The 72089-nt window shown below is 36.6% G+C and overlaps 3 long non-coding RNA genes across 3 annotated transcripts; 1 reads left to right on the forward strand and 2 right to left on the reverse strand.

Annotated features, from left to right (window-relative positions):
• The first annotated feature begins 7379 nt into the window (after positions 1-7379).
• On the forward strand, positions 7380-21237 carry LOC137852144 (uncharacterized). The gene is made up of 5 exons (XR_011093670.1): positions 7380-7817; positions 8186-8254; positions 9137-9290; positions 11487-11735; positions 12545-21237. It is a non-coding gene; the product is annotated as an uncharacterized lncRNA (long non-coding RNA).
• A 12834-nt stretch (positions 21238-34071) lies between these two features.
• Positions 34072-44334, reverse strand: LOC137852145 (uncharacterized). Its single transcript, XR_011093671.1, has 3 exons — positions 38617-44334; positions 35748-35910; positions 34072-34919 (listed from the first exon to the last, which is right to left on the reverse strand). It is a non-coding gene; the product is annotated as an uncharacterized lncRNA (long non-coding RNA).
• Positions 44335-45591: 1257 nt separating this feature from the next.
• LOC137851655 (uncharacterized) lies at positions 45592-48762 on the reverse strand. Its single transcript, XR_011093327.1, has 2 exons — positions 48273-48762; positions 45592-45876 (listed from the first exon to the last, which is right to left on the reverse strand). It is a non-coding gene; the product is annotated as an uncharacterized lncRNA (long non-coding RNA).
• Between the last annotated feature and the right edge of the window lie 23327 nt (positions 48763-72089).

Consider the following 72089-nt stretch of genomic DNA (forward strand, 5'->3'; position numbering starts at 1 on the left):
GTTAAGAGCTGTGTATGATGATTGCTGACTATTTTATGACTAACAGGAAATATGTTTAAAGTGCAGAACAAGAAATAGACAACTCAGAAGGGGAATGGGAGCAGGAAAGCCTGTTCCATAAGTGATATGATTTTATAGCCATAAGTAAACAATAACATGTAGTTTAGAACTCATGAAAAACTGCTGGTGTGTATATATATATATGTATAAATGCGTATATATATATTATTTTTTTCTCCCGTGAAAGACATGAATTAATAGTTGAAATCCTATTTATACTAGCAAAGTATCCATGTATGTAATTGAGATCCAGAGTTTCTGGTAGGTGGTGGACCTGTGGCTCATGGATCTGTGGCTGTGACAGTATGGGTGAGTTTCAAAGAACACTGCTCTTATGTAAAAAACTTCAAATCAAACAAGTGTGCCTCTTTCCTTATGAACAAAACAAAAAACAAGACATAGTAAATGAAGATGTTTGTGCAAGAATAATGCACTATATTAAAAAGGCTTTTTAGTAACATTTCTATAGAAGGTTTTCTGAATTGCGTAAGAAAAAAGCAAAAATAAGATTGCACTCTCTTATTGACTACAAAGGTGTCCACAGTGCTTAAATCAAGAGGATAGTCTCAGGGCAATATTACATCCATGTGTCACTCAATCTGTAGAACTCAGAAATTCCTGAATTCTTTCATCCTTCAGTAATTTCTATTTATTCCAAGCACAGTCCAAATTAAGGATATTGGAGATTTTACAGAGCCCAAAAAGGACACTGGACTAACACAAAATTTTGGATTTATCCATAAACAAGGGCTGGATTTGGAGGAAATTATGACCTTTTACAGACATGCACAACCTCAGATCATGGTCAAATCAGGAACTGAGACAAGGGAAGATTTGTCTTTAAAATCAGCTGAACGTAACAGGCTTTAGTCAGTGAGTCTTGTAAATTCTGCATGTAAGCTGTGAGGGCCCAAGAACATTTCTGAGCTTTCAAGATTGAACAGTGCAATTTAGCTTTTTCCTGAGTTCGTATTAGTACCAATGTGCCCTATCTTGGATTTGTTTTACTATGAAGAAAACCTTGGCAAATGAAATAAAGCAAGAAGACCCATGCTACAATAAGTTCTCGTCAGAATGATGCAGAATTGGGAAACACAGTGGAGTAGAGAGGAAGGTGAGCTCCTATCTAGCCCGCAGGAAGCAGACTACTTGCTTACAGAGCTTGGCTCTTAACCTTCTTGGCTGTGGAAGTCATTAGGGAAGGCAAACCTAGACTGGTACATCTAGGAAAATAGTCATGTATTGTAAATATCCTGAAACAAATACAAAAAGATTCACAGAATTACAGAATTGTTTACATTGGCAAGGAGCTCTTGAGATCACCTTGTCCAGTTCTCGTGCTCAAGCAGTCACCTGGAGCAGGTTGCACAGGACCGTGTTTTGCCACATCTGAATATCTCTGCAGGTGAAGAATCCACAAACTCCCTGAGCAATCTATGCCAGTCTTTGACTACCCTTAGAGTAAAAAAAGTGCTTTGTTGTATTCAGATTTAATTTATTGGGGTTTTGTTTGTTTGTTTGTTTTACTTCATGCCTATTACCTTTTCTCCTAACAGTGGGCACTACCAAAAAGAGCTTAGCTCCTTCTTCTTTGTTGCCTCCCATCAGGTATGTACACACATGATGGTGTGTGATTGACATCTGAGCCTTCTGTTCTCCATGCAGAACTGTGCCAGCTCTCTCAGCATCTCATATAAAAGATTTTCCAGTCCCTCAGTCATGGGCCTGAAACCTAAATACAAAAAGTCTGCGAGTCTTGGAAAAAATAATGTTAAGGCCTCTTAGAGGGCATGTGTTCCATACAAATTCACTATAAAATACATACATATATTAATAATAATGATTAAAAAACACCACCAATCAAAACTGTGAGGATAATTACAGAGGAAATGCACAGCCTTGGTAAGATATCTGAGAATTGCATCTTCATTGGATCCATATGCTTGAAATTCCTTGAAGACATTACAGTCTACGTTATTATACTGTGAAATCCTCGGGCAAATGAAGAATATTAGGACAAACATAATTTTTCTACAGTTAGATTAGGATATAATCTCAATATGGTTCATTTTCTCTATTCATTCTCATGATTTATGAGAGTTCATTTTTCTCCCCTCCTGGCTACTACTTCCATGACCCTGTTAGATCACTTTTAGAGTGCATTAGGCAAATTAAAGCAACTTTCTGAAATACTTTTTTCTAATCACAGTTTCTGCATCTTATTTAATTCCTGTAAGAGCTTTTCTCCTATCCAATGTTTTCTTTTTCTGTTGTTCTACAGAGTTTCTACACAATTTCTATATTTTTCCTTATTTTATATGCTCACATAGTGAAAAGAAAAAATGATCAGAAAATGATTTAACAGGTCTCTCCATGTATCTTTGATATTCATATTCCACCAAAAGCCTGTGCATTTTATAGGGAATTCATTTTGCATGCCTAAAATGAGTTTTCAGAATTTTTAATTTTAGAGCTCGAGTCCATTAAAATGCATTACAGTAGCATCACAAATGTACCCAACTGGAAAAATATTTTGTCCTTATGAAAATGTAACTTGTATTATCTTCTCAGCTTACAAATCATGAATATTGTTCATTGCTACTGTGCTTCATAATAAATTAAAATAATATCCTGTTCCACAAAGAATGAAAAAATTTAAGCCATTTATCTGAAAAACTCAAAATTCCTTCTACATCCCCAGGTCCTTGGGTCAGCCTGGCCAGAGATAAAGCTGGGAGTTGCATACAGCAATAAGCAGGGAATGGTTTATCTGCTCCTGTCATTTGCTGTTCCAGACTGAGCGTGCTAAATCAGAGCTCTGGAGTCTCTACTTCTGCAAGAAATATAACATCAGGTTTGAAACTTGTCAGTTCCTAGATGAAGGCTTCATGTATGATGGAGGCCCATTAAAACATGAGTACTTTTGAGCAGAACACATGCGAATGGAGGATTTGTAATCATAAAACTGACATGGTGTCAATGAAAGATAGCAATATATTTGTGCATGTTGACTATAACGCAGAGAAAGCTGGCTCCAAGCATTCATATATTAAATGCTAGGTCCCAGAAAAGCACAACATCAGTTTTGAAGTAGTGAAATGTGGGTAATAAGATATATAAGTTCCTTTAATTATTCTTCAAGTGTTAAAACACTGGAGACTTCTGTTTTCAAGTCTATCTGAACAAATACAAGATATATAAAAAAATGACATATATATGTGTATGCCTGAGTGTTCATGTATAAAATTGCAGTTCTCAGGCAGTAAGTTTTGTCAGACAATTGCAGCGGGGTGCTGTACCATGAGACTAGATACAGAATAGGAAGTTTTGCAGGAAAGCTGAAATTGTGCTCTTATTGTATTCAATGGCCATATAGTTGGACAAAGAAACCTGTTTTCTCAAATTTAGTGTATGGATAGTGAACCTTTGTCCAGCACTTCAAGACTACTATCTAGTTAAAATCATCTAATATACGATGGTGTTCAGCAAGGACAGCTAACTGAAATGTAGATTGTGTTAGCAGTTAAACCCTGGAACAGTATGGTAGAAATACCTTTTTTAAATAGCATGCCGCACTACTTTGAAAATGTTAGGGTCTGATTGTCAGTATATTTAATGGGTATAATATTGGAGTTACTTAAGCTGCTGCAATTTGAAATCACAGGAGCACTACCCTGCGTTAAGTAGTTTTTGGCAGATGGTGGAACAAGATAGCTATATTTTCCTGCTAGAAGATAAAAATGCTATTTGACAGAGCACAGAAAACCATGTTGCTTTAGCAGCAAAATTATGAAATCTGCTGTTTTAGTGGGCTGGAATTATAAAATACTGCTTGTGTCACAAGGAAGATAACAGCAAAATAATGTAAGGTGCTGAGGTTTCTCAGGATATATTTCATTTAACACTGAATTGTAAATTTGTATTCATTGTAGTGGCCTTTCAAAGAAGTTTTATTTTTCACATATTTACAAAAATAATGTGTTTTGAATTCAAAGAAAAATGCTTGAGGCCTTATTGTGTTCTTGCAGTGCCTGATGTGGGGAAATTGTCTGGAATTTTATTTTTAATACCTAAAATTAGGCTCCGGGCACAGTGTGGAGGCAACAGATAAACACACTTGCTATAGAGGTTTTAAGATACCCCCATGAACTTATTTTTGCTTGCTCCATGCCCAAGATAAAATGCTGGCTTTGTTATTTATATGTTATTTATGTGTTTTTATGGGACATTTGAGTCATTGTGCTGTGGAGTATTATGCTTCCTTGGTATTTTAAAAATACAAAACTGAAGCGAATCAGGAAAATATTAGGAAGATGACAAAATCCTGTTCTAGGAGCACTGCAGCTGCTGGCGTGTTTACTCCTTATTATTACAGGGATAATTTTCAATTGGTTTGAACAATTAGTTTCTTCTACGCAGTTGGGAACTAAGATAAAAGCTACTTGAAGCAAAAATGAATAATACCAGTGCAACATTGAAAGGAAAACTATTTATTTTGTCTCCACACAGTCACGTGAACTTATATGTAGTGCAAAAGATAACACACAGTACATAACAGTGCAGGAACTGGGAAGGAAAGAAACTGTCCTAGGCAAGACTAAATGCCAAATATTAAGAGAGGCTTTGTTTTATACTGATTTTCGGAGAAGCAACATAACATCATGAGCCATTTATAAATAACTGATGCAAGATCATGTAATATGCTGCTATAACAAGGCATGCATTTGCTTCAGCTGTAATGCCTGTGTGAAGTAGTTTTACTTTAGTTGTAATGATGACATCAGTCATGAATAATTGTCATGGAAAGTTACTGGTCCGGGCACAAATCTCCTCACTCATCCTCACTCTCATGAAAATAATGTAGCTGGTGATACTTTACTCAACCATGTGGGAGAATTCCTGCCTGAGGGGGTGGAATTTTGTGCAGGCAGCACATTGAAGAGAGTTAAAAGGACAAGAGGTTTCCAGATGCCTTGAATTAAACCGAGTGATTATTCCTGACCATAAATGTTTAACTTCTCTCCCTCAGCAAATCACTTTCAAGATAGATATTTATTTTCAAACAAAACCAGTTGCCTTGTGAAACTGTTGGTTGGTTAGGGGAAAAAAAATGACCTAATGCTTCTGAATAAAATATCTGATCTCTTGTTGCCAAGGCTGAGTCACTTCCTGTTACAATAACAAGACTGTCATCAGCAAACTTCTCTTGCCACAGACTAGTTTGCCAGTGTATGCATGGCTTTATTTGTCCATGTTGTTAGAAAGTTAGCATTGAAAAAACACACTGTACTAAATTTGGAGATGCCAGCATTGAGTTAAAGTGCGTTAGTGCTGGATCTCGGCTTCATTTATTCCTGATAGTACAATCTCTGAATTTTATTTATTTATTTTTTTTTGGTGCAACATGATAACATCCACCCAGCTGCGTACAGTAATGCTGTAATTCTATCAAGGGATTCTGGACACAGCACAATACATTAATATCATCAGGGCTTTCTCAACTGGAATTTGCAGGATCATAGTCAGCTGTTTCTTATTTACAGGAATAAGATTTGAAAAATATCTGGAAGCTCATTCTTTTTGTCACCTCACAGATATCCGCTGGTGTTTTCTTGACTGTGGTGTCTTTTAAAGATGCGTTTCAGTGGTCTTCCAAAATATTAGACCTGCAGTGGTTTTGGTCGTCCTATGGCCATGCTTAACAGGGCTGGTGCGGGATGAGCCGGTGGGCAGAGGTGATCTGCTCATGCCTCGGGTTCAGCAGAGCAGGAATTCGTCTGGGCTTTTACATAACAGACCAGAATTCAATCATTCAATCCCTGGGCAAAGTAAGTTGGCAAAAGCCCTTTCTGCAGTTATAGTGGCTAGAAAAAAAGACCCAATCCAGTGTTCAGTTTCAGTACTATTATAGTACTATTATTACACTTTTCCCCCCCCACTGAGTTGGAAATGTTAGTATCTGGGAGCGGTGTCTGGCAGGCGGGGGCTCTGGATAGATGACCAGTCAGATCTGTATGTGAATCCCAGTCCCTGACTCACCCTGTGTGGCTAAGTGCTGAGCCCATGAATAAGAAACAGAGGAGGGCATAAACTTCCTTTAGGGTTTTCTTCCCTATCTTTTGCACTAAAAATCAAGTGTCATATATCAGGTCCTCAAAATTACGGGCCAAGTGAAAAATTAAGCTGTACTTTTTTGTGCCTCAGTTTCCCCCATGGGAAAGAGAAATGGTGAAACTTGTGAATTAATTTGTTATGTGCAGATGAGCAGCACAGCACTATGCAACAGAGATCTCTAGTTTTTTCGAGTAAACAAAAGCCTAGTCTCCCTGGGTTCTGGTTTTGTTTAACTCTGTTTACTATGATTAATATCCTTCCTGCAGGATCATTTATGCTAGTTCTTCCTGAGAGCAGTGTGATGGATAGTGGTAGACACCCTACATCTCTTATGCTTCTGTTCTTCAACCAAATCCAGCGGAGTCAAAATGAATGAGAGTACCTGTGAAGAAAAACTACTCAGAAAAGGAAAGGCATTATGCTGATCTGAAGTGTGTCAATTTGGACATAATTTTCATCCTCCCACTTTCAAAATCAAATTGTTATAGTCATGGTGCAGAACAAGGACATTACCAGGGGCTAGCCAGGTTTAATCTGCAGTTTTCTTCCTTTTGCATTCTTACAAATGCAAAATACCTTTTGTTGTTGTTGTTGTTTCTTTTTTAGTTCAAAACAAAACAAAACAGAAAATGCAAGTTGATATGTTTAAGTTGATCACAATGAATCTGAGGATAAGCTGCTATGCTCTGTTCTCTGATAAACAGAGACATTATTGTGCAGTCCTGGATATAGTCACTGATTATACTGTTTGGGCCATGAAAGCAAAATGTGTTGCAAGGGTTTGGGTGTCTGTAATGAACCAGTTGTAAATGCTGTGGTTGGTGTCTAAGCAGCTGTTGAGATCACTGTCAGAATTTCACCACTGCAAAGGAGCTCTCATGAGTTATTCCATTGTTTTAGGATGAAAAAGAACAGTTGTTTGTATACGTTTCTTTTTTTTTTTTTTTTTTTTTCTCCTAAAACAGAACAAATGTTGGCTGTAAACTGCATTTACAGTGTTCCAGGCTATATCAGTGGAAAGGATTTGTATTTGCCTGAGATTGCCTTTGTCTTCAGTGTAACGCATCAGACTCTGAGAGTATCAGTGCAGCCTAAAGGTTCATTTTTCAGGAGGTTTTGCTGCTGCATACCCTGAACATTCATTCCGCTGTGGGCAACTTTCCCTGTACATGCACTGATTCACTCCCAGAATACATCTGTGAATATAATTGAGCCCTAAGTTTGGATATTAAGAATCTCATGCATTTTTTAGGAACACATATAATTTTAATACTGGATTCAAGCCTCTTAGGGCTGTCTTAAAATAAACCTTACAGCCTGACATGGGTAACTCTTGATTATTGATGTGTAGACAGCAAAAAGCCCTTTGCCACTAGCAAATTATATCACATGCAGCATGTTAGCTACTGATTGCCAGAAAATCCTAATTCTTGTAGGTGAAACTATGGTGTAAGACCTTTGGCACTCAAACCTCCTCCTTTCCTCTAGTTTAGGGAACGGTGAGTTCTCAGTTACAGGGAGTGGGAAGGTGATGTCATTGAAAAACTATTGCCCTGCTTTGATACTAGTAAACGTGCTCAAAGTTCTCTGGGGACCTCTAAGGGCTGAAAAATTCTCCCTACCACAGTTGCTGTGGGATAGAGGTAGTTTTTCTCTCATTTTCTCAAACTTTCTTTGCTGGTGTTTTTAGCTAGGATGCAAGTGAAGGGTGTTTTGGAAAGTAAGTCTGTATCTGCGCCGTTTTAAGAAAATGTGTTGAAACTGAAGCTGGATGCATTCTTAGATCATGTATGGAAAAAGACAGGAACAAAAAATGCCAGAATTGTGTGCGCATGTGTGTGTGTACGGATAGATAGATTGGAGGCTGAGGGGGACGACAGACGAAGCCCTTTGCAAAACAAAGTAGTGGGTGCCAATGTTGATGTTTTTAGGCATGCCTTTCACTAGTGACTCTGTGATAACTTATTAACAATCGAAACTTGGGGGCTGGATTTCTCCTTTTTCTTTTCAGCACATACAATGTGAAAGAAATAGAGTGAAAGGTCCTGGCAAGGCGCCCATCCTACTTCTCGGATAAAGGGTGAGTGATGCAACACCATGACTCTTTTTCCCTCTCACATCTTGCCCATCACATGGGGAAGTGAGCAATTACTTAGCTTTTTCATGCCTGCCAGCTCTTCTGGGCTTTGTCTTGCTTGTTCTGGTGACAGGCAACCTCACACTACTTCTGGCCACCTGCTGTCCTCACAGGGCCTAACCCAGCCTTGGAGGCATTTGAAGTTAGAGATTGGTTTGGATCTGAGTTTTGATGCTGACCGGTGTCTTTGTAATGGGGCCATCATGTGTACGAGATCCAGAGACTCAGGCTGTGTGCCAGTATTACCAATGATATATATACGTCACTAAGATGCCTCCTCCTTCTCCCTCCCACAGTTATGAATACAGCTTTTTGAGCTCTAGGACCTACGTGTAATGAGTTTTCTTCCCAACCCTGAAGCCTGAGTTTGGTTTGTTTAATGTGAGAATAGGACGTTCTCTGCAATTTTCCATGCCGTAATGAGGCTTTGAGCAGGACTGCGAGTGTCACAAGACTCCTGATAACATCATGGGAGCTAACAACACTAGCACTTGAGTTAGCTTTGCAGATTCAGCCTTTTTCTGAAAATAACATTCCAACAATGCAGAGATAAACTGAATTGTTTCAGAACAAAACAATCTTGCAGAATATTTTACTTTGATTTTTTTTTTTTTTTTTCCTTTACATAAAGACCCTCTTCAGATCATCTGAATGGGATTTAAATAGGCATAGGATCATTCCCATGTCACTTGATTCATGACATAACTCAGCTTGGGGAAAGAGACGGAAGTGAAGTTTTAGCTCCATTTGCAAAAGTTGAAAAAAAGTGATGAGGATGTCTGAAACATATTTTTAAACTCTCGGTGACACTCAATATCATCTTAGTCTAATCTGTAGCACCACTGAAACAAGTAATGTTCAGCAGAGGCCACCAGCAAGCATAGTCCCTGGCGATGTCACCAGTGACATGTTGCTTGCCTGCAGCCCTGAGTGCAGCCTGGGATCGCTGGAGTACTTCATCCGGCAGGATTGCAAGGTGGTGAGTCAAAGGTGAAATGCCAGCAAGCGAGAATGATTGCTGGTTTCGCTGGCTGAAATACCAGTCGTATTATGCATTTATTATACTTACACAGCAAGACAACAAAGATAGAGCAAGGGAATAAACTGCAGGAGAACTACATTGTCGGGAAGAGATGGTATGCAAACATGATAAAGAGTAAAACTGTGATAAAAAAGCAGTAAAATGTTGCCTGATATATATAGTGGCTGATATGATATTGGACATTCAGACAGGCATATTATTTCCTTAAATGAGGAGATTTCTCTCTCTCTCTCCTTTTTTTTTTTTTTTTTTTTTACACTACTTCCTGCACATGCTTCTAGAAACTTGGAAGGTTGCAGCTGCTCCAATTCACAGTAGTATCAGGACTAAAGCATTGCTTATATGTCGTATGGGCAATACTTACCAAAACTTAGGTCCCAGGCATGAAGCTAAGCCCACAGACATGAAGCACATGCTTGAGCACAGTTCTTGTACTTAAAGTCAGGGATATGCTTCAGTGCCTTCAACAGCAGCATTTTGTTTTGAATGACTCCAACATTTGCCAGTAATTAAGCATATTATTAATATTGGCTTAATACAGAGATAAATATCACTCATTGCTCTAGGAAGTTGGGGAGACTGTCATTTTGTGACTTTCCTTTTTTTAAACAAGGAAACTAGTTCTGGAAATAGAAAAATACAATATATTGCCTGTTTTACATTTTTAATTCTGCTTCTTTTACTTTCGTGTTTTAGAACAAACACTGACTGGGTAACCTTCACTGTTACAGTTTAGTGATTAAAAAAATAGAGTTGTTGGTTTTTTGTTTTTTGTTTTTTTTTTATTTTTTCCTAAATGTGATCTGTGATCTGTCTTGGAAAGACCCTACAGAATGATTAAATTTTGTTGAAGTCTAGGAATATTAGTTTTGAAACTTATTAATTTTGAGGGAAGAAAGGTTCAATTGGTTTAAAAGTAAACCCAAGTACTGTACAATATAATGATATCAGAAAACCAAAAAAGTTAAGTTGTATTTCTGATAGATAAATTTTACAATTTTTGGCCACCAACCATGATATAAGATGACTTTGTGAGCATAACATAAAGGTTACGTAAGCCTCTCTCTCTCATTGTTTAGAGTCTCATTTCCAAAAGGAAAAACTTAATCAAGAGAAAGTCTTTCAAGATTTTAGGAAGCTGGGAGGAAAAAAAAAAAATCAGTTATGGTGCATTATTCTTACCAAGATTAATGTAATAGCTGTCTCTGAATGAAATCTAGAAATGACAGACATGGTGATAGGGGTGTGCTACAAGCAAACATAGGCATATGACCTCATAGAGAACATTCAAGACCCTAATTCTATGACAACTTGTTAATGTGCTTAGCTTTATGCATGTCAGGAGTCTCTTTGCTTCAGATTACACATATGCTTCATGTTTGCAACCTTACCCTTCCAGGACATCTTCCAGCAAATTCAACACTCCTTTATTTTCCTCCAAATGCTAACTCCATTACACACTTTCCTCCCTTTCAGTCACTTTAAAAAAACACATGATCCATTAAGTCAATGGCAAAATTCTCAATTACTTCTGTAATGCTGGAAGTTAAGCTCTCTGCTTATGAAACTTAAACCTTTATTTTGAGAAAACTGTCCAACATTATAAAAAAGTCATTTTAGTCCTGCAGCTCTCCAAAATGGTCAGTGTTTTATACTTTTCCCTTATACTAATAGCATTTGCTTTCAGCATTTATTATCAGTATTTTTTGTGCTATTTGGAACATATGCTAATGATGGAGGTCAAGTCTAGTTCATCTGGACATTTAAAGATCCTGTGATAATATTTATAAGAATTTTCAGCCTTTCTTCCTCAACCTTTCCTGTGTAAGATGCTGTCTTTCAGATTTTACCTACTATGTACATAAGAATTGGTTGCCATCCTATGATATATTTATGATATAAAGATGATATAATTATTGCAGAAGATGTTAGTAGGAACTCTTTATTAAGAGACAGTAGCCAGGAGACACAAGATGCTGAAGATTTCTAATGAGGTTAATTTATGGAGAAATATGGAATGAGTTTATACATGTATCACCTCAATCATGCCAACACTGTTAATGTCTTTCTTCTCACTTCTGAAGCAAAGCCATGATAGAAAGATTTCTCTGTGCTTCATGTCTCCTCTTCTAGCCTTGGCTCTACAAAGAAGAAGAGCAGGTTTCAGAAGATATGAAAGGAAGCTGCAAAGAATTGTGGACTTACTGATAATGGATTTCCTACATTCAGTAGTGTCAACATCTTTGTTCAGAATGTACTATGAAATATAGGACAGAATAAGACCTTCACAGAGGCAGACCTGACATATTGTCTGCAAGTTGAGAGTCAGAGGTTGATGACTGCTGGAATCAAGCACTGATTCGACAGATCACAGATCAATAGGTAGGATGGAACCTTTTAGTTCAGATGTGGATTCATTGCTATTTTCAATTTCTATTAAGCTAATATAAGTTGAAATTTCTCTGAAGTACAATGCATTGTGCAGAATTAAACTTCAAACCCTTCCTGAGGACATTGAAGTAACCTGCTACCATAACTATGCATTATTCACCATGATATTCTCTTTGAAACAAAAATTTTCCCACTTTTAATGTTGGTCTTTATAGAGCTTTTCTGAAAGTGGAGATCAGATAATGAGACGGTTTAGCTAGCCAGTGCCTTGACATGTTTCATTTATGGCTTGATTAGACCATGATTTAATGAGATACTGTACTACATGTAAGCACATCATCTTCTGTCATTTAACACTGACTGCAGTCTGAATGTTTAATTTTGGCAGCGTCTCTGCACTTTTGAAATAATAATAAATAAATAAATAAATAAAAACAACAACCAAACAGCAGTAAAGCATAATTTAAGTAGAAAGTTTCATTCCAACTGCAGTAGGCAATTACAAAGAAAACCATTCTGAGACTGCCCACTTCTTTGCTTCTCTTTTCAGTCCTATAGACTATGCTTTAGTGCATCTGAGGTTTTATTATACTGTATAGTGTAATGTGTTTAGAATTTAAGATATGTAAGGGAAAAGCAGACAAAAGGACAATCTCATGTTTCCATTCAATTTCCCTGTGTGTGTTATTCCAGAGACTCAAAAAGGTGATCCATTGTCTAGATTTTGTGACTGCTGAATCTCTTTGTTACAGTGTGTCTTAGGATAACATTGAATTTTTTTGATATTCTTATTTGCACAGCTTCCAGCAGAGGAGCAGCTCTTGAGCACTGATATGTGCCAGTGGATTTTCTCTGATGAATGGCTTCTAAGCATCCAAAGCTTCACTAAATGGTACTGTAGACTGAATAACTCCAGAGTTGTAAACGATCTGAGGTGCTGCTGCAGTGTTTCAGGTTCATCTCCATTTGCAGTCTTTTTGCACTGAACGGATTTCAGTTGATACTAGTGGTCCAAAGAACCAAGGGAATCTTACCAGTGGGTTTTCTAATATGCAGTTCTCATATACATTCTCACTTGGGAACAAAGTGTGATGACATCCATTTCTTGGCTTTTGGTTAATTGTTTAAACTGAAACAAGAGTCTGAAGAAAAAAAAAAAAAAGACATTAAGAATAAATTATGTCATGCTGAGATGAGGTTAATTATTTAACATCTGGCAAAAGCAGATAGATTCTCAGTTAACACAGTAGAATCCATTCAGTCAGCACCTTGATAAGCACCATGTCTCTGTCACTGGCTTGGATTCCTTCCTGGAGTTCCTGTGTATGTGCTTTCCAGTTCCTCTGAAGACTGGCTAGGCTGCCCATCGAGTCTGTTTAAAATGACTGTCTTCCATTGCCTGCAAGGTTTTGGTAATTTACAAGTGTGAGTGATGTACATGTGCAGACAGTTTCTTACTGTGTGGTCCACTTGTCCTGAAATTTAACTTCTTACTGAGTAGCTTGAGTAGGTTCAGTGTTGCATGTCTACATCCTGGGATGGCAGTTCTCAAAGGTATTTTTGCTGAGAAGAGGCCACTGCACATGAACACAGAATCACAGAATTGTCTAGGTTGGAAGAGACCTCCAAGATCACCTAGTCCAACCTCTGACCTAACACTAACCAGTCCTCCACAAAACCATATCACGAAGATCTACATCTAAACGTATTTGAAAGGCCTCCAGGGATGGTGACTCAACCACTTCCCTAGGGAGCCCATTCCAATGCCTAACAACCCTTTTCAGTAAAGAAGTTTTTCCTAATATCAAACCTAAACCTTCCCTGGCGCAACTTTAGCCTGTTCCCCCTCATCCTGTCACCAGGCACGTGGGAGAATAGACCAATCCCCACCTCGCTACGACCTTCTTTAATATACCTGTAGAGTGTGATAAAGGTCACCCCTGAGCCTCCTCTTCTCAGGCTGAACAAACCCAGCTCCCTCAGCTGCTCTTTGTAAGACTTGTTCTCCAGACCCTTCACTAGCTTCGTTGCCCTTCTCTGGACTCTCTCGAGCACCTTGGTGTCCTTCTTGTAGTGAGCGGCCGGCCCAAAACTGAACACAGTACTCAAGGTGCAGCCTCACCAGAGCTGAGTATAGGTGAACAAATCCTGGGTGCTGGAGTTTGGGAGAACATGATTTTCCATCGTGGCCATACATGGTGTTCTTGGTGTCCACACACATGCTTTCAATTTGCTGGCATGTGATGTAGTCTTCCTAGGAGGAATCCACAGTTAGTTCTCCGTATGTTACCACAGGGTTCAAATATATTTAATGCTGAAGGAGACATTTTTGGCTTAATGTTAGGGAAACATGGCCATCTTGAACCTCTTTCAAGAGGAAATCCCTAGGATCATGTTTGAAGCTCTTAAAGGTTATTCCCAAAGAAGCACTTTCAAATTATAATAACTAATTATTCATATTTGTATGGTCCCCCTGGGTCCCAGTATATCTGTACAGGTCTTTCCATGGCCTTCATCTTTTCAGTGGCCTTTTTTAACTTGTCATTTGAGTTAGCAGGAACATTATAAGATTATTCTGTATTAGCAGAAAAAGCCCCAGTCCTGTTTTATTTCACATTCATAAAGGAGAAAAACACAGAAATGAAAATTTCATATATACTAAAAGTCTCAATGAGCAAAGAACAAGTATGAAATATTCTTGAAGAAGAAATAATTCATTTATTTTTACACCTCTCTCTTCAGAGCCTGAGCATCCCCGCCCATGATTGAAGGGAAAAGCAGTACCAGCACTGCTGTCATGCCCAATACTTAGAGCCAAATGTAGGAGAAACACCTTTACTAATCTATCATATTTGTTGTCCACTGGATTAAAATTCTCCAGTATTGCTGTTTTGAAGTGTTGACATTTCACAGCACCTGCAGGTCAGTGCCACAGGGCTGCGGAGTTTCAGGGAAGTGTGAGTGTTAGGTGTTACGCTCAGAAAATGCCACTCTGCTCTCATTTTAAAAGGGTATAAATCAGAGGTCATTGCACTGTAACCAGCAGATTTTCTGGAGTCAGTGTGAAATCATCAACCGATTCAACAACTTCATGTCTCAGAGTCTGGAGATACTCAGGTTTGATGCTTCAGATCCTAGCCAAGGCACGTCCTGTGTGTTTCCTACTTAACTAACACTTGCACAATTGATGGCTAAACATTCTTTCTGGAGCATTTACCATTTCCAAATATATTTATCTTTCAAGTAAATAAATTTTGTGTTAATTAGTGACAGCTCACTGCTAAAATATTCACTTCATTCTTTTATCACCCTGTGGCAGAGTTTTGTGTGCCCTGCCAGCTGTCCTTCACAGCAGGTCTTAAAAGTCTGAAGCCTTATTTGGTGTCTGCAGTGACCTTTTAAATTCCAGAGTGTAGTTGGGGCTACACAACTCACAAATATAACACTTGTTAATAAAATGTCAGTGTTGTTGCAGTCAGGCTTGCGTCGATCTTTCAAACTGCATTTTCAGTCATCCTAATGGCTCAGAATTGTGTACGTCTGGTGGCACAGTTGCAAGAGGGGCAAAACATTAAAAAAAGCACCCTTCTGTTCCATCCATATAACCAGTTCACAACTCTACCCCCTGGGGAAAAATCATTTCCCCTGCTTACATTCCAACAAACAGTTGGTTTCTTCATTGCTTAGGTGACCTCAAGTAAACCTAGAAATGCCAGTTTTTAAAGACTAAAAGATTGCCTAAACCTTCACTCCCATAACTAATAGCAATAGGAAAAGGAACAAAAAAAAAAAAAAAAAAAAAAAAAAAAAAGCAGAATGGCTAGCAGATGTTTCCTAAAGAATATATAAACAAGGAAAACGAGCAAACGAGCAGTCAGATTTTCCTTTAACTTTACAGTGCAGTTTACAAGTTCATTAAACAGGACTTCTGCGCAGGTCAACCCTTGCTGAGGGATTGTTTAAGTTGAAGAATTCTTGATTTCCTGCTCAACTGACTCACTTGATAAGATGCTTCATAATGACATCAGCAGCAGTTGAATAGTTAAAACGTTTGAATTGTATGAACCCCTGTAGTTTAGATGGTTCTTGACCTTCTCTGTGTAAGTAATGATTACTTACATACCTGCAGGCATGCTGAAAGCTCTCTGTAATGTATTGGAGAAAAATAACACAGATATCATTCAAAACTATTGCATTTGTAGTCTTTGAATACAAAAATTATAGCTGTTTAGATTTTAATGATCTGTCTTGTATAGGTGCTTGAAGCCATTTTTTTTCCATCTATTTAGTGAAACTACATAAGCAATTCAAGGGGTGTTTTTAATGTTTATCCAAGTGTAGATATTGCCTGTGTTCCTTCTCAAAATTGGCATTGCTGTGATGTTTAGCTCTTGTCATAGTCTTAAAAAAATGTTTTTAATATTAAAAATATTATTAGTTAATATTTATATTAATATTCTATGTTGGCACTGATTTTCCTCTTGTTCTGTAAAAGATTTTTATTTGCAGAAAACCAGTTGTTATCAATGCAAACTTTACAACAGACCTCAATAGTTTTTTAATTGACTCAGTAATGCACGTTCATTACTGGACTAATACCAGGCAGCTGGAGGTTGAGGACAACTCTCATATGATCTATAATAATGAAAAATCAGAATACTCCAGAATAATTGCAAACAATATGTAGTCTTTATTTTTCCATCATGCATGGAAAAATAAAAATAAAATATTTGAAAATATATGTCATTGCAGGAAATGATACAGGCCATTTCTAAAGCATCTCATCAGCTTATTTGAGGATGACTGGACATAGATACAGGAATCTGAAATCACTGATAGAGCTGTATTTTCATTACAAAATAAGAATGTTGGCTCCACTATCTTAGTTAACAAAACAGATACTCCCAGCTTTTTCCCAAGCACAATAGATGAACACTCAAAATCAGCTCAAAATACTATCAACTCATATTAAATAAGAGATTATTGTTAAATGGTGCATGCAAACAGTATCTATATCACAATATAGTCATAACTGTTTGGGATTAAATGTTCCAAAAAACTTTAAATTACTATTGCATAGCTAATTAGAGATTAGGAGATATTTGAAGAAATTCTTGAGAACTGCTTTAATAAATATTAAACAAGATAAGACATATATTTATATATTTGTATTCATTGTGGAGTTGCTGCACTCACTTAATGGAAATTGGCCTGGAATTGCTACAGGTCCAACAGCAACATTTGGTGAATAGTTTGTAAACTCATTTGTTATGTTTGCAAATCTTTTTTAATGCTCCTGATGTTCTTAGAAGACGTCATCTCTCCCTTTCCATATAAATACTTTTGTGGTGTTGGCAATCCCAACTTAAAAAAAATAAATAAATAAAATAAAAAATCCAGCTTCATTAAGTTAAAAAAAGTAGACAGCATTACAAACTATTTGAAATTTGCACAAAACAACTCTCATTTGATATAATTTAGATTTTGTGAGTTTAGTTACAAATTACAACAAGGATATTTTCTTAGCTCTTATCAAAAAAAGCATCTTCTTTCCCAAAGCAAGATTGGTCTGGTTCAGCTAAGGCCAGCTCCTTTGGTTCCTTCCCTCTTTTTCCCATTGAGATAGTAGCTTCTGGGTAGCTTTAAAACATTTATTTATTTATTTATTTATTTATTTATTTAGTAAGGTATTTATTTACTTACTTTTTTTTTTTTTTTTTTCATGAATTGTCCGGTCCAAACAGAAATCTGTCATAGCCAGCATCCTTTGAATAACTGTATGTAAAATAATTTCTAGTGCCATCAGCATGGTATAGTCTGCAGACCTAAATATAGTGAGATATCGCTGATCAGCATACACTCATCATTTAGACAAATGCACATGATGTATCCACGTTAAATGACATCTTCCATAGGATTAAGTGTTGTGGCATGTCAATTGTGAATACAACTAAGAATAAGATTATGTAATGTGGACTAAGAGAGACATTTCTTAGCAATTCATAGCTCTCTGCAGATCTCCTCGTAACTGTATGGTAAATTAATGCATGCTGTCACTTCCTTCAATCATCAGAAGCTGTGTAAATAAAATAAGCTGTCACATTTTTGGTCCTTTTCTGTGTGAAATTTAAAACATTTCTCGAGCTAATAAACTCAAGTCTAGGACTGCTGGTATGTGCTTGACTTTTTCAAGCTGTATACTTCAAAGCGTAAAAGCTAGATAAGCTAACAGCTCATTCAGTGAAGTTATTGTGTTGGAGGAAGCATGTCTATCAAATACTTGCTTTACAAATTTGAATAGATGTCATTGTTCTCAGCAATGTCACCCACTCTGCGGCTGCAGGCAGTATTTGAACAGAGGGAATGTGAAGCATTTTTATTTTATTTTATTCAGGGGTGCTTCTTGGCAGGGAAGTCAGCCACTCTTTTTCTGGATCTTTATCAAAATGATGATTCAAGCAGTACTGGGGAGGCTGAGTAAACAGCTGGCCAAAGTGCTGAAGATCAAGGAAATGGTATAGCTGCACGGCCTTCAGAGTAGATGAAACTCAATGTAAGAAAAGAAAGAAACCATGACAATAAAATGTTGATTGTGGTTTTCTCAGAAAGTGGGTGCTAAGGAATTAACTTTGTTGGGTGCTAAGGAACACATGGTTTGTTTTGTCATTTATCAATTGTAAGCGCAGATCACACAGTGGCTGACTTCTGTTTCTCCTTGGTATTCTAGGTCAGTGTGTTACAGACATCTGCCCATTGCTGCAATCCGATTGTAAGACAAACACCATCAGCACAAATACATTCCTTGTCCTAGTTACACCAATACAATCTGGCCCCTGGTGTTTATTTCAGTGCTGAGTGATTCTTTTGGTTATTAATAGATTGGTCTGAGATTGTGTCAGTGGGGCAAGAGGGAAGCTGCGTTAGCAGCCAGAGTACTCCGGAGAGGTCTGTTGGCTGGAACTTGTCCACTGCCTGTGTAAAAGTCACGGTGAAGAAGTGGCCATGCAGCAAATGCTCTATGGACTTTGCCTTGGACCAGCAGCAAAAGACCTCAGACACAGACTGGAAGAAAAGCTGTGACTCACGGTTCTGTTTTTTTTCTTCCCTGGTTATCTGTGAGGGAAGTAATCTCTCTCTCTGATATATATGATTCAGAGGTAGCATTGTTTGCATGGTGTTCTTGAGAAAAGGGGTTGGGAGGGACACAGCAAATTATATGTGATGGGCAGACTTTGCTTTATCCAAAGTACGTCAAAGTACAAGAGTACTTACACAGCTGCAGTCTGTTCTTGCTCCCTTATCTTACTTGCCTAAAAAAGCCTTATAGCTCTGTGCATCTTTATGTATCTGCATGACAAATGCTTTTGCCAGGCTGAATTGGGTTTCTGTCAATGCTGTCAATCCTCCATGGCTCCATTACAGTTGCTCAGGGACTCTCAAAGAAGGCTAAGCAAATTAGATGGACAAGAACTGAGTTGAAGCTTTCTAGGGAATGAAAGGATAGAAAAGTAATTTTGTAGGTTGGCTGAGCTCTTGATGAGATGTTTAACGCTGCTGTGATTTAATTGTATTCCTAATGGTGCATTAGGGTGTTTGAGCATTTTGCTAGGAGTCTCCTGGTTATTATTTAAATCAAAGGGAATGAAACACAATAGGTGTCATTAAAAATCCCTCTCTTTGTATTGGAGAAGATTAGTAGCATTGTTCATGTATCTAGTAAGATACATTGGTCCTGATCCTTATTTTCATGAATGCTCTTTTACACATTTTGTACTGCTAAAATGCTCCTGACATTGTTATAAATTATTTATACTCTGTCTTTCTGCTCTTGAGGGCTCCACTTAGGCATGGTGCCATACTATACTGCTTTTGAGCATGCCACAGTTGTGCTCTGAGTTCAGGAACTAGCTTAAGAGATATGAGTTTCTGTGCCTTGGCCCACAGAACAAATGAAAACAGACCCATCTTCTCTACAATGTGAGTACTTCAGTCTGTACTTTGGACCATCTTGCCTTTGTCAGAGACACCACTGTGCTTTTTTAGCCCATCCACTATTAATTAACGAAAGGCTACGTAGCATAGATGAGCTCTCAGAAAGGGGGAGCAGATAGCAACAATACTGTTTCCTAAGGATGTGCCATGAGCACACAGTCATTGAGCGAATGTGATTAATCCTGTAATTTCTGTAACATAAAATTAGCAACTAGGGTTTTCTTCTTCTATTTCTTCTTCTATGCTGTGATCTCCATGAATCTATGTAAGGAAAGATTCTTACATACACAGAGGAAACCTAATGTGAGGTCAAAAACTTACTGAGAATAACTTCTTTTGAGTGAGCATTGAGCTTTATATCATGTTTTTTCACAGTAGTTTCAGTAATTGTTTCTCCTCTCTTAACTTTGTTTTGTATTTCACCTTGTCTCTGCAACAGTTTCTTGTGTTTCTGAGACATCTCAAGCTCCTACAAACATTTCAAAGAAGACTGTAGTAATGTCTAAAAGGTGTTCTACTGATCTCTTTCATTCCCTAGAAAGCTTCAACTCAGTTCCTGTCCATCTAATTTGCTTCTTAATGTCCATCTGATTTGCTTAGCCTTCTTTGAGAGTCCCTGAGCAACTGTAATGGAGCCATGGAGGTGTTCTGCTGATCTCTTAACCTACACATTTTTTTCTTCTCTGAGGAGGATCATTTTTAGATGACAGCTCACTACTTGTTTATTTTGTCTGCACATAAATGTCCTTTACCTCCATTGTAATTTGACTGTTAAATTTCAAGCTAACATACTATGGTTTCATTGCCACAAAACCGGACAATATTGTTAGTTGATTTTTGTTTGTTTATTTGCCTGGGTGCTAGAATAGTGTATCAAATCCATTGCTGAAATAATGTTGCATGATTTTGAGCCCCAAAGCAAAAAACTCCAATCACAATTTGTTAATCTCCGGTAGCAGGGTACTGTTTAATTACACAAATGAAAATATAGTGCACCAACTTCCTCTAACTCAAGCTTGAACTAAAACTTGACTTTTGTGAATAAGTACTGCTGGGACATTACTGGACTACTGTTTCATGTTGGAAGTTAGGAGAAATTTCTTCCCAGAAAGAGCAGTCAGGCATTGGTATGGGTTGCCCAGGGAAGTGGTGGAGTCACCGTCCCTGGTGGTGTTCAAGGAAAGGTTGGACATGGTGCTTGGGGGCATGGTTTAGTGGGTGACATTGGTGGTAGGAGGACGATTGGACCGATCTTGGAGGTCTTTTCCAACCTTAATGATTCCGTGCTTCTATGATACTGGAGTGATTATTATCTCAGTACTACTATGAATAAGAACGTACTACTTCTGCATAATGCTTAATTATTTTTATTGTTCTGGATTGACTATAACTATTAGTAGTCTTTGGGGCATGAGAATAAATGCTTCCAAGGAAAGATTTGAAGTAAAATACATACTCGTATTTTCTTTCAATCTGGGGAAGTAAACATTTTTTCTCTCTCTCTCTCTCTCTTTCTCTCTTTTTCTTTTTTTCTTTTTCTTTTTCTTTTTCTTTTTCTTTTTCTTTTTCTTTTTTTTTCTTTTTCTTTTTTTTTTCTTTTTTTTTTTTTTCTTTTAGGATCTAAAGTGGAGAACAGGCCTGAGGAATCTGAAGGGTTTTCTAACAGATAAATCACTACACATTTATATAAAATGAAATGAAATGAAATGAAATTAATAAAATAAAATAACAAAATAAAATAAAATAAAATAAAATAAAATAAAATAAAATAAAATAAAATAAAATAAAATAAAATAAAATAAAAATTTCACTCAAGATGCTCAAAAGACAGAGGATTCATCCTAACAGTGTTCACGTTCAACTGCCTGGAGGCAAATTAGCTTGTGTTTGAAAATTAAAGGTAATTATTGCCAATTAAATAAAAGCTTTCATCTCAAATGGGTAGAAAAATATAAAGTCAGACTTTGGTGGTGTAGTTTCAGTTTCTATTATTTCATTTTCCCATTTCACTACAGTTGCTATGTCAGCATAACTACCCTATGGTGATGTGAAGATATGGAATAGAAACTTGGAACATATTTATAAAAGATTTGTGGGTTTTAACTACTTTAGTAATTTTTATTTAGACAGTAGCATGAAACTGCTTTATGTGAGGCTTTCACAATGGTAAATGTTTTTAATCACAGAAACATATTTTTACACTGGTTAGTCTCTGATGTTATGAATAGTTTTCCACCACTTTCTTAAGACAATTATTTCATAGCCTAAAATTTTAATTAGAATTTTTTGTCATTTCTTATTTACTTTACTTGCTGACTGCTACTGGAAACAAGGATGTGGTCATTAAGGAGGGGGGGGAGGCACCACAAAATTTAGAAATCTGCAGCATAAATGTCTGTAGCTGAGTGGGTGAATGAGCTCCCTTTAAAGTCAATGGAGAGGCAGAGGTATTTTTATAATGTATTACCTCCAATGTATTTTTGATGTTAGTTTCAGGAAAAGAGGTGTGGCGTCTTATGCTCTACTGACTGTGTTTACTAGATATCTATTGGCTCCATTAAGCCTGGGAAACTGGACTCCGCATCCTGAACTGTAGAAGTCTAATGAGTCTTATCAAGAAAAGTACATGCAAATCACAGAGATGATGAGAACAATCTGCAAGGATATTATGTGATACTAATTTGCAAATTATATAAGCCGATGATTAGGCCATTTGGCTGTTCAAGACTGCTGGCCGGTGAGGAAGAAAGGACAATATATACTTTGCACAGCTGGAGCAAAATGCTTATGTGGATGCTGGGGTGATCAGTAGAGATGAAAATTATGTAAACCATGATGCAGGTAATTCTTCATAACAGGCAAGCTTTCTGAGACCTCTGTGTTATGTCAGATAATAAGCAGGTATTTGCTGGCAGGGAAAATTAACTGAATTGAGGACTTATGGGAAAAAAAAATCATTTGGAAAACAGAAAATTTGAAATATTTTTAGTTGAAATATTGAAGCAAATGTTAAAACAAGTTGAAATGGAGAAAAACACACTGAAAATAAGACAATGTAAAGTGAACTAAGAAGATGTTATTGCCCTTGGAATATTCAGATGAAATTAAATTACCATCAGACTGGACAGTCCAGGATAGTCCTTACATGAGAGACATATCAAATGGCTTGAAAACTAGATATTTTTCTCAGTTTTCAGAATATTTTTTTCCATTTTAAACTTATAGGTCCATCGATTGTACCCAAGACCAAGACAATATTCTGTGGAGTTTATACAGTAGATTATCTTCATAGTAAATGGTTATTTCTCTTTCTCTACCCTTGTTTGACAGTTGCTCTGTGATTATTTAATTTGTTTTTTTTTGCCTTCAGCTACATGTCTATAATTAGAGCAAAGATCATTCAGGAATGTGCTTGTTGGAAGTCATCACAGGCGCATCACCACAGCTTAAAAGTGACAGCTTGATCCATAAATCAATGACTACCAAACAGGACATCTCAGCCAGTCATTCATAAATGGGTGAGGCATTCCACTGAGTTGCTTTTTGATACATTAACACTAGCTTTTGCTTTAACAATAGCAGAAATACTATTGCAATCCGTTATATCAATAGAGTTAAAACTGCAGGTGGCCTGGAGAACCCATTTTCAAGACTTCATTGGATTGGTCACTCTGTAGTTCATGTTTGTTTCTTCATTATGAAGAAATACACACAGTCACACAGTTACAACTGACCTTGAATTAAAAAAAAAAAAAAAAAAAAAAAGAAGCAGGGAACAGGGGACACATTCTTCTCTTCAGTGTGTGGAGTTGTTCACTGAGAATTCAGTAAGAATCAATAACGTATAAAGGCAGAAGACAGCTTTTGTAACTATCTGACAAATTATTCATTAGACAAAGGGATTAAACTGTGACCTCATTATTAAGTGTTTAATCATACAGATCACAAAATTCCAGTACAAACGATTTTTAATGATACAAAATCTGTTGCTGTATAAATATGTTCTAAATCACATGGTTTCAAACAGAAAAGTTTTCTTCAAATAAATTCAAATTCAATCAAATTCAGATTTATGTGACTCAAATATCTAATTTTCATGCAGCTTTTTAATGGCTTGATACACACCCACTGAAGTCAATGGTAATTTCCAATGAAACCCTATGGGAAAGTATCTGTCAGTAACTGAATTGTTCAGTTTTCCATAAGTAGATTTCTATCTTTAAGATTAATATTCAGGTCTTTAAATAAATACAGAAGTACATGTAAATATTTACTTAAAGGATTTAAGACTAGGTTTAAGATTAAATATATGCATATTTTACAGTAGAAGGATGAACCCCAGTATATACTTACATAATGTGATGGATTAGTTTGTTATAACCTGGTAATGCATAAAGATGCCAATTATGCCAGGCAATAGGCAAGGAAATGTATATTCTATACTCAGGTTATAAGAGACACTTTTAAATTCTGTTTAAAGGTTTATCTGAAAAAATGAAACCAATTAGTACGTGTAGCAAATAGTAACTCTTCCTAACATAAGTTCTAACATAAGCTTCTTACAATCTGGGTGGGTTCAGATGATACAGGTGAGAAGTGCATTTGTTTATCCTTATAATAAATTTTCCCTTTTGGTCTCCAGCCTGCATTAACAATCTTTCTTGATCCAAGGAAGTCTCACATATTTTAGTCAGTGCTTAAATAAAGAATGTTGGAAGCAAACTGAAGTAATAATCCTGGGAATCACTAGGAATCTAGAAACAATTATAGTTGCTGTTGTATGTATGTGCGGTAGATGTATTTACAGAAATTTCAGATAAAGTGGTACTGTTAATAGCACTGGTTTAATCTATAGATTTGTGAATTGTGAGGATTCTTGCTCTGGAATAGTTTTGTGAGGGTTTCTTTACTACTGGATAAATGAAATAGACATTATGGGGTACCAGTGCTGAAGTCCAAAGTCATAGACAACATTTTTATTTAGTCCCTTGGACAGTCGATCCAAGACTATTCAGAATCTTTACCATGTCTTTCATCTGCAGTGAATTTCCTCCCCCCTAGCCCCCCCTTTTTTTTTTTTCTTTTTTCATTTTTATTTCTAGGCTGCTCCCTTAGACTAAATGTTATCTCCTGCAACAGAATTCTCAACTTTAGTATGAAAAATATTGGAGGAATAAACCATAAATTACTTTGCAGTTTACAACAGGGTGTGCATAAGGAGAACTCATGTAGATGCACAGAACAAAAACAAAAACAAAAATAAAAGCAAAAAAAAAAGACAGTAGAATAATAAATGATCTATTTCATTGCTCAATCACTCATAACATAACTAAAATTAACATCTGGTTCTAGGAGACGTGCCGTATTCTTTCAAGTGGCTGAAAGGACAAGAGTTGGTATGATTAGTTTCTGTAACAGGGAGAAGAAAGATCTCAGGGGAAGCTTTACATTACCCATTAGTTTTTGCATCTGTTGACCTCATTTACTCTCAAAGATTGCAATTGAGTTTTTTGCTTCATTTCAAAGTTGTAATGGCAGTTTTGTCTTCAGCTGTTTCTTTCCTCTCCCTCAAATATCTTTGGATTTATTTAATATGTGAAGGACTTGTTATATTGGGTCTCTAACCAATAAATCTCTCTCAAATGGGTGTTTGAAGTAGAAAGACACCAAGAATGTATAGGACAAGATCCCAAACAGCCATAACTCTTGTTTGTGGCCATAAATGGGGTTATCCCAATCTACATCTACTAAAGAAAACAAAACATAGTGTTTCTGAGGTGCTTCTTCACTAGCTCCAGTTCCTTATGCTGCATATCTAACTGTGAGATAATTTACCACTATTTCTTCCTTTCCTTTTTTTCCTTTTTCTTTTATATTTTCTTTTATATATTTTTTTCCCCTTGGAACTAAGTGATGGAATTAAGTAGTGTTTTTACCTAATTTTTCATCCTTTTCTTGAATTCGTCAGGTCTCTTGAATGGCCTGTTAAGGCTAGGACATGGAATGGGCTTGGTGTCTGGGTCACTAGGAAGGTCAAGAGCAATGCTATTTGTAGCTATTATCGGTGGCATGTGCAAACTCATGAATGATTAATCTCAGAACAGCTAAAGTATGCTCCATAAGTTCCTTTCAGTTTGTCTCCCACACCCATAAGGACTTGCAATTTTAACCTCCATATCATCAATTCCTTGCTGTTTCTCTGTCTCAACTGTCTTTCCTTTAAAAATTCTACAGTCTTGAAGACCATTATTTCATCCTTGAAAATCAGTTTCCATTTACCCAGTTCACCACTTTCTGAAACCACAGTAACTCATGATTGCTGGGGCCAGAGGGGAATTGCCTGAGAGATGTGTAATGCACTGAGCTAACATGTAAGGCTAAAGTATAAAATTTAAGTTATAAATGAAAGTGACAAGCAAAATTTTTCTCCACTTAGCTTTATTAATGATACAATATTTTATTGCCTGTGGCTAAAAGTATTTATTGTCATTGTATTTAGCTGTAATTTGGTTTCATAATTCAGTTGGCTTTTTCTTTTTTTTTTTTTTTTTTCTTTTTTTTTTTTTCCCATGTATATTATTGTCATAGTTTATGCCTATAGTAAGTGTGTGGTCTTCCAGGAACAAACATATGCAGATTGGTATTAATCTGAAGAATCAGAGGCTTAACAGTGGGCTTATTTTTAAGCATGTGAGTATGTGGCTGAAATCAAAAGCTGCACAGTTTGTCCTTCTAGGGTGACTAATAAAAACTGCATGTGTATTTTTGGTTGTAGGCACAACCGGGAGATACATTATATATATCGGGAGACATTAACCAGCAACATCTTCAAACCTTTATTTAATTATACAAAATGTCCTACCGAGAGAAAAGGGAATATTTGTGTGCTTTAAATTAGGCATGTGGTGGGTCACAAGAAGTGTACAGGATCTTGCAGAGTCAAGACCTGAATTTGTATATCATATATTAGAGTGTGTTCAGAGATATTTGATGGGAATGACCGCAAAACAGAAAAAATTTACTAGAGAAGAGACTGAAAATTTGAAATAGTTTAATTTAGAAAATGGAGGAATAAGCAAATGTACCAAAATCATATGAAACAGTGAATGCTACTTGCATTGTAGAATGAGAATGTCCCTTTTCTCTGATAAATAGTATAACACTGAGGAAAGTAAAAGACAAGCTGGAAACCATTATAAGAAAACTCTCTACAGTGCGTAATTAGGTGGCAGAAATCTCTCTCAAAGGAAATGAGACCAATGATGCTTGGAGGATTCCAAGTGAGACTGAATATTTCCATAGATAACAATAGTTCCTGGAGTTACAACAAATGGTAAACAAGCAATGCAATAATGCTTATTGAAATAGCCATTAACCTTGTGCTCCAGGGCTCAATTTAATCTAAATGAGACTGGTATTGCTGTATGAAAATAGATGATATCTGACAGAAGGTACAGTTTATATTACACCTGTGTAATAGAAGGGTCCTCTGCCTCCTTCTGGTGATGACCACTCTCAAAGACAGCATTAGGGTTTAGAAAGAGACACAATCTTTTTTTCTGTAGGTCTAATCTAAAATGATAGTTCCAGTTCTTCAAAGTATTTGTCTAATATCCTTTAAAAGGTATAAATTTGACATTCAACATATTGTCTCTTGGTAGCTTTTAGTGTGGTATATTACTAGCTCAACAGACTGCATCTGAGACATTTCTTCAAGCTATGTTAAAAATGATAAGGGAAAAGGAGGTAATAGAGGCATCTAATCATTATTTATATATATATTTATTTAATCATAATAACCCCCCCCCCAGTTTAGTTCTTTTCATTACAGCATTTCTCGGCTTCATTAACTATGTTTCTGTTCCTTCACCCCTTGACTTTTTATTGATTTTATTTTGTTTACTTATTTATTTATTTTAAAGATGAGCATTTTTATAGTACTTTCAAATCAAATCAAGGATCTCCCTAGAGTGGGTCCTGCACATTTTGGGTATCTTTCATCTTTATTGCCATCATTCTAAACAGAACATGAAAGGATAATGACCTTGATGAAAACCATAATGACCATGGCATAAAACAGCAGTAGCATCCTGAAACTCCTCCTCGTGCCATGGACAACCTAAATAACAATGTGGTCTGACTGCAGTTATGCTATATTTTTGATGAAACACTCTCTCAAAATTATGGGGGCTGTTAAAGGTGATTCAAGATGGACTGCCAAACTTTCCAAATTACCAGCAATGCCATTTATGTGTACTTTTCTTTGTTGTGCAGTTTCAAGTGTGGATTACAGAGGTTAAAATTTTGGTGGGCATTGGCATGCTCACATCAAATTGGTTCTGTTCCACTTCTTACTTCTGTTAGATGTGCATCTTAATTGTTTAATGTAATATTTCTACTTAATTACAGGAAATGTCATTTACTATATTGATGGTAAAATGAACACAGGCAACGTAAGTGACATTGTACATTTTTACAATGAGGGAGAATATGATTAATTATGAGACAGAATAAATTAACTCATACATCAAATACTTCTGAGAGGTGTTAGGAGGTGGAGGTAGGCGGTGACTCCAGTTTAATCCCTTCTGTAGAGGAAATTAGAGTCAAATTATATTAGACACTAAGGAGCAGAAATGGTCTCCATGGCCTAGAAGAGCATATAATGGTACCTAACATTTATAGATGCACACCATATCATCTTGAAGTTTATACACTGTAAGGATCACTTCATTTATCACTACAAGTACGTTGTACCATCATAGCACACTCCTTCACAAATTTTATTAGAATATATGAATTTAGTCTTGGCTAGTATAAAACAGATGAAGCATGAGTGTAAGAGAGGGTATACACATAAACAAGAATCACGATGAATTTCATGAAGTATAAGCTGCAAATTGATGACTTCAGATCAAACATGGAAAATTTCTGAAAACTTGATCTTAACTAGCAAAGGTGCTATGAGTCTATAAATTATTTTTATTCACTGTCCAGAGATTTAAACTATGGCAATCACTTTGGATGAATGTTATTCATCCAGGAATAAGGGCAAGTTTATAAAGAATTGTCTGTACTTCAGCCTTACTCTGCCTAACCTAGGATTATTCTTTCTTTTTTCACTTTCACATGTATTTGTTACTTTATATACCATTCAACTTGCTGTTCTAAATGTTATGGGGACTAAGCAAGACATTGCTTAAGGAACAATGTTTTAGAAGGAAAAAAAAAATGCCTTTATTTGTATGAAGAAGTGTCATTCTGTTCATGAACCCTTTATACAGAGTGCAGCATAAAGTTAACACCAGTCATCTCCAAGAGTTTATGACAAACAGCCTGACAAAAGCTTTCACAATTTTCCTAGCAAATTAAATACAGCTCTCCTCAGGATGAGGAACCAATAAATAAATACATAAATAAGTTAAAATTAATAATAATAATAAATAATAGGGGCATCGTTTTTTTTCTGGAAAGGAGGATGTTTTCAGATACATCATTTGTATCTGAAAAGGGATAGGGAAGGTGAGTTGGAACAGCAGAGGTCAAGGTTTTGAGCCTGACAGTAGGTGAATGGTCAAGTGGCAAAAGGAGAGACAGATAAAACTGAGAGATTGAGGGTCATTATTAAATATTCAGAGTGGTATGGACTTTGTTTTTATTAATTTTTTTAACTTTTTCAGTAGAGATAATTTCCATTCCAACACAGAGAATTTAAAACCTTTATGTTTACTACAAAACAGAATTTGTTTTTCTAGACTGCAGAGCTGTGATGCCAACCATCATCGCACAGGCATCTCTTCACATTCCTCCCCCTGCTACATCCCTCATGTTTCTCTTCCCCATTCCTATACATGTATTTAGAGGATGCAAAATGCTGCTAACTCTCCTGGCATCACAAAGCCAGTAGAAATAAACATAAGTCACTAATAAATGTTACATCCCAAAACTACAGCATGAAGAAAGATGGCCTCTTTCCCAGAAGCTGTGCGCTGAATATTTAAATTTGTTTGCAAACCAGCACTGAATGCTGTGTTGTCAGCCAGGGCACGTAGCTAAGTGCAAGTGGTGCAGAGTGCAGTTAATTAATAAGTTTGGTTTGCTAGGCTGTGACTACAGCAACTTTCTTCTCATAAAACATCTTTCATGTACATAACTGGAAATAAAATGTTCCTCAAAGAAGCTCTGTCCATGTGTTTAACTGTTTTCTGCAGTGACACCAATCCACAGTCTCCTGCATAAAAACAAAGCAATGTTACTGTGATCATACAAGGGGTTTTAAATTTCCTTATCACACCTCACTATTACTGAAACATTCCCTCTTGAGCATACATCTTCTCTGGTATGCTTAATGTATTCTTGTACAAAATCTCTTCCACATGTGCCTATACATATATTGAGTTTCATGTAGTTGTTGTAATGTAGAAATAAGCACTCTATTGTATATTACATAGAGAAAATTAGAATTAAAAAATAATAATCACATAAGTAATAGGGAAGCACTAATAAAACAAGTCTAATAATTGAATATAAACGGTTAAATGTATTTATGTTGTTTAAAATACTAGATTTTTTTATTTTTTTTTTGAAAACGTTTTCACTTTTTATGTGAAGCAATGGGACCAGACTGCAAGACTGGAAGTGCAGGAGAGAAGGATAATGCCTGATATAATATCTTTTTTTCCCTCATTTTGGAAGGTGTTTTTTTTTTTTTTTTTTTTTAATACATGGTATTCAGCTTCATTGAAGTCAGTGGAACTGCACAGAGGTAAAACTGATAAAAGAAAATTAAATCTTTTAAAGAAAACCTACTACTATGGTTTTGAGGAAATGAAATTAGTAAGTTTAGTCAGTTAATCACTTGCCGAAGTTTGACATTGTATAAAGCATTAGCAGCTGGAGTCTATAGTCCAGACAAGGATAATCAGCAAATCTGAGGTTATAAATTGTTGACTGGAAACAATGGTGCAGAGATAACCCTGGAGAGGTTGTGAAAGACTTCACTGGAGTTTATTTGCATTGCAGTTCTGCTAGAAGTCACAGAAGCTTGGCTTCCTACCTACTTACTGCCATTTATTTTTGATATGCCCTAAAGCATCCTTGACACTTATTAAAATAGAACGGTGTCTAGGCAGCCAGTAACGCTACTGTATCTTCTTTCAACAGTTGCTCTATTTTAAGAAGTTCCAAAGAGCTTCGGTATACATCTTCAAACCTACTATATCTGTTGATTCATGTAGCTTGTGAAACCTTTGACCTAGATGAAGAAATTCCCATATTTAAAAAGAGAATCTACACAGCTTCCATGGTCCACTTAGTGCTGTGGTTTAGCAAGCTGTTCTTCTCATTTATGTCATTTTCTTTATACTATTTTTTTCAACATGCAAATTATATATGGCTGTGATGTAAACACAGTTAATGTAAATGCCTTGCTAATCCACATTATAGACCTTCATTTATCTATGTGCTGTCTTTATACACCTTTGCTTAGACTGTGCCTAGTATCATTAACACTATATATGTAAGAATTTCCCTTTCATCTCATTTTTGTGGCAAATTCCTTCTGCAATTTCTGGATGTGAGCCAGCCGTGTTAGAGTGAAAATTGGAGCTATTCTCTCCTCAAGCCTGCCAATGTTCGCACAACAGGGAATATTAGTTTATAAATTACCCCAGGGAGAAATGCCAGTCACAGAAAGCTCCGGAGATCTGCAGGAGCCAAATCACACCTTTCTGATATTTCACTATGAGCATTCACATTCAAATGTAAACAGCGTTTACATTTAATTCTGCACTCAGCATTATAAAAGACCACTCTGCCTCATGTGTCTTAGTGAAATAGTTCTGTCCAAAATGTCCATTTCTTATGGACTGGCTTATACTGTATTTTACCGGGGAGAAAATATGATGGGAAATAAGCCAAACTGTCTAATTATTCCTGACATATAACCTATCAGAATATAACCATTAGCAAAGGAGTGAAATGCTAGCTTCTCTTATGTAGTTTGTTCTTGTTGCTGGTAATTTGGTTTGCTTCTCCCAAAGAAGCAGAGTTTTGAACTGATGAACATTTTGAGATGATGCATCCCTGTCTCAGCAGCTGACAGTACAATAATGCCATGACGTGGAGGATACCAGTCCGATAGTATAGCCTGTAATGTGGTACACAAAAGGACAGCAAAATATCCCCTCTAATAAAGGTTATCAGCCTAGAAGGATACGTTGCTGGATCATTTCTGTCAGTGTATTGCAGTATACATCACTGCAGTTACATCAGCGGTGAGTCTTCCCTGCAACAGCTAATTGTTTGATGACAATTGTGTTGGCAGCTTCCGATTCTTGTTTAATACTTCATATTTCCTATCTGCCATGCTGTGACGGGGCATTGCCTGATTACACTGTTTACGGCCCTATTTTTTTCACAGTGAACATGCTGGAAAAGCAGTTTGTCACTCCAAAGGCCTACTACCTACAGCAACTGTCCTGGACACTTCACAGAAATTAAATGGTACAGACCATGACCCAAATTCCTGGCAGTGTAATTAGATTTCTAATGAGAGGATAAGATATAGACTCATACATTTGCATTGAATTTACTTGTCAGAGGTTGCGTAAGTGTTCAGTATATTCTGGTCTGGAGTACCTCAGAGTGAATATAAAATTCAATTTAGCTAAACTTTGCTTATTTATGGCTACATAGTTTGTGTTTCTGAACCTCTTTATTATACAGAATGCAATTAAAATATAATTGACACTGGAGAGGAGTCACACCAACAGAACTGCACATACCCCTCCCGGTGTCTAATGGACCACACAGACAGGAGTAGCATCATTTAAACCTCCATGGGGAAACAACACAGAAATGGTTCTGAGAACAGTGGACCAAGACAAGTCTGTGGTCCTCTTTGTGGAATAAAAAGTGCTGACAGAATGGAAATGACATTATAAGAAGATTTATCAGGTAGAACGGCAAAGAATTAGGCCATGAGTTGAAGATAGTGCCAGGAAGATTTAAATTTAAGTGGAGGAAAGGTTTAAGGGAGAAAGGAAACACCTAGATAAGGGTGGTGTTCTTAGGCTGGGCTTCAGAAACACTTACATGTTCTTTTTTTTTTTTTTTTTGCAGCTGAACAGTTGACTCCCACTGATATACATGATTCTTCCCCTGCTCATGGACACTCTTTCCATCCAGCTCCAAACATGCACACATCTACCCTTCCAGCTGACCTCTGCTCCTCCCCTCACTCCTCTTGGGCAACCCAAGGCAGATAGGCAGCAGCAGCAGGGGATTCCCATTGCTGGGTAGGTTGCCTTTTCATCCCTTCTCCATACTACCTGTCCTAGCAGGGACAAAGGGATGAAATCTACTCTGCTACCATGCCCTCCAGCCCCAAGAAGAGCTTTTCCACCACCTAAAATTGGTTCCAGGGGTGGGAGGACCTCTGCAGAAGCCGCAGCAGGGCCCTCAGAGCTCAAGGGCATGTGTAGGGACTGCAGCTCCAGAGAAAAACATTTGCATGTTCCCTACAGATGGGTTTTGTTTGTTTACATATATATTTGTATACAGATCTCTTCAGCTGTTTGGGGAGGATAGGTTTCCCCCATTGGAACTGAAAAACACAACCTTTGCGAGATAGAAGTAGAGAAAAGTGGCTGGCATTCACAGGCTGCTACTTGGCATGAACAAAGGATATGGAGATAAGGCAGTGTAAAAGAAAGGTTTCTGCTCCTCCTATTAAGGGCCTGATTATGCACAGATGTGATGCAGCCATTGGGTAGGCTGGAGGGAGAGAAGGGCCTGTGAAGTAGCAGGATCACAGATACATCACACTGTGGGAATTTATCCACCAGCCTCCTTAACACCTTAGCACAGTGAGATGGAGTATTATTTCTTTTTTTTTTTTTCTTTTTTCTCCACAGCTAAATGTGTAATCAGAATTGTTTAATATTAAAGCAGGTCAAAAACAAAGAGATGAATGGAACAATATATAAATATCAGCCGTGCTTTTTTATGCCTCTTTCAGCTCTTCAAAAATCTGGAAAACAAGATTTCATCAAAATCTTAAAAGACTCCAATTGTTTCAGCAGCTCCTTTAAGAAGATTAGAAAAAGAAAGCAAATAAGTTTGCAGACTTTAGTTTTCCTGCTTTTGTTTTAGTTTTTAGATTTGATATGTATGGCATTTCAGTGAGATCAGGTCTGTTTATATTTCTTCCTATTTTTTAATAACTGAAAAAGAAAGAAAAAAGGACTTAAAATTGTTTTTATGAGTAGAGATGTTCTAGGTTTATTTCTTGTTTGATGGAAATCAATCCAATGGAAAACTCATATCAATGTCATTGTTTTTGGTTTTGTTTTTTGTTGCATTTATCATGCCCAGGTAGACAGGTGATAGATAGATGGATGCACATGCCTAGAATATTTTTTTTTCCTTGAAAAAAGTGACAGATATTAACAGGCACTATTACAGCAACAAAATACTTCAACACTGATTTCCAAAAATTCTTGATGGTCTCAATTAATCATGAATCCACAACCTGTAATTATAATTTATAACATAAACATTATTAGAATAATAATTTGTTTGTTTTTTCTTCTGAGATTTTTATTCCAATTTCTTTCTAGAATTTGAATGATTATGACAGGTAGATTGATAGAATCTAAAAAAGCATCTGTATAGGAAAGAAAAGGACCAGTACAATGTTCTACATTAAACTAACACAGATAAGCTTACATTAAATTTAGGACAATCCAATTCAAACAATATATTAGTTTTCACAGGAAACAAAATTGCATTAAGAAAAAAACTAAGTAAATTAATTAACTATGTTGCTCAAACAGGGGCCAAAATCCGTTTGGCATAGGGTTCACAAATGATCCCATTTTCTAAAGGTTGCTTTAAAGTGTATCCCTTAGATGAAAATACCCTTCTTATCTAAAGAACCATGACAATCAAAACAGCAGCAAGATCTCTTCGCGGCTGAATAAGTCATTCAAACTCTGCAGCTAGTTCATTGTCTGGCAATTCATCCTGAAGACAGCACATCCCACCTGAACTGCTGGCTCCCTGCTGCTTCCCATCCAGCTCTGGGAGCTGGTCTTGCCCATAACGCACCAGTTTGGGTTGGACTTGGACAAGTCTTTCCACGCATCCACAGCAAACGTTGACCTCAATAGCCGTGGGAGCCTAGTAAAACAATCCAAGGGAATCCCAGGTAGCAGGAGGTTGCATGGGTTTCCTAGAAACTTTGGAAACTTGCCCAAGCCTGGCGGCTTTGAAGTGTCACCCAGTTTGACCCTGAATGCCAAGTTCAAAACCCAGCGACTGCTGTCTTCACAGCCAGCCAGCTGAGCAGAAGGCAGAGCTGTTCTCTGCGGCCAAAACACATAATGGACCAGATCCTCATCCCGTGTAAATAGGGAAGTGACTGTAATACTGTTGTGCCAATTGACTCTAATGGAGGCTGTGGGCCAAGAACACAAAGGGCATGTCTACATCGCTCAAACTAGTGGTGTGTTACAGAACTCTGAGCTGGCTTCAGATCTGTTGGTATATGGCACAGTGGTGCAATTCCATATTGTGTTATTAAGTTGGGCCTCAGAAGTCCCTCAGATTGCCAGTTAACTTCACAACATGAAGTCATGGATACGGCCGTGTATGTACTGCTGTTTGTGTATGGTGTTAAGGAGATCTTTGTGCCCTGCAGTTGTGCATGATACTGCATGGAAAGTCGCACAGATCTTCCTGGTGACAGCAATAGACAGGCATAAAAACCATGAACATATTTTGTTTCATTTTGTTTTGGTTTTAATTATTCTTGACTAAGCAAGAATGAACTTTGCTTCTGTAAGGAAAACAGATTTGCCCTGTTATTGTGGACATGTTCCTGGTGGGAAATGCATTTTCTGCTTTTGTCTTCATGGCACTGCCCATATCTAGCCTTTGACTATTAATGCTGGAAAGTTTGAAATCTTTCTCAGTGAGCCCAGTGATTAAAAGTTACCATTTGCCTACCTGAAAAGATTCATGTCTCTTCCTTGTAGAAGGCTAGATCAGACAGACATGCACAGCCCTGCTGCTGATGGCAGCAGAAAGGCCACAGATGGAATGAGCCAGTCTGTGACATCCCACTCTGTCTTCTTGCACAGCAGAACCAGCTGAGACAAACACCAGATCACTGTGAGGAAAATCACATTGTAAGCATCTTATAACCAGTGGCTGTAAATTTCCAGGATTTGCAGAAAGGCTTTTTTCACAAGGAACCTGCGATAAAGCGTGACTGTCCCTGTGTACCCACTACACTGATGTACAAAGTGCTTCTATAAATCAGTGCTGGAGAGAGGCCTTTTTAAGCTTGTATTTTGGTCCCTTGAGAGGGAGCAATCCAGTGGGTTTATTTGTTTTATCATGCTCACTGCTGTTTAAAAGAAGACAAAATGTGGCAAGCAGCTCATTAAGAGAGAGAGATTGGATCTGTGTTAATATGCAAATACTAATCCATTAGGACCCTGCTCATACACCAATCAATCAATTAACTCATCTGTCTCTGTATTGTTCATTATATGAAAAATGCTTTTAATCATTTTGCTATGCATTAATTAATAGCATGCCTAGTTGAAAGGAAAAAAAAAAAAGAAATTTAGCATTCCTTGGGGCTTACATGTACAAATATTTAGTATTCAGCTGTAATTCCATGATTAAGATGTATCATGTAGCCAAAGATAACACAGGGATTTACGGAGGTAGAGGACAATTTTGTTTTATACCAACAATTTCATATATGTATTTTCTAGAGCACTTGAAAGGATAAGCCACTCTGTGTAATATATGTGTATATATAATAACAATTTCTGAATTGTAGAAAGAGAAATCAAGAGGATAAAATGTGTTTTTCCTTCTGCCATTTAAGAGATATCTGTGGGTTAAAACGATAGCGAATGGACATAATCTCACTGACTTCAAAAGGAGATATAAATTTGGCTCAAAAATTCAGTGAGATAACAATAGACAGAAAAGCTATTCCAGGTGGAACCGAATTTTCTAAACAATAGTGACTTTCTATTAAAAGCAAAACAAAACAAAGAAACAACCATGAAATAGCTGAGGAAGGAAATGGGTCATAATAAAGAGATGAAAATTCTAAACTGAACAGTAGATTCATAGTGGGACAGGCAATTTGAAATTGATACAGAGATATGTGGAATTATTTGAGAGTAGGATGAGATGAGCTTTCAGAATGCCCTGGAAGTAAGGCAGAATCATTGTATGGATGCCACATGCTGGATCTGGGAACGTTGTAGAAAAAGGAATGCAGCATTCAAGGTGAGAGAAGAGTGATATACATGAGAATTTAAACAAAGGGGACAGTCACAGAGGGTATCTGAGACAGATTAATAGATACAGGAAAAATAGCAGCTGAGGAAAGTTCAGGATCAAGGGTGAAACAAAGGTGATAGAGGTAAAGCTAAGGGTGAAGCTGGATTTTGAAAGTTGGGAGTGGTTGGATGGGGTAAAAGGCTATGTGGTTTCTCTGCTACATGCAGAGCTCTTTCTCTTCTCCATTTGAGATGGAGCTTTTACACAGGTGAATAATTCCTTTAATTTCATTTTTTTACATTGCAGCTGTTGCCTTCAGAGAAATCTGTACCTGAGCATGGGCTCACAGATGTAATGATTTGTAGGCTCAGCCTTCAGTTTGATCTCAAAGTTAATTTCTAGGCTGTCCCAGGGCCTAATCCTTGTCCCTTGATCCTGGGTGAGGCTCTGGTGCCCTGCTTGCACTGTTCTGAATGAAAGACTCATAGCTTCATAGCTCATTCCTTCACTGCAGCCTTCTCTGTGTGATGATTACCAGAGTGATCTCTGTGTCCTTAGACAAAGAGAAACACATTGTGTCTTGAGTCTTTGCATTTTGTGCCTGCTTTGTCTTTTGCAATTTAGTCCAGTGAGACTAGGGAAACCCATGCATTGCAGACGGCTGATTCTCTGCACACTTCTGCCTTGTTAAGCATGACTCACCAAGCTCAAATTGCAGAGTGTTTATCCATTTGAGATCCTGAAGCTTTTACTGTTAACAGAAGGAAAACGATCCCCTGACTTCATGGTTGTTTTTCAAAATGTTTCTATACTAAGAATTTCCAGGTACATATTTCCATAGATAAATCTTTAAGTTAGATTTTATTAGTGGATATATGCTGAGCAATGTGTATACATGGTTGAAATACTATCTACAGTTGTGAAGGAATCCTGATTTTTATATTGCATTAGCTTATGCTCTTATACTCATTTTTTTTTTCCTTCTTCCTCTTTTTTTTTTTTTTTTTTTTCCCTTTCCCCCCTGAGTATTGTGTGTTGTGTTTATATGGTCTATTTTGGGAGGATATTCAAGACTCTGTTCAAAATTGGCATGGAGTAGTAAAATAAGCAGAAGGCAGGACCTCACCATTTATAACTCAGGCCATGCCACTTATTTACTACTTATTGCCCATATTATTTTCCCCTAATAATATTAATGTATATTTTTGCTTCAATGAGACAGTTTTTACAAACAGCCTGTACATTTCATGAATAATATTTGTTCTGAAGTGGTTGAAGACAAAACCAGAAGAAACAGAGCACTAATACAGACAAATGAAAATACTTGTTCAAGGTCACCCTACAGGCAAGTAGCAAGCTGGGAACAAATAAATACTGAGATGTCAAGCGAGCACTGAGAAAATGCCAAGGACCAAGGCATATGTTTTATTTTGAAGGGAACTGTTGGATGTGTAAAATAGACCTACGTCAATAATTAAATCCAAGCACTAACCTACTGTATGTCTTGTAACGCTCACAACATACCAGGCTTTGGGGGGAAAAATGGTGGTATGAACTAGATCCTTACCTGGTAGGTGCTGGGCAGGAGCTGGCTACAAAGTGGATCATGTGCTGACTGCAAGCATGGCTGCCAGAGAAAGGACAGCTCCCTGTACTGAGCTTCAGGTGCTCTGTAATTGCTCACACAAGAGACAAAAGAGCTTGCCAGAAAGAACTGGATAGAGTATTTGAAAGTGTGAAAGATTTGGACTTAAATTTTGTGACTAATTTGGTTTGGGAAACCTTTCTAGAGGATAAAAGAAGAAAAATGATTCTTTGGATTTTTCATTAAAATAACTGGAGGTGAATGTTCTACAAGAAATAGCACATGTAAGAACTTAGAACATCTTTATTTAAAAAACAAACCAACCAACCAAAAACAAAACAAAACAAAACAAAACAACAACAACAAAAAAAACACAATACTTTAAGAAAAGAAAATTGTCCATCTCTAATTTTGAACATTATTTACACACCTTGTTTCTTCCTGCTGTAGAACGTGGAGCTACCAGCCACAGCTGTGTGGAGGGTATGAGTAACTCTTCTTAAGAACCACTGTGCTAACGTGATGGGGAGTGGCTGCAAGATGCAGCCACTTTATTTATTTTTCATTTTATTTATTAAGAACCATCATTCACTCACTGACAGGAAGGGCAAACAAGTTATTTGGGCACTGGTCCAAGATGCAAAAAGCCTGGCATTCATTCTTTATTCTACCTCTAAGATCTGGGCCTTAGACTGGAAAAAAATCTCTGAAGTATTAAATGCTGAGCTGTTTTTATTTTAATTTACCATCTATAACTTGGAGTTGCAACACTTCCCTGATTCACATAGGGTTTTGGGTGGAAAAGAACAGGCAATGACTGTGGAGTAGTGTGGCCACCAAAGCTGGAAAAACATCCAGGATTCTGTTGCTAAGGAATATTAAACAGGAATTCTGGGGGCAGAGAAGACATTATAGCCCACAGTATTCCAAGTTCTGGTGGACACAAAGGAAGTGAATAAACTGGCACTTAGTCATCTCAGCACCATTTAAATGATTTGGACAATGCGTTCTTGCTGGGAAAGAACAAAAATCAGTACTGGAAGTTTTATTTTCAAGAACTGAAACAGGAAATTCCAAACAATGGAAAGTTTAAATCATTAAATCTAGCACCAAGACCATGAGTGTATTTCCTTTCGTACATATTTCTTTAGATATAAAAAGAGTGAAAAATATTTATTGCCTTTTATTCAGTGTCAAAGGCAGTATTTTTTTTTTTTTTTAAAGTTATAGTCATCTGGTCACAGGATGTTTACACGCAGCTGAGGCCAGATAGGCTGCAGATATTACAGTTTTGTATATGGAAATACAGAAATCACACAGTTATGGATGTCTATCTCCCCTGCATTCTTAGGAAGAGGGAATTGCAGAACTAGGTGCTTCTGACACTTGAGGAATTCACCAAGAGATGTTCGCCTAACCCTGTGATTACTTCTATCTGTGCCTATAAACATACTGTAAATCATTATGGTATAGGATGTTTTCTCCTTGCATTGATTGCAGATAACAGATGACATTTTAAACAAGAGAAAAATGAAGTCCTTCTGCTCCTGACATTTTTACCACTTCTTTTCTTTACTAATTTTCAATGTCAGAGACAGTTTGTGCCAAAGTGCTAAAGTGTTGCTTCCATAGATCTGCAAAGTGAATTAAGCTCTCCATCCATCTCCTCTGAAGAACATATTGATATGTTCCTTGCAGTGTGTGAGGGATAAAAGAAACAGCTTTTCAGAGACATGGCACATATTTAAGAATTAAGTCACTGATTTCTGAATAATTGTATTGTCACCTAGATTTTAGCCTTCTGACTCTGACAAAGCTGTGAATAACCATTCAAAATTAAGTTGTGCACAAACTAGCGCATTGCCTTGTACCCATGCTTCCTCCCTGCCCCCCTGGTTTTATCCCAGAGCTGTTTGGTAGGTTTATTACCTGAGTTGGGTACAGTAATCTAGAAATATGCTAATAAAAGACCTGTGGAGAACCAAACCCCTCTCACCATAAGCACATTGTTCCCAGGAAATCTCTCCCCAGTATATTTTTACCCACCAGATCCATGATCCTCCATGAGTAACCCCCGAGAAGAATGAAAGCTGGAGAAAAGCAAAGCAAACAACAACAACAAAACACAACTAAACAGACAAAGAACCTATGCTCTGGAGCTACACTATTACTAGTCTTGAGTCATCAAAAATGACGAGCAAGGTTTGCTGAAACAGGAAGTCCCACAAAAAAGTAAGTAAATAGGTAAAAGTTCATATGTATTTCATTACTTTAATTCATTTCAATGTTCAGGTCTCCCAAGTTCACATTTTCCCGTTTTATTTCCAGTACTAGGGCTGGATTATTTTTTATTATTATTCTTTATCATGATTGTTTTATTATTATTAATAATAATTAAATGGAGATCTTATTGTTTTCCTGTGGCTTCATCAACTACAACTCTAAAAAGGCCTTCCCTAGTACCTCCAGGTATTGCAGTATCTTTAGAGATAATCTGCAGCCATGACCAATAAGTTAAACGCTTTATTTTAAAAATGAAAATTATGCCACTGTGCTTGGGAGTGGCTTTGCAAAATGAAATACTATTAAATAGATACAGTTTTTTCTAGCATTTTTAACAATTCTTTGTCTAGTAAGCAGTGATCCTTTTTTTGTGGGAGAAATAAAAAGAGTGGCATGTGACAACCATGAGACTTTGTAGAAAATCCATCAATTCTACCAGCTAGTGAGTAGTTATGTGTTAGTCTTACATTTGTGTGCAAGAGTTTTCTTTGAAAATAAAAACCAGAGGCCCAAAGCAGACCAGTAGAGGCGTTAGCTTAGGATCTTCCACAGCTGATCACTGGTCTGGCACTGTGCATGTTTGTGTCTGAGTCCTTATTTGAACTCAGGAGAGATCTTGCCCCCTCCCTCCCTGCTTGTTCCTTATTCATCCTATTTGTAAGAGGGAGTTAATGATCATGACGCCTTTTGTAAAGCACACTGAGATCTGCCAATAAAAACTGTCACAGGAAGAAGGCAGGGCCTGTTGCAATGGCTATAATAGTCATTCCCAGGGCTTTAAAAACACTAAAGTTGGTACCAACCTAGCAATCAATTCTTTCACTAGATGGACCCCAATTGGGTGCAAAAATATTGGTTGCATCTCTTGGGTGGCAAATCTGTTACTCCTTTTATTTAGAGGTTAGTATTTTCTGTGATTCCTAGAGGATACCTCTTTGCAGCCTGTTCCTGGCCAAGAAAAATACTTAAATGGTATAGAAATTCTCTGCTGAATCACGTCTTTCAGATTTATTTGCTGGGAACTAACATTTTGTTTAATTCCCTGGTGGAGCTACTGAGCCCACTGCTGGGTTTGCACTTCACTGCTGAGCCCCATTTGTAGACCCAACTAAATCATACGCCTAATTCTTCAGGTCTGGATCTTATTCATTGTCTTCATCTCTAATAACCACAGCAATGGCATTTGGGTTTTGCACTTGTTTCCTCTTTTTGAGTGAAATTCACCCCTAGGAGCTTTGTGTGGTAGGGCCACACTGCAAAATACTGATGAAGTCCACGTGGCTGTGTTGCTGCTACAGATGGCTTGAACAAATGCAGCCATTCAATTTGTCTGCAGGTCTAGTGACAGCCCCCAGCATAGATATTAATGTATCTTCCTGGACAGATGCATTTTGTCCCCACCATGATATTAGTAATGTTTTGCCAGGGATTTTAAAAGAAAAGTGAGGCAAATTTTATTACAGTACAAATATGAATCAAGTAGAAGACCATAGGATCAATAAATATCTTCTGTCAAAAAAAAAAAAAAAAAGTTAGGAAAAAAAAAAAAAACAAACAACTCTTGGAGGCAATTACATTGGTTAAATTAAAACCCTGTTAAATAACAGCACCGCTGACAATGAATCAGAGCCCAAGGTTTTTGTTAGCAGGTTGTAGCCCATAGCGACGACAGGCTGATAAATACTGAAACTGCCTCCAGCAAAGGTATCCTATGTCAGGAGATGAGACTTTGCATTACTCACAGAAGCTTCCGGAAAGGCCAAGCACAGTTTCAGTCTGACGCTGGGTCAAAATGTACAGGCTTGGAAATGAAGAGGGGAGAATTTCACCTGGCTTGGGATGTTTAAGAGACTAACATACATTACAAGAGTTGAATCACTTCTGTAGTTTCCATCCTGTTAGGTATATAACTGGATTGAAACACTGAGATTTAAGAAAAAGATTTTTTTTTAAAACAATTCCCTCTACTCTCCTTTCCCTCTCCCCTCTTCTCCCCTTTCGTAAATCTTTCATAATCTAGATACTTTTCTCATTACAATTTCAGTCTGACATTAAAAAAAAAAAAGCTTTAAAATTCATAGCACATTGCTTGATGTTAAACTTTGCTCAGCAATAGACCATTAGTTTACTTGATGCATGACTCTCTGAATACTTTGTACCAGTAAATACAACAAACACATGATAATTGCTATGTGTAACATGTTTGCATTTAAACATGACCTTGAACTTACTTCTCAAACATTTCAGAAATGTCAGCTATTATGGTGATCTTTGTTCATTACTGAAAGGAGTTTCTGCGTCTGAATTGTGTAACACATTTATATCTATTAAAAGTGACACAGTAGAGCTATTTTTTATTGTTTTAAACTTTTAAAACTCTTTTAAATTTCAGTAACCCTCTGAGTCATGCGATCCTGTGACCATCTCGGCACTGTTCCAATCCAGAAGTCTAATAAAAGCTTCAACAAAGGAAACCCTAGTTTATTTCAGAAGCGGTGACAAGGCCAACCTGTACACTTATTAACACCCTGTTAAAAATGACATAGTCATATAGCAGCACATTTTTCTAAGATGTATATAGTACTATTTATTTATACATATATATTTTTAAAGCATTGTTATGTGTAGAAATAAATGTGATCAGGTCTTTATCTGCACTGGAAAACATCCACGGCAAATGAAGGTGAATAAAAGTGATATAAAACCTACCTTTTTCATTACCTTACCTGACACTGACCCATCAGTTTCAGCCAGATCACCTTTCTGCGGTGAATGTGAATTACTCAGTCCTGTGTCCACCTGCCCTGGTCTTGTCTCCCCTAGGGCACAGAGATGTATGGGATGCAGCTAGGACCATTCACCTCCATTCTGCAGAGCCCCAGGAGACTGGTTCCCCCATCCTTGGTTTAGGCAGTGAGCTAAGGAGGGAACATCAGACTAAACATTCAGGCAATTTGCCATGGGACAGAAAAGTTTTCACTGTGAAATATTGGTGAAAACACAGCTGCCAAAGTGTCCTGCCCTCCTGTAGGCGACAGTGACCTCTAACAGCTGAGAAGTGACCCTCACCTGAAACCTGTTCTGCAATCACTTCATAGCTTTGCTGCCAGTGGTGAAAAAAAACAAAACAAACAAACAAACAAACAAACACCCCCCAAAACAAAACAAAACAAAACAAAAAACAAAACAAAAAAACACCACTGGCGTGGCATAAAACCTAAGTAACTGCCTCCAATCCACGATGCTACCTCAGGTTGGAAGTGCCTGTATTCAGAGAATGGTGAGCTAATGGCGAGATTCCTTCCCTGTTTTGTAGGGGTGTCTTGTTCAAATGGTACATTCACAAAGAGCTAAAATTAGAGTTTTTTTTCTGGCCTTGTGTTAAAGGCAACAGCCAGTCTGCTGCACTGATGCCTGTTTGCTTCGAAAGCACTGAGACTGCTTTTAATAACAAAGTGAAAGTGACACTGGTGCCAGTCATTTACATTCCCCTATGCACATTTACATTCAGCTTCTCCTGTGTCTTTCCTAAATTAGGCACTGTCCACATTAGAATTCAAGACATGCTGGCCACAGCTATGTTTAAATGTGGTTGCATACTAGTATGATTCCAGCATACCACTTCTGACCATGGGGGAACAAGGATTTTTTAAATTGTTGCTGTTTCCCTTCCCTTCCACAGCAGTGTAAGCTGCACTGCTCTGTTGATGGCAGGTCAAGCCTTCAGTCGGTGTAAATTTTGTGATTTTGGTAAAGCCATGTCTATTTTGACCTGTTCAGTCTCTGCTACTGTTTTTCCATATAGGCTGTAACAACTGTGACTTGCTACCATTGTCATTGTAGCAGACAAAAAAGACAAGCATTGTGTTCTCTATGGGAAGATGCTCAGACCTTTTGGGGAGAGACATAGAACTGCATAGGAATAAAATCCTCTGGGAACAAAAGCATTGGGTAAGCTCTGTTATATGGGAATACTAGCAAAAACACCTCTCATAGCATCTAAACACCAAGACTATTCTTTCCTTCTCAGAGGTTAAATGTTACAAGTATAGATTAAAAAAAAAAAAAAAAAAAAGAAGAAAAAAAGTATTAAAACAACCTTTTTGAGCAACAAAGCTTTACTCAGAAACATGTTGCAGATTCTGCTCTCTTTACACAACAGACAGAAAATGGAGATTTTAGATAACACTGTGATTTGACTTGTACTAGTCAGTCAGTGGAATAATGCTCTAGTGTAAAATTGACCTATGTAGCAATGATTCAGGGCTGTGGGGAATTCAGCACTGTGCACTTCTGTCTGAAGGCCGTTCAATGCCAGCTTTACATCGCAGTGGGCAAGTAACTGCCCTGCAGTTCTAAAGGGAGCAATGCAACTGCATTTTCCACCCCTTTGATACAAAATGGTCCCAAACCTGAAGTCTCTGAATTGGGTTTGAGGCTAAAGTCTGTTAATTAAACGGGAGGTAGTTTGCCTGTTTTTATTCACTAATTGATGGCATCACCTTCTCATGCAGAAGTCAGGTGTAAATCCAAATATCCTGGCCTGCACCTTACGTCTTAAGGCTGAAAACTATGGTGCAGTTCACATTCAAATTCTGCTGCAGACCTGTGTAGGGTGGAGAAAACATTTTTGACTACTTGAGGTGAGAGACAGATTGCAATTTAAACCAGATAAACCATTTTTTATTTTTATTTTTTATTTTTATTTTTCTACACCATTAGGAAAGGCAGTCCAGGAGTTGCCACAAAAACATTTCTGACAGGGCAAACAATGCATGTAGTTTTTCATATAGGAAAATAAGTATTTATAGCCTAAAGAATACTGTTTATCCCAAAGATCTTGAAGCCTTTCATGGAATGGTATCTCAAGTTTCATTTAGGATGCTATCTTGAAAGACCTGGTGCTTGGCTCTTCTATTTAGGCCCACTGTTGAATATGATTGCATTGCTGTGAAGAGACTGAGAAAAGGAAATATTTGTGAGGGAAAGAATTGTGGTTGTTTCTTGATTAAAAAGGTGGGTTTGTACACAGGAGATCTGCCCGTGCAACAGAATTATTAACTGGCACTAGTTAAACTACTTCAGCCAGGACTTTGGGAAGTCACTAATAACTTACTAGATATCTCACTGTTGCCTAGAAACTGAGGCAACAAAATCTAGGAACATAACAGTATTTTGTGCCTGACATGTCATCAGCTTCCCCTCTGCTTTCAGCCTACCACTGTCCCACCAGAAAATTCATCATCACGAGTCTTACCACCTCTCTGCCTGGCATTGCTGGGTTGAAGATTGCTTGCTGGTGGCTGGCAGAGATTACAACAGCCACACAAGCTGCACAGGGGCTAAGGGCTGCCCATTTCTTTTGTTGAGAAAAGAAAGGAAGTCTGAATTAATGCCGTAAAATGTGTTAGGGTGAGAAATACCACTTTTTATTCACTTATTAAGAACCTATCACTTCTACTTTTTAAGTTTTTGTTTTTGTTGTTGTTGTTTTGTTTTGTTTTGTTTTTAAAGACTATAAAAGTAAAAGTATACTACTATTTAAGTCTCCTGGGAGGGAGGCCTTTAATAGAAAAGTATCTCAAGCTTCAGTTAGGATACTATCTCAGAAAACTCTCAAGATCATAAATGAGAATAATATAGTTGGACCTACTCCATTTTTATGTCATCTAGGAATATGACCCTCTACCTTTAACTGAAGAACTCTTCAGTCAGAAATTATGTTTCTATATAAAGTGTTTCAAAATTGTTGATGGTCTGTTGAATGGCAAATTTCAGTTCTTTAGGTGACCTTGTTTAACTTAATGAAACTGTTGTGTAATTAAAGAGAAAACATTATATTTTTGGTGTTAAGTACACTTCAGAACTTCAAGTTCTATCTCCCTCTGGAAGAAAAACAGAAAACAAAGCAAAACAAAACTTTGTTTAATAGGAATGGCCAACACGGTAGGTGCAGTAATTTGTGTTTGGGGTATGTGAATGGTTTTTATGTTTCCAACAGAAACATATTCTTTTGATTAACGGACTTTCAGTCTTCAAAATATCTTTGCTATATCCATGTTTGGATGAAAAGTGTATGTTCACCTTCTAATAAGCTGTTATACTACTTCTGCCACAACTTTTTACCACAGACTTACCACAGGAACCATGATTCATGCTATCATGTGTTTTGGACTACTTAAATTTGCAGTTATTAAGCAGTTCTGAGAAAGGCAAACCTCTTAAAAAATCAGCACGTCTTAAAGGGCCTCAACAGTTCTACAAACGTGCCAGCTATCAGCGCTCAGCTCTGCCACCATGAATACAGACAGGCATTTTTTATAGGGTTAGGTCCAGAACTATGCCTTGTGCCACTCTCTTTTGACTCATTCTTCAAAATTGTGTTTATGTTTTCTTCCTTTTGTTTTCTATTTTTCTCTTGCAGCTTTCAAAATTTGTGTTACTACTTACCACTTCATTTTTTCACTTCCCTGATCTTATCTCAGGGTGTTCCTACCTCTCATTTGTCTTTAGCTTCTCTCCAATCCTCCTTTCACTTCATACTTCCCCCTACATATCCCACTGCATATCCAAATATCAGACTCGGGTCCTGCTTGGACATTACACGATATCCAACAGAGACAGATTTGGGCTTCCCCTATTGTCAGTCTTGTCAATATATTGAATCCATTAATTTGTTTTCCAGTTTTAGAAAGAAGAAAAAAAGAAAAAAGAAAAAGGGGAAAAAAAATCAGAGCAAGTTAGAAAATGATACTGCAAAAGGCAGTAGTTTTGGAAATGGGTGTGTCTGTCACACTGGGGCCCACAGCTTAAAATAAATAAAATCCTGGGATGACTGTGCTGGCTAATTTGTGAGATAAGCCTTTTATGCTGGGGATTTTGTCTGGACAAAGTGAGCAGGCTGGAGAGCTGAATATGCAAGCAAACCACTTACCATGCCTCTTGCATCACACACACATAACTAATACGTTAATCATCAACGTTCAAACACAGTTACCAGATATGATGCCAGAAATAACTTCTGTCTGTTATTTTTGTTGACCTAAGATATTTCTTCACTCTGGTCTCTTGTTTCTAACCCTCATTCACTTTTGGTTTTGAAATCAGTTGACAGATCAAGAGTTTCATAAAACCCTTCCTTCTCTAAACTTTGCCTTTGTATGAAATATCCCTCTGATATGCCAAGAACTGCCGTTGGCTATTAACTTTCACTTAGCAGACTATGAATTAATTTACCACACTGACATGGGCAGTTTGAGGCGCAGCATGAGTCACAACTCATGTTATAGTTTGTTCAATTATACCCCAGTCATTTGAGCTAATTGAGTCAAATGATACAGTGTCACAGGACTTACTGTAAGTCCAGAGGATTTCTCCTTCTGCCTAAGCTGCTCATCTTCAGCTGTCAACAGCTCACAACATTTAGTGTGATTGCTGCCAGATCCCTGGCAGTGAAAATCTCCAGCAGCCTGCGCTCCTGTGCGTGTCAGCAGCTGCCTGGGACACGGTTACTTCTTCATTCGTTGCTGCTGCTCGCATTTATTTCATATGCTTTAATGTTGCTCCCTCTCCTCTGTCACTGACCAGTTGTTGGACCAATGCTGTCTTCCAGTATGTGTGCCGGGCCTCTCTGTGCCTGATTTCCCATCAGGGAACAAGTGATGAGTCAGCACCGCCGCTGCTGTCATCAGGGCTCTGCACACTCAGCCTGAGCCCTGGAGCTGCGTTTTGCAGCCTCTTGTGGCTTTGCTCAGAAAAGGAATGGAAAGTCTCAGAATCAAACTGAGTTCAAAATGTTTTTGCTGAGTTTTACTTTGGTGATGAAGCCGGTTGGCATTTTTCTGATTCCTGCAATGCCTTTTCCCATGTGAAATTCCTTCATTTGTAATGGGATTAGTCCTATTTGACACCAGCGTAAATGACAGTAGCATTTACTCCCCTGTTTGTAATAAAACATTGCATTTTAATGGGGCTGTTTTATGTGCATTGTAAAGTACTTTGCAGATGTAAATTAAGTAAGCCTTGTGTCAGCCCTTGGAGATAAACGAAGGACATTATATCCTTTTTCAGGGTAGGTAATCTGAGGCAGAAAGAGATTGAGACAAAAAGTTTGGCTACCTAAAATTAAACACCTCAGCCCAAACGAATAGATTGTGAATCCATTACTTATATTAAAAAGGATTGCAGTATCTGAAGTCTTTCAACTATGCTTCACAACCATGCATGATAAAAGCTTCAGGGGATATTTAGACACTGAATTCCACAAATTAGGCCTAATGGAAAAAAAAAAAATCAATCAAACAACAACAACAAAAAAAACACTGAGATTGTTTTCAGTGGGAAAAAAATGACTATTAATAAATTTAGTTGTTTTGGCTTGCAAAAACAAACTAATAATAATAATAATAATACTACTAATAATAATAATAATAATTGCCTTCCATAGAAAATCTTTTAATTTTCTTCGGAAGAGTGATTAATTCATGCATTCACTCAAATGCTACAACAAAACCTCATATGAAATGATGAGAGAAGACTATATGTATATGACTATATGGGTGCACTTCAGAGACATCTTTTTGGCACCTCCATTTTTGACAAGGATAAACCCTAGGAAGACCTCTCGTGCAGGTTACAGAAACAGGGTCTGGAACTCTGCTGGGACTCTCAAGTCAAGTTTCATTAAATCCTTACCTTGTTTGCCTGCATCTGAACTGTAAGATGTGAGAACTGCTCACTAGTGGAGAGCTAGTGGGGTGTTGGCTCTTCACGCCCGGGGTCAAGTCTTAGAAGTCCTCTCCAAGTCTTAGAAGGGATCTCCCATAGAAGGCCAGGAGGGAAAACTGCCAGTGGTGGTTTTGGCTGGAGGAATAACAGGCTGTTTTGGAATAACCTTTCTCTTAATAAATCAAAGCCCAGAGGGAATGACTTTTCACCCTTACAGATGCTGTTCTTTCTTTCTTTGGAAGTCAAGTAGTGAACCCTACAAGCTCTCCAAACCACTGATTTGTAAAGGATTTTTAATTTGCTGAAACAAGCTTAATTCGGTCTTTTTTTTTCCTCTCTCTCTCTCTTTTTTTTTTTTTTTTTTTTTTTTTTTTTTTTTTTTTTTTTCCTGGATACCTGGAGCTGACGTATTCCCCTGATGTATTCCCTTTAAAGTAGAAATGACAGAAAGATGCATCACAGGAAAGAAAGTATCACTTCCTCCTTTTTTATTTCTGTTTCTAATCCCTGCTACAAAAGAACCTTTTTTTATCCTCTTTGCTCAAATATCATATATGATCCATATTTTGTGACTTGGCATATGAAAAGTGAAGCTTTTACCAGGCAAGATTTTCTCATTTATTTCAATTAACTGATGTCCTATTGAACACATGAACCAACTTTTTTATGATTCAAAGTCTGCTTTTCCAAAGTAAGACACTTGAGGAAAAGGTCAGAACAGTGCAATGTTGATTTAGATGCTGCACAGGTACCATTTGCACATAACTAGTTGCAGGAGTACATATTAGATCTTCTCTTCAGAATGAAGTTTAAGTGTTGTATGCAGATTATAAAGTGCTGGCTGATATATTATCTTGCCCTCTTGGCTGTAAATTGCATTTGTGCCATAAGGCATAAGGGCACAGATGTAGTGCTGTAGCATCACTCTGAATGGATGGGTCAAAGGAGTAAAGAGCTATACTCTTACACTAACAACATTTCTTCTTGTTGGAGATCTATTTATACATTTATACTACAATGCAGAACCACACATCCTTGAAGCATTTCTCTAAAAGCTGGAATATTTATTACCCTTTTCTGATGTGATGATCCAATTTACTTGCTGATTTGCTTAACATCTACTGTGATACTAGATGAAGAAACACCCATAGAACCATAGAAATCACAGATTAGAAACAGGGGCAGGAGAGTACCTCTGAAGGACAGAATCACAGAATCATCTAGGTTGGAAGAGACCTCCAAGATCACCTAGTCCAGCCCCTGAGATCACCTAGTCCAACCTTTGACATTTTCTAATCTCCTGCTTGAGGAAGGCCTGTTACCAGCACTAGATCAAGTCAGCAATGGCTTTGTCTACCTCAAATTTTTAAAACCTTCCAAGGTAGAGATTCCACAGACTCTCAGGTCCACCTTTCCTCCATCCTTCCAATGAAGAATTTTGTAAAAGTTTGTAAAAGCTGCTATTTGTGGCTGCTGACCCCTGCTATACTGTCTGTTTCTGTTGAGAAGAGAGAGAAGATGGCATTCTCATCTTTGTAACTATGGTTCAAGAAATTGTGGGAAATCCTGGAGTAAATAAGGAAAGTCTATCTGTTACCACATTCTTTCATAAATTTGAAAACTCATATATTGAAATACAACAGACCACAGCTATTGGGATGCAAGCCTCATTTATATGAACCTTTCTGAATCTCCCATCTGAGATTCATCCTACTGAACAAAAAGTGGAAAGGAAACTTCAGGTTGCCAGTATGAGGTTCTTGAGGTGCCTGGGTTTCACATGTTGCTATAATTCTTACCACATTAAGTAAAATACACTTTTTTTTTTTTTTTCTAAGTATTTTAAATGCTCTTTAAAACTGACATCAGATTTACTTTCCTTCAAAAATGAGAATAAGATCATCAGAAACTAATTAGATCTTCTTCTAGTGTAAAACCACAATGGAAACTTTTTCTAAAATGTCAAGGCTGCCATAGGTATTACTTGTCCTGGGCTCTAAGGGAGACAGAGTAATTTCCAGGCTTTTTTTTTTTCTTCTTCTTTTCTTACTTTTTTTTTTTTTTTTTTCCTGTTACCTAGTATATGCAACGGTGGTCAAATATACTGAAAAAGTAGATGGTCATGCCATGTATATCACTCTCACTTCATTTTTTCTTTATTCCCAAAACACCAACAGTAAAAATCATATTTTCTGTAAAAGGAAATGAGCACATCTGTCTTTTCCTTTCACTACAAGACATCAGAATAAATAAGTATGTATCCAGACTATCACAAAAAGCAGTATTACTAGACTAGTATTTCCATGGTCTCTTCAGTTGGTTGACATTATTTGGTTAAGGGATTATTTTTCTTTGGTTATAAAATGTTTACTTGGAACAAATGAAACTTGTGGGAATGTGCTATTTTTGATAGATTCTTCTTATTTTTTTCTTTTTGATATATTTTTTTTCCTTCTTTGTACCCTAGATAAAATTTTGATTCAGTTAAGAATGGAATGGTGAGCAACATCTTGTTATCTGCTAATACTGAAGCATGAATTAAAGTCCCATCTTGTCCTCAGTGGGAACCTGAGTTATGTCTTGTGTGAGTATCCTGATCACCAGGCATTGGGGAAAGGATGGTAGTGGAGTCTCTCACTTTCTTCCTAAAATTCCTACCCAGCCATTGGAATGGTGATTTAGAGGTGAGGCTGTAGCCTGAATAAGTGCTCTAGATAGCTAGATAGTTGCCAATAGACTCCTCATGTTTCAGGACTAGAAAAGACCTCAGGAAATTGTCAAGTTTAGTGTTCTCCCTGTGGACAGGATAAGCTATAAGAAGTTCTTCCTCACAGATGTTATTCTAATCTATTTTTAAAAAGTCTCTAGTGTGGAGAGTCCACACCTCAGGGGATTTTTGTTTAAAGCTTTTAAAATTTCTAAACTAGGGTCAGTATTATAGTTTCTAATTTTGGGATTTTTGTTTTCTACTGAGGAAGTAAGAGCTAAAATTCTCATCAGCTAGATGGGAAAATGAATTATAGATAACACTGAGCTGTCATTGATGATGTAGAAAACACTCTCCCATAAAATAGCTAATTCTACACAATGGATATACACTTTAGTTCTATCTTTATGAACATAGCAACAGTTCACAAATATTGATGGTATTTTTTGTATAATTGATCTATTTTGTAGCAAATTTACATCAAAGACAATAGTGTCTTGTTTCTTGTATGTAGCCTACAAAGGCTTGTCTCCACATGTGGCATGTTTTTCAAAGCTAACCACGATTGCTTGTTTCCTATGATTGTTCCCAAAATCTTGCAAAAGATTTATCATAAAAGGTGAATTAATTAGCACATGACTAGAAGGGATTTGGAAAGCAAACAAATGTAAAAAAGTAAATTTCAATGTCAGCAATTGTAGTGATTTTGTCACAAAACTTGTAATATTAAGTATTTTCCTTGAGCCCCAATCCTCTGAAGACATAGGATTTTTATTATTTTATTATTTTTTGTAAGAAAGAAAAAAAAATAAAAAGACACTCTTGGGGTGAGAAAGTTGAACATTCTTGGAGGTCTTTTCTAACCTTGATGATTCTATGATTTTATGATTCTTGTCTATTTATTTATTTATTTGAGGTTGGACTAGGTGCTCCTGGAGGCCTCTTCCAACATAGATGATTCTGTGATTCTGTGATTTGAGAAGTGCAAATCCATCTTGACAAAGGAGTGAATAGCTGAGAGGAGCGAATAGCCTGCCTTATGGCATATATTAACCATACAAACAAGTGATAGCACACTGAAATGCCTTGGATGCATTTCTTGTTTTCATATGTTTATTTATCTCTATTTTTATTAAAGTTAAAACTTTCCAATTATTTTTTTCCTGTACTACGTAATCAAAAGCATGATCCATCTGATTTCTACAGTGACACAAGTTTTCTTCCTCAAGATTTATTCATAGATTTTGCTCCAATGACAGCTGAATGAATAGAATGCCTATTATATTCTACTCATCTTTTTGCTCTCAAAAATTTTCTGCTTATCTAGTCAGGGACCCTAAATATAGAGAGACAGAAGCACTTTTTTTTTTTTTTTTTTTTTCTCTCTCTCTACAGAAAACACTTGTTATTCTGATCATCCCTCGAAAGCAGGTAATAAAAAATATCAAAACTGTCCACTTGCTCCAAAAACAATTATCACAATTTTTCAGATGTCTTTACCATGCTGTGACCTGGGTGACCAACTGTGAATAACAAAGACCAAGTGATGAACAGCTGGAATGATTAGTTTGCAAACACATCATCAGCTGAGTATCACTTGTCCAAACTATTCACCCAATATTTATAGAGTAAGAAAGCAGCATTGCTTCATGAACAATGTTACTAGATATGACATTCACTATGAGTCAAGGAGCTATGATATAGATGGTGAGCTAGATTTACTGTGATGTCCAGAAATGAAAACAAGACATGCTTTCTCTGGGGTCTTTCAACCACTGATATAGCAATCAAATCAAATGTGCATAGGATGAAATCATTCAGCTTCCACGGATCCAAATTTATGTAGAAGAAGAAAACCTCTCAGAAGACTGCTAAAATAAAAAATAAAAAATAAATTAAAAAAAAAAAAAAAGTGAAATTTTACATCTGACACCTTAAACTGCAAAATCATTTATGATTTATTTTTCCATTATCAATCCCAAACCTATTGTGACCTTGGTATCCTCTGGATATGTGCCTCTTCATTCAAAAAATGTATTTGAATACTTTTTCTTTCTACCTTCCTTTTGGAATTTTGGTAACATGTCTTAATATAATGTCACCTTCAACTTTAACTGATATGATACTTTCAGATCATTAATGAAGATACTATGAAAAATGAAATCTAATACACAGCTCCAGTGTCTTCCTAGAAAGCTTCCCATAGATTGCCATAGTTTACACTGCTATCCTGACAGCAGTGCTTCAATGCTGTAAACGTACATTTAGTGCTAATTTAAGACCTAATTTGATTAGTTCAGAGCATAGTAATGGTATCATTATATTTTCAATAAAAATAAAAAAAAAAATGACAATTTCTGTATTTCATTGAAAGCCTCAAATTTTCAATTAAAATTTTAAGAAATATATTTTTGACAGGAAACTAAACTGTTGATTCCAAAATTTGCAACTATGTTTTCTAGGAATCCTAGCTTTGATGGAAAATATATATACACACACACAGATATATATATATATATGCGTGTATTCTTTATTGGGACTTCAGATTTTGCAACATATTTTTTTAAAATAATTAACAGAAATATCAACATCTGGTCGTGACTGTTTACTTTGTTTCCCTGAGTTTTTGCCAGCATGGTGAGTCTGAATATAATACATTTACACTGGTGTGCACAGTGGAACAGAAAATTGTGTTATAATTGACTTCCTTTTGCCCACAGTGGCGAAATTAAGCAAAAACTTGCATTCTCTTGGAGGTCACACAGTTTGTGACGTAGAAAAGGAATTTTGCAACTGCTCTTGACTGCCAAGTAATTGCTTTATGGTAACAACTCATTGAAGGCCACGTGCCCCACCCAATTAAAATCTGGATTTGTTCTCAACACCAGGTGCAAATGGATGGAATGTGCACAGAGAGGCAATCTAGTCCAGTATGAATGGGCAAGAGTCCATAAAATTTATGGGGCTACATAAATATATTATACAAGTACCTCCTTGAAGTTTTCCTGTTTAAAAAAAAAAAAACAAAAAACAAAAAACAAAAAACAAAAAACAACTCTGCTTCCTTGGAGGGATTCTGCATTTAGACAGAAGTAAATTTGGAGCCAGGGCTTTTTCATCTACCATCTTTTATCCTGTCTGTTGCTTCATGATTGCTAGGATTAAGGCTGTGAAACTGAAAGCTCATTAAAAAAAAAAAAAAAAAAAAAAAAAAAACCTACACAGGAAATCTGAAAACACAAGATCATATCCTTGTTGGATCAAAGTTCATGTAGGCCATTATTCTCCTTTGGACAAGAGCCAATGCTACAGGAAATGATATGAATTTTTAGTAATTTGGCCCTAGAACTCATACTGATCTATGACAGAGTAGCTGAACACAAAATGCATTATTTCTTCTAAGGCATTTATTTTTATCAGTTGTGGCTGACAAAATATTTCCAACATTCATAAAGTCTATATACATATTTGTTTGCACACAAACACAAAATTTTGACCCTTATAACTTCCTTCTGTAATCAGTTTTACAGTTTTCCTGTAATCAAGATGCATCTGTGGAAAAATTCACAGAGAAGACCTTGAACTGTTGTACTCCAACAACGTCTTTTTTTTTCTTTCTTTTTTTCTTTTTCTTTTTTCTTTTTCTTTTCCTTTTCCTTTTTCTTTTTTCTTTTTCTTTTTCTTTTCAATGAAATGAACTCATCATTTGTGTTCAGAAGTAGTACTTGTTTTGAATGGCTGGAGGATGGTATTTATAAGAGTTATTTTAAGTATTTAACTATTGTGAGATTCAGTCTATCAAAGCCTACAAATTTTTCATCCTCATCACTAGTAGAGAGACATCAATAACTCCAGGCTCTGAATCTGAACTTCCTTAGAGGAGGTGAATATCTTCTATTGTGAAAATGTTCACTTTTATTTATTTATTTATTTATTTATTCATATATTTTTAATGACATTGATACTTCTGGTGAGTGGGTAAAATATGGGAAAAACAAACAAACAAACACACATTAATTTCATTTATTTCTGATGCAATGTAGGAAAATAAAACTCTTTGTCTTAGCAGCACCTTTTTTTTTTTTTTTTTTTTTTTTTTGTGGGGGCTGATGTGTATAAACTGTACTTAGTGACTTGTGAATCAAGCACAGTCCTGCGGTAAGAGGCAATGCTCACCCCACATGGACCACAGCACTGACATCAGCAGAGGTCCCTGTATGATTCGGAACCTCCAGAAGATTTGAGATTGAAACCAGGATTTATGAAAACTGCCCAGTGACATAAAACAGATTTTCGTTACAGGAAATATATAATTAAAACAAGTTTTTCTTAGAATTAGTAACTTCTACTAACTTCCGCTTTTTGGTATCATAGTTTACACCACAGTGAGTGTTGCCATAGAAAAAGAGTATGGTTGTCACCATGGTAACAGGTGGTGTGCCATAAACAAGCAACATAGCGATAACTTAATTTGAATGACATTATTCCATGCTACTGTAAGCAAAGTGTAAATATTAATTGGAAGAGGATATACACAACATTTAATATTTTTAATGGTATCATCTAGTTGTTATTTAACTGCAAATTTACTGAAAATCCAATAAGGCAAAATCATCACATCTTTACAAAAGTATGAAGCAATATTGTAAGAAGCTTAAAATCCCACTTCTGGCTCCTCTTTTATTCTGACCACGTAACTTCACTTCTGAGCCTCAGATTTCACCTGTATGAAAACATGATCAAAATATTTACTTGCTTTTATATAAGTCAGATGAAATAAATATGGTTTATGGAATTATTTAAAGTAATTGCTGTTATTACTGTTCAAATTATTATTATTATTCAAAATACTTATTTGAATGAAATATATATATACTCAGAACATATATATATACTCAGGACATATTCCTCAGTACACCACATTTGTTCATTGAAATAACAATAGTCTCACCTGAAATTGTACCTGGCTCAAACGTGTAAATTTCATATGGCCCCAAGCTTTAGAGAGCCAAAAATATATATGATATTAACATTTTAAATTGTTTAAAAGACATAATTTTAAATGCTTAAAAATATTGCAGTTATAGTTTCCTGTTTCTTTTCTTTTTGCTGTCAGCTACATTAGCCACAAAGGTACCTGATCCCTAGCACAGTCTGGCTAATGGCGTATAAGCTTGTTGTATCTTTGTAACCCAAATTAGAAAAAACTAAGGTAATCCAAGTATCACTGTTGTGTTTTTCATGTATTCATGCTCTTAGAAAGAGAAAGATGTTTATTTTCTTTTTGTTTGACAAAGCCTAGTGAAGACTAAGCTGTTTGCCTATACTGTTCATTGAAGTTGCATAAATATTACACACCCAGGTAATATGAGGAAAGTTACATTTAGAGAGTGCAATAGATTGGAAAGATAAGTAGAATCACAGGAGTATTCCGTCTTGCAGCATTACTAAAAGCATGTAGATTAAAACCCACCTGGATAAATAAGAAAGAAAATAGAAAATGCAAGTGATTTTAGAATAAGGCTTTCCTAAAAGTCCATGAAGCCATCATCAGACCTTTTGCTATATGGAGAACTTGATGCTAGGTTGGAACTTCAATGCAGGAATATTTATGGTCCCCCAGCAGCCAGAATCAAAACTCTTTCTTTGCAGCTGCTCTTTGTATTAATCAGGCAAGGACTGCTAAGAAAGGATGTTGTGGCCTACCAGGGTATATATAAAATTTACATATATTAGTCAGCCTTGTCTGTTGAGATAATGAAGTTTCTTCATTCATACAAATAGTATGGCATGATTTTTTATTTTATTTTTTAATTTTTTTTTAAATAAAATAGTATCAGATGAATCCCTGTGTAGCCATGGGCCGAAGGCCTGTTATTATCTCTGCTTGAGAGATGAGGAAATTAAGGCTCTGAAACTTTATTCCTCCACTTTTCCCAAAACATAATGGAAATGTGCAGCCTAAAGCAGCCTCTATTGCTGAGAGACATTAGCCATAAGCTGTCTCCCAAGCAATTGTATGTAGATTCCTCTCCTAGTGAGCACTGGCCAAAACACTTCACTTCTCCACAGTGTGGTGTCTCTTTCTAAAGGAACTGGGATGCTTCTCCTCTTGAATTCACTCTGCTGAGATACAGCAATTACTGTTCACCACAGTTACACTGCTAAGTGAAAGAAAAGGCTTGAGAATTTTGTGTTTCTAAGAAAAGAAATCTTCACTCATCTTTTATCTTCCCTTTCTCTAAGACCAAAGCCATTCTATATAAATATATGACTGTAGTTCATTTGAGGTCTCTGCATTTTCACCCCACATTTTCACCCCACATTTTCACCCCTGCATTTTCAAGCCAGAGGCTGTGTACTCACCTGTGGTACACTGACAAGTGATCCTAGCTGGAAGAAGCAAGGACCCAAGTAACTTGGAGACATTGCTTGTAAACAAAACAAAACAACAACAACAACAACAACAAAAAGTACAGTCTTTTAGGTCACTCCTTTATTTAGCTGTCACAAATGAGTAACTTCTTGAGTTTTTTTCTGCACTGATGCAGTGGCTGTAGTGATGAAGTGACTCAAAGAATTGAAGTAGACTTGTACAGGGCACATTCTTGCCCAGAGAAAGGTATCTGGGTAGCTACTACAGCCCACTTGGCAATTAGAGCAGTCTGAAGTGAATATAACTTACTTTGATAGGTCCATGCAAGTATTCAAGTAGTTTTAATATCGGAGGCTGCCGATTGCTTGCATGGCTCCCCCACTTTTTTGTGCACTGTAAGAAAGAAGAGGAAAGGCTGTAGCTGGCTTTAAACCACATTCCACTTTCACTTCTTGAAGTGCTATGACATGTAGAAACACACAGCTGAACTATCTTTCACAAAGTCACTGTATTGCTATAGCTGCTGGTGACTTAAAAACACCTGTATGCAGTGGATTACATCTCCCTGAGCTTTGGTTTATAATAAATAGTAAAATTTATCTAGGTTTTGGAAATTTCAAGCAAGTGCTCTGAATCTCGAGTGCTGAGAAAACAGCAAAAAAATGCCCCAAAACCTCTAACTATACTTTAAATTTCATGAGTCAGTATGGGAATACTTTTCTGACCTTAATTACTGAATGGTCAGAACTGGCAATGCATTGCTGGCTGGTAAAGCAACATCCAGGCCTCTTTTCTTTATTGCATTCCATAAGATAGCCCGGTAAACAAAAGAAATGCCTAAAATTGACTTTCCTAAACAGTCAGATTAAAAACAAACAAACAAACAAACAATATATGTGTGTGTGTGTGTGTGTATTTAAAGCCTGGCAGAAGAAACTACAAAGAAAGCAAAGGATTATATTTATTTAAAACCTCTGAAAATGTACTGCTTTATCTGTAACTCCTATCAGAGCTTGCTAACTCCATGCTATGCTTTGTGCTAAAATCCCGTGAAGAGCAGCTCTCCATAAGATCAGCCCAAAGAAACACAGCAACAGATGGCTGAAATGGGAGTCCGTTCTCAGACCTCTTCACTGCCAGCTGCAGAAGAAGCTGGAAGACAATGTGTAGTTAGTCTTCGCCATCCCTGCCAAAGCTCACTCATAAAACATTACACAGAGGCTCACAGTTAGGTACCTCCTCACCTTGTCCCTTCTTTTCTCCCCCACAGCTGAGCCTGCACCTTGCAAAACTGCAGTGAAGTACTGAACTGTGCCTTTCTGCCTCCTGGCCTGCAGCTGACATATAAAAAGGGGATTTCAAGGGAGACTTTTCCCATACACTTCCAGGCATTTGAGTCCCAAGATCACAGTGACAGTAACTGCACATTGCCAAGCTGCAGACTAGCATGACAAGTCCTCTCCCACCACATTGCACAGGGCCACATGAGGCCTGCCTTTAGGAGCTCTGTGAGCTCAGCCACAGCTCGATTAACAAGTTTGTCAGCTGGAACAAAGAGGGGCTGAAGTCGTAGATTCAGACTACTAGCTCCCTAGGACAGGCTCTGACATGATTCTACTGTCATGTGCAATCCTTAAAGTAGTGTCAGTTGCCTGCAGAACTGCTTTTACTATTATGCATTAGCCCATAAGAAGAACCTCAGTCAAGACATCCACTTTGAGACTAAAATGAAAACGTGAAGAGGTGCTGAATAAAAGATATTAGCCATAAGGCATTTTGAAGAGATAAGAATACAATGCTGGGATGTCAGGCTTTGCTATACTCTGTGTCCGAGGATCTTCTACTTATTTGGATAAAACACCTTTGCACAGCAGATGAAATCTGATGCAATCCCATCATCTGACTGACTGTGCTTGTTTTCCTCTGCTGCTGAGAACATGTGAATTGCCCCAGTCAGGATCTGGTTGTACTGATCTGCATAGGGAGATCAAGGTTCCTCTGCTCAAGGATCACGGATGTTTCTTGGATGACTCATACACTTCTGTGGCTGAAGCTAAACACCTTTTGAAAGAGAGAAACTGCCCCTCTCCAGAAGAAAAATGACTGGGAAAAGTTTAAGTAGAAGTGTCAAGATTTTATATATATACATAAACGTGGAGAAATTTTTGTCATGAAGAGTTCCAGGGTGAGAACTCATTCTTCAGTTTGGGCTGCTATTTAGCATGAGAAAAACCCTTGCCTTCAGAGGAGGAGAAGACTGGAAAGAATTAGTGTGCAGCTGTTTGTGTGCACTTGGGCTTAGTCACCGTTTGTATTTCAGTGTGTGGACTGACATCCAGCTCCTGCAGCTTCAACACAATGGGGTTCTGACTTCACTGGGTGCTGGGTCAGACGACAAGCAAGAGAAGAATAAGTAACAAATCAACGTTAATTGAGGTCATCTATACTTTAAGTAATTACACATCAGCGCAAATGGCAATGCAAAACAAACATTGGAAGCACAGCAGTAAAACAGCTGAAGGAAAGAGGATCTGTTCATTCAAACTGACGCTGTAACTGCTAGACATAGTTTTCAAATGAGCTGTCCCTCTTGAATTTGGCAGACACAATCTTTTGGTTTCACAGGAAGAAGCAATTCCCATTGGAGCAGCTCTAGCTCAGGCTGCAGCAGAGTAGAGAGCCTAACAATTCACTCCCTTTTAAGGTCATTGCCATTAAATTAGTCACTTGGAATCACTAAATATCAGCTTGTGAGATTATCTTTTCGGTAGGCTAGGGCCTTTTAATTTTTATTAGAGCAATCAGTTCTTTTATATGTCTGAAAATAAAATTAATCATTGTGGTAGTACAGCATTAAATAACTCCCCTGGTTTCAGTCAAGTATGGGATCTTCAACAAGTTTTTTTATTTGTTTGCTTTGGGTGGGGTGTGTGTGAGTGTCTTTTTCCTCTCAGTTTACAAGTTTTATAAGTAACTAAGGGCTTGGAGGCACAGATCTCTAAAGCAGTGGCTGGGTTCAGGAGGGAAGCTCACCAGAAAGGGAATTCCTTAGCCTTTTTTCAATCACATCTGATTTCATCTGAATACACTGTTGGCCTCAGCGCAGTTTCCCATGAAACAGTGAAATGGCATATCCATATAAAAAGATCAGAAGCTAGAAAGGTATAATTATAACTTGCTCCCTTCACTCTGTCTTTTCCTCCTCCAAGACAAGTTCTATCTGGATAAATAACATCTTGTTTCTTCATTTACATTTTTAATGTCTTGTTTACCTTTTCAGAACCATCAGGGCACAGAACAGTTTCTTAGGTACTTTAACCATTTCTGCACAAAATATTTAAATTTTGATGTGATCTTTGCTTTTTTGTTTCTCAGATTCTTATATAAAATTGCATATTTTTAAAATAACATACCCAGTCACTTTATACATTAGAACCATCAAATTCATGTTACCAAATAAGAATTCTTTACGGGCTAAAATAATTGATATTTTATTTTATTTTATGTTATTTTAAAGATGCTATTAAACTTTAAGATGCTATTTAACTGTGCATTCTATTCTGCATTTCTGCCTGACCTCGGTATATGACTGAAGTCCTCAGTCTCAGCCACTTCACAGGAAAGTCCAGCATTTCAGCTCAGTTTCTGGGTGACTGTTAACTAGATAACCATAGTTTTCCGCAAAATAGCTGAGATATGGGCATGTGTTTTCTTGAGTCTTCAGCAGAAATGCTTAGCCAACAAAAAGACAGTGAATGCAACTGGGGCCAGGAGCAATAAATCTACAAAGTGAGATATTTCAGTGCTCAGACGTCAAAAGACATAGTCTCTGATCTTACAAATTCTGGCATACATTCTAACTTCTCTACAAGTGAGCCATTAAATAGGATTAATCAAATGTATACATATAAGTATGTGTGTGTTTCCACATGCATGACTTAATAATGTTGGCAGTGTGCTACAATGAAAGCATGTACTATAATGCCAGAAGATCTTACCATTTGGGGGTTAAATTCCAGTAATCAGCTTCATTGTAAGGAACCTTTAACATCATATGAAAAAAACAAACTACAAAAGTCAAAGCCAAAATGTCTTACTGTGAATATAGTAATGACATTGCTAGTCCATTTAAATAGTGCAACAATATGAAATATTGAACATGCAGACACAACATTTTATAATTGTGCTGCTGAGATATCAGAATGGGGTTCCTTTTGTTTAACCACAGATAAAATAGTCTACAGCTTACCTAGTCAATCAAGTTGCTTTAGGGTTACTGGAGAGGAATAGCTCTTGGAAGGGCACAATTCCTCTGTGTTGTTTGGAATTCCCTTACTGACTACACTAAGTCATAATAAAGTAGGTATTTGAGGTCTTCCTAGGCATTGCCAATATAGTTATCCACATCTTGCTAAATGAGTCCTGCCCTTATTGACTAGATGCTCTTACACATAGCACCCCCTTCATAAGAATGCTTAGCAATCTGTATTGATGTATTTTATTCGTCAAATAAAATCTTAATTAGATTTTTATTTATGTTGATATTTACAGCAGGGGAATATTGACTTTAATTCTATTTTCCTGATCTCTTGCCACATTTCAGCTTGAAATAACCCCTTTATAAGTGATTGTTCCAGCCATGTCTTACAGAACTTTGCTATGTGCCATTTTAATAACAACAACCACCCTTTTTTCTGTTTTGACATTTCCAAAACAAACTTCTAAACCTTGTTATCTCATTTAATATCTGTGGTATTTTGACTTATTGTGTCAGTCTTCTGCTGAAGAAAATTCCATACTATGATTTGTCCCAATATCAGAGGTGATCTCAGAGACTTGTACTTCAAGTATCAGTGCTGGTGATAAGTTTTAGAAGAACTTTTCTATAAGAGTAGAGGAGGCTAAAAACAAATGTATTTTAAAATGGAACTTTATAAATTTACTTTAAAAGGCTCTCTGACATGGTTGCCTTTGATGACAGGGAGGTATGACAGAGTATAGCAACTGAGTAATACATTTTTGTGAGTCATGTTCCTATATAATTGAATGTCCAATGACATGGTGGATAAGCAATATGAAGAGCTAAGAAGGAAGTTATATCTCAATACGATCAAGAGGATCTGACAACTTGCACAATATTCTCAGGGTCTGTTCCAAGAAGAGCAAGTAAGAATCATTACAAAGTATGAACAAAATTTTATAGCCCTAACACTTTCCAGAAGTCACAGAGCTTTTTTTTGGTGTCCTGGTAGCATGACCAAAAGGAAATATTTCTAAATATTTGCTGATCAGCAGAAATATTTTTCTTCATAGTTCTTTACAGTTTTGAAGAAAATGACTGTTGCTTTCCTTTCTTTAAACTTTGCACAACACAGGGCAAAAGATTTAATTCCACAGTTAGCAATTGTTGGCTTTGCCTGTTTGAGATATGTGGCTTTGAATTTATCAAAATATTTGCAGTTATAAAAATAATGAATTATAATTTATTAACCAGCTGTATTTTGCCAATAAAAGTTAAGTTTGATTCTGTAGTAGAAGTTTCCTGAACCAGAAACTTTGAGAATTGGTGCTTTATTGGTTAGTATTCAGAAAGTTGGAATATTTCCTACAGCTCCAGGCTGTCAGGAACTTTGGGGGACTAGGCTTTCAGAGGGATGAATAAAGTAGATTCCATCACTCAGAACCTTTTTGCCAAATTTAATTTTGAATACCTACATGATCAAGGCTTACTAAACTCAGTGAAACTATTTGCTCACTTCGCTTATTTGCTTAATGTCTGTTATGTTCATTCTCTTGCAGAAGTTTATTATGTTTCCCAGTATTAGTGACGTACAGCTTCTTCGATGCTACAACAGTTTCATTTAAGCTTTTATCTCCATTTCAGTGAAAATGAAGAGTGCTGCATCTATTTTCATTCTGATCAAGCAAGTTCTTAGCACAGTTGACCTGGAGCTTTTCCTGTAACTCCAGACCATGGCTTCTTGCCTCTGTTTGGTATATATTAACCACTCTGGTAATACTTTTCAAGGCTAAGCATTATTAGGAGCTCTTATTACATCTTCCCACAGCTTTGACTTATTGAGCTGAAGCCTGATTCTAATGCTTTTTCAGAAAGACTTCTGTTTCTAATTGGGTTGCCCTAAGCCTGCCTAACTGTAGCTTAGTCTAGTTAGTGCAATTTGCAAAATTAGTTATGTGTTACAGTTCTGCACTGGTTTCATAAATCAGTGAAAGAAGCTTGCTGTCTTTTGGTGGGAACAATTTGATATACTCAATCAGCCATGTGAAGTAAGAAATAAGCTTTGAGGTCTATCTCATGTCAGTTACCGAATAGCATTGATATAAAAGCTTCCAATTTTTATGCCACTGAGTATCAAACACTGACTACAAATTCATCAATATATGTTCATAAGTTGTTGAAGATGCAACATCAAATAAAAATAATGTCAAAAGACATTGCAAAAAGTTATTAGGATATGCAAGGATAAAGCACATTTGTCTGACTATGAGGTAGAAGCAAGATCATGAGTGTGGTGTAGAGGAGCTGAATTTCTGGAGGTATACTGAGTATGCTCTTCTAACACTGTGTTGGGTGTATTCTAGTGATCAGTGTTGTCTCATGTGTGAAAATAACATTGTGATGCAGATTGCAGCTGTCAGATGACTCTCTCTCAATTATAAAATAGTCTTCAGAGGCCAAGAGATGGAACCATGCAGTAAATGACAACTTAACACAGATTATTAATCAAATTCATGATCTTATTCTGCATTTTCTGAGGCTGAGGAATTACTTGCGTATTCATTACACTCATTGCTCTTAATCTCATTGCTCTTAATTATATTTAAATGTGAAAGAAAAAACAAAAACAAACACATCTTCTGGACAACAGCTGATACTACTTGTCTTTTAGTGAATCATGTAAGACACATGACCCTGCTTGTGCAAGTAACACATCAGTGCATTTATGCACATATTTGCATAAATGCAATTAATATCCATGTAATTTTTATGATGTCAGTGGAATTTCAGTGGCTTTGCATCTCTCAGAATCTCAAGCAAATTAAATAAAGAATTTGATTTGATTATATGGGAAAAAATATTTCCTGGTAGTGTTAAAAGGGTCTACAATTTCCATTAAAAGTATCTGAACTCCTACTAGGTCAAGGCAAGGCACAGAAATGGGATGAGTCAGTGAGATTAATTGATGTATAGTAATTGTACATGAATATTTAAACAAACTAACAAAAAATGCATATCATTCAGGCAGTCAGCAAATTTGAGCTACATAAGATTTTTCTCTACTATTAGAGAAAATTAGTGATTATAAGGTGCTCAAGCATTACCAAATGTTTTACAAACTAAGAATTTAGATAATATAATCACTCTCATGGGACTACTCAACCACACATAACATTGGATAGGTTGGTCATTCCTTTTCTGCCTGATATTATGTAAAGGAATGTATTTTGCTATAGATGAAAGGATTTACTGACATGGCAAGATTATTATACAAACACTTTTCTGTATCTTTATTCATTTCTAATAAATAGTGAATAGCTACCAAAAAATATTTTTCCTTTCAATTTTTACAGTTAATCTAATCCAATTTTTCAGTCTTCCTACAGTGGAGCATGTCTTTCTAAACATTTAATGATTTGTTATCTGGATCCACTTCACACTCCAAAATAAGATTTTCCTCAGTCTCATAGGATGTGGTAGTCATGTAAATTTTTATCCATGGAGATATATGGACATAGAACATAGACTAGTAAACCTACAAAAGTCTAAAGATATTTTTATTTTACAATATAGTGGAGAGTCATACATTTTATAGAGAGATTTTTTTTTTTATTTTTTACCTTTTAGTTAATTTTGTGTAAGATATTGGCTTAGATTCTCACTTAGCATCTGAAAATGGAGGAGATGCATTGATTTCAGTAGCATTACTCATGCAGCAGTCCAAGGGATATTGAATTCAATCCTTTCTTGTCTTTAGCTAAATCATTTTCAATAAATGGTGGAATTGCTACAAGTTCAGTTTTTCACACACACACAAGAAGTGTCTTATACACCTTTTGTATTTAAAAAAAAAAAAAAATTCTGCATGAATTTATATTTTCTAATTAACCAGTGACTGTCATTTATCATTTGTTCCAACTTGCCTCCATTATCATAGACATTTTCCTGTGCCTAGTACTCTGGAAAGTGGGAAGTGACAAGAATTGCTTAGTATTTTTGAAGCCTAAACTGTTTGTTCCTAAGATTTGTGAAACAGAGATAATAGTATGCTAATCAATTATTCCAGTCCTTTTTGTTCTTCTGACATCACGTGTAAGAGTGAGCTGTAGACACTGAAAGTTCATACTACTGAAATTAATAAAAGGCTAAACAGAACATTAAAAACAACAACAGCATAACACCGTAAATGTTATTTTAAAACCCTTATTTAAAATGTAATTTCTAATTTCATTCATTAGTCAGACCGAGGCCTGAATCAACAAATTCTTGTGTTCATTTATCCTTAGAGAGTAGTCACAGTGAATCCTAGCATAGGAGTTTAAGATCTGGGAATAAAAATAACTTGGAGCTCTGTTAGCAAGACATTGACATTTCTGTTTTTGTCAATTTAAGATTTTAAAGTCCTTAGTTACCTTCCTTGTTCTTCATTAGAAATAGGACAGCCACATCAGACATCTATCTGTTGGCACCCCATCACTTCAGTTCATACCTGAACATTGTCAATTTATACTACTATCCTGGACTGTGAATTTGAGTGACTGGAATATGGAAAAATCCATTCTGCTATATTTGGCAAAAAGCTTCACCATGCAATAGGGACATTAATACCTTCATTGCCACAGTTAAATCAGAGACTTTAGTGGAAAGTGCATTGCATAAAAACACTTTTTTTCAAGGAGAAGATGAGAGAAGGAATCTATTATAAACTGTAGCGTAGTTCCTGAGGAATCACCAGAGACAGTTTTCCTATGTTATTTCTAAACATGATTTTCTTGTTTCCTTTAAGAAGCATTTGCATTACCCAATGTTTCCACAAAATGATTTGACACTTCAATTAATTATTTATCTTTTTAAAATGTAGCTGACCTAAAATTTCCATGCTGCAGTTATTGTAGGAGTCCTAATATTAATGATTTTTTTTTCTTTGTTTTTTTGTTTTGTTTTGTTTTTTAACTCCCACACTGATGGGTTTAGGCAATGGTTGCTAATTGCAATTTCTTAAAATAATTATGCTTTCTTTTAACTTCTACATTCTCAGGTCAGAGCAGTCACTTTATAACATAATTTAAACCAGGCAATATGTGATGTTCCTGTTTGGTGCTCTCCATTTTGGCCTGTGCAGTGTTTTACATACTGGCCCATATCTAAATTTTAAAATCTCTGAAAATAATTTCTCCCAAATAGAAATGAACTGGTATTTTCGTATGAAGGGAGTAAAAGAAATATTTTACTATTTTAAGGGCCATTTTAAGCCCTCTATATTCAACCCATCTGAGAAGATGTCAGAATTTCTGAATTTCACTCAGTCCTTATGAACTATTGGCTTCGTGAAGGAAAGCTTTTGCTGAATTTGTGCCTGCTCTTAAATTCCTAGGGATATTAGTGGGATATCTTGAATCATGAGATGAAATTCTAGCATATGCTTTTCTTATAGGAGTTAACCAAACCATATCAAAATAATGTCACCAGCAATGCTTTTTTGGATTAGCTTTCTGCTTGTTTAGCAAGCTAAATCAGCTCACTGAATATGTTTAGCAAGCTAAATCAGCTCACTGAATACTCAATTTGAATCAAAGGAAGCAGCATCTGTCTGAAGTTGGTGGTAAGGGGGAAGGACTGGGATCAGTGATGCCTTCTGGCATCACTAAACCATTCTTGCATATAATTATACTAGAAGTATAATTATACTAGTAGTATACTAGTCCTTGTCTCATTTGCTAAGACATACCTTCTGGGTCTTAAAGAAAATAGTTCAATCTGACCATTTCTAAATGCTTGTTGATAACCTTAGTAACCCATTCGGACTTTTTAAAAGGAGTTTGTCCCCTCTTGACTACTCAATAACATCAAACTAGTATGGCTACAGGGAGGAATAAAGAGTCACATTTCATGTCAAAATTGTAGGTTACAAGAAATTCTGCAAGAAATATCTGTTCCAAATAGGCCAATCAACTCAGTTTTTTCCCATAAAAAATGAATATGTGTTACTTCTGACATGTGTAATATAACTCTTTAAATTTTCCACAATCTGACACTTTCTTTTGTATATTATTTTTGGTTTGTTTTGTTTCCCCTGTGGTCACATATTAAAAAAAAAAAGTAAAAAAAAAAAAAAAGTAAAAAAAAAAAAAAAGAGACCCATAAAGAGACCAAGCTTAAGGATTTGAGCTTTGAATTTGCACTCACTATTTCTTGCCTTCTCTTTCTTTCTTTCTTTCTTTCTTTCTTTCTTTCTTTCTTTCTTTCTTTCTTTCTTTCTTTCTTTCTTTCTTTCTTTCCTTCCTTCCTTCCTTCCTTCCTTCCTTCCTTCCTTCCTTCCTTCCTTCCTTCCTTCCTTCCTTCCTTCCTTCCTTCCTTCCTTCCTTTCTTCCTTCCTTCCTTCCTTCCTTCCTTCTTTCCTTCTTTCCTTCTTTCCTTCCTTCTTTCCTTCCTTCTTTCCTTCCTTCTTTCCTTCCTTCTTTCCTTCTTTCCTTCTTTCCCTCTTTCCCTCTTTCCCTCTTTCCCTCTTTCCCTCTTTCCCTCTTTCTTTCCCTCTTTCCCTCTTTCCCTCTTTCCCTCTCTCCCTTTCCCTCTCTCTCTTTCCCTCCCTCCCTCCCTCCCTCCCTTCCTTCCTTCCTTCCTTCCTCCCTTCCTTCCTTCCTTCCTTCCTTCCTTCCTTCCTTCCTTCCTTCCTTCCTTCCTTCCTTCCTTCCTTCCTTCCTTCCTTCCTTCCTTCCTTCCTTCCTTCCTTCCTTCCTTCCTTCCTTCTTTTTCTTCCCAGTGGGTGGGATGATGCCCTAGTACATCCTTGCTGTACATCCTTGGCAATATAATATCTTCTGCAGAGGGTAAATGGTAATGTGGAATATAATATACTTCTAACCCTGAAATAACGTAAACACTGTGAAGTCATCAGTGAAATGATGTAAGTAATCTGATGACATGAGCAACAGAAAGAAGACATCACTGCTTACACTACTCTTATTTTAGAATTGAAAATTACACTAATATTCTTTTAGAATGTTATTATACATAAATCTCTAAGCTGAGCACAACCCACTGTTTTTTAAACATCCAGATTCAGACACATTTGTAGGCTAAAGGGAATGTTACAGAATAAGAACTTTCCATATTATTTGAGAACATTTATATTTTAGTCTTTTTGTTTTTGTTTTTGGATTGGGGGCAAGGGCAGGGTAGGGGGGTTGAGTAGAGCTACAGAATATAATTTCAATTGCTGCTGTAGTTATTAATTCTTGTTGCCCACTATCCATGTCTGTCTATCAGAGAAAAAGATTTTTCATATATAAATTATGTGAAGTCTACAGTTTTCATTCCACATGGCAGAAATATTACAATAGCCTTATAAAATATAATAACTTCCAGTTATCATATTATATGGCACAAGGTGAATGTAAAGCAGAGAATTATACAGACATTATGAAGTATCCATACCCACAGAGTGCAAAGAAAAATGATATTCAATTTTCATGTGTGGTTTAGATTTGAAATTCTTTCTTGAAATGAAGACATTAATATTTTGTAAAAGTAAAAGGTCATTTATCAGTAGCATTCACAGATTGCCAGTAAAAGATAATGCTTCCCTAGTGGACAAGCTTTTTTACAATATGCTTTCTACATACTAATGAAATCCCCAGAAAGAAATGGATGGTTCTCTAGATAAAGGTTGGGGGGGGAGGGGGGATAGGGGGGAAAGAGAAGGGGGAGAGAGACTTGGGAGAATACTTTGTGGTGAATAATGCATTTGATTTATTTCTCTCCCTTTTCTGCTTGCAAAAAGTCTAAAAACATAAACAAAAATAATTTCCAATTTTTATAGATTTGTTTGTTATTCAGAACTGCTCAGTAAGCACTTAATGCATTTTTTGTATTGTTAGTAAATAGAGTCCATACCACGGTCTATTGGTGAGCTAAGAAATACAATATTCTTTTCTTTTCCTAAGTACTATACCTAGGAAGAAGGAAATATCCATCTGATAATTTCCTAAAAACATATTTATACGAATATTACCACCAGTCCCAGAATTACAACTAGCAGATGAAGCACCGTAGAGTTCTTTTTCAGCTAAAGAATGCCTTTTAAAGTTCTCAGGAGATCTAGCTGTTTTTCATTAATATTGAGAACTTGGAAGCTTCAGACAGTGGTACTTGAACAGCTTATTTCTTGGGCAATAACAGCAGAAGTAACAGGGAATTTTCTAATGATAGAATTTCCCTCCTTGGGAAATTCCATTTGTTGAAATGGGAAATTCCCAAAGTAATGTAAAGTTTCCAAAGAAATGCAGAGCCTGGGAAGGAATAGGGAAGAGCAATGTGTAAAGAAAAAAAGAAAGAAAAAAAAAAAAAGGAGGAAGAGGAAGAGGAAGAGGAAGAGGAAGAGGAAGAGGAAGAGGAAGAGGAAGAGAAAGAGAAAGAGAAAGAGAAAGAGAAAGAGGAAGAGAAAGAGAAAGAGAAAGAGAAAGAGAAAGAGAAAGAGAAAGAGAAAGAGAAAGAGAAAGAGAAAGAGAAAGAGAGAAAAATTTACCTTCTCTATATTCCTTCCTCCCTCCATCACTCAACAAGGGAACTAGAATAATACTGCATTTTTTTGTTCACTAAATGTATCATTGAAAAAGAAATACTTCACAAAGATAGGACCATTACTGCTACTGTTGCTAGTCAAGATGGTAGAACTTTGAAACTGAACTCAGTTCAAAATACAGATTCAAGTTTAAATTTAGGTCAAATTAAAAAAAAAAAAAAATCCATGATGAAATATGGTTTTCAATTATGAAGTACTTAATTTTGTCTGAACTGTCTTTTCTTTTCTTTGTATTTCTTTAAAAATGTTGCTGTTTAACAAGAAAAATGTGTTCACATGATTATGGTAAAATAACATGAAATACTTCATCATCTCAAGATATATGCATATATTTTAAATCTTGCATATGAACTCTTTTTATGTGTTTTAGATTTCGTTTCCTCCTTCCCTTGTTTGTAATAATTAGTTCTGTACTACTGTAATTTCACAAATAATTCTTGTTTTCCTCCACAGCCTTTCCTCTTTGAGAACTTATTTTTCAAAGTATCCAAAAACAAAGTTACGCAGTTTTACTCAACAGTCCAGAGATTTACTAATAGGG

This window comes from Anas acuta, chromosome 2 (assembly GCF_963932015.1).
Source record: "Anas acuta chromosome 2, bAnaAcu1.1, whole genome shotgun sequence".
Classification (NCBI taxonomy): domain Eukaryota; kingdom Metazoa; phylum Chordata; class Aves; order Anseriformes; family Anatidae; genus Anas; species Anas acuta.